The 72,089-nt window shown below is 39.9% G+C and overlaps 2 protein-coding genes across 2 annotated transcripts; both read left to right on the forward strand.

Annotated features, from left to right (window-relative positions):
• The first annotated feature begins 2,134 nt into the window (after positions 1 to 2,134).
• Positions 2,135 to 17,410, forward strand: TH (tyrosine hydroxylase). Its single transcript, XM_053449128.1, has 13 exons — positions 2,135 to 2,231; positions 6,284 to 6,487; positions 9,042 to 9,216; positions 9,566 to 9,654; positions 10,270 to 10,337; positions 10,788 to 10,838; positions 11,138 to 11,283; positions 12,812 to 12,947; positions 13,731 to 13,800; positions 14,937 to 14,993; positions 15,714 to 15,809; positions 16,159 to 16,292; positions 17,165 to 17,410. The coding sequence occupies exons 1-13, from the start codon at positions 2,142 to 2,144 to the stop codon at positions 17,322 to 17,324; spliced, it is 1,476 nt and encodes a 491-aa protein (XP_053305103.1). The 5' UTR covers positions 2,135 to 2,141; the 3' UTR covers positions 17,325 to 17,410.
• A 10,834-nt stretch (positions 17,411 to 28,244) lies between these two features.
• On the forward strand, positions 28,245 to 31,680 carry INS (insulin). Its single transcript, XM_053448927.1, has 3 exons — positions 28,245 to 28,296; positions 28,760 to 28,963; positions 30,880 to 31,680. The coding sequence occupies exons 2-3, from the start codon at positions 28,780 to 28,782 to the stop codon at positions 31,002 to 31,004; spliced, it is 309 nt and encodes a 102-aa protein (XP_053304902.1). The 5' UTR covers positions 28,245 to 28,296; positions 28,760 to 28,779; the 3' UTR covers positions 31,005 to 31,680.
• The last annotated feature ends 40,409 nt before the right edge of the window (positions 31,681 to 72,089 follow it).

A 72,089-nucleotide genomic window follows, 5' to 3' on the forward strand; every position in this document is an offset into this window, starting at 1 on the left:
ACCATCCCATGGGTTGTTATGGTGATAAGCCCACTTTTAAAATCTTGCCCCATAGCCCCCCTTCATAAATTAGCCCCATTGACTATACAGGGAGGATAACCAAGCAGTCTCGTCCCCGGCTCACATCTTACTGTCACTCCGTTATAATTCATGTTGTTAAAGATGTACATTCTTGATCTGCCCCTAAGTGTAACTATTGATCGGCGTCGTTATGTTTGAGTGGCTCGTGTCATACTAATTACAACCTGTCCTTCCCTTAAACCCATTTTAATGACCCTTTCTCTCATATAAATATACACCCAACAACTACATCAAATGGTTAACCCCCTGCTTTCAGATACATCAAATACTGCGAAGAAAATTCTACGATCCCTTAAATATTCTGACATTTTCAGAAGTCACAATTTAAAGTAGTAATGATCATGACAGCATGTCTTGTATGAACACCCATCCGTTACAGCCCATTATCAAAATGCAGTGTTAATTAAAGATGGCTCATTAAAAGCAGCTAGGGGTACGGATGCCTTACTGACACAAAAGAGACCAATCTCCTCCGAAAATGGCCAAAATAATATGCCTTGGCTGCAGAGCTAGCAATCTGCAGTACAGGATAGCTGTGTTTTACAGCAGCAGTGCTATGTCATTATGAGTTATTAAACGTCTTTTTGCCCATGAAAAGAGTCATGACGGCAAAAAAAGCCACCAAGGCAAAGTGGCACTAATTACTGTGTTTGACAAACTAATTACTGAAGGAGATGGCAGAAGGGGGGGGGATTGAGAGAAGAGACGGGAGAAGAGGATATAAAAACAGATAACCAAATTGAGGATAAATAGGTAATCTGCAAAGAACAGATTCCACTGAGAATATACAAAAACAATTATACATACAGAAGCATTTATACCTCAAACCTCAATATTTATGTATTGGACTCTATACATTAGATTGTAAGCTCTGGAGCACAAGTCTCTACTCGTATCTATTCTCTCAGGTTGAATGTCTGACAAAAGTGTATGTTTTATACAGCTCTTTATAAAAAAACATTTTAGTAAATATAAAGCTGTACCTGTGCAAAGTGGTGAGAATGGGTCAAGCAGCAGGTGCTGTTCATCGGTTGCTATGGTGATTGCACACCCTAGAGTCATCTCAGGCATCTAATGTGCAAAGCAGGAAAAGTTTAAAAACGGTGCAAATAATAGATGATGATGATTATTATAGTATACAGTATACAGACCACCAGAATACAAAATAAAAAATAATGAATAATAAAAATAAATATAATAAATATGAATTAACAAAAACATATAAAAAGACATACCAGGAAGGGGAGAAGAGGGCGTTGTTCTTGCCATGAGGGAAGTTTCAAAGTGAATATAAAAGTATTAAAAATGAACACAACCAAAAGTAAGTTAAACGTTCCAAATTCTAATGACCTCCACCCCTGGGGACATTCACCTGCCTTCTTTCTTCAAACCGTTCAAATAATTTTTTGCCATATCCTAGTATCAGATAAAGAACTAAAAAGTCACATCTTGACAATATGTGACTTTTTAACATATGATATTGGGTTTATGCGTAATAAACAATTCTAGTGCAGAAACGGGGCAATCGCCATAGCAATCTATGGATTTTGTTTACTGACTGTTTAGCTTTTACCATATACAGTATATAACGCTGCCTAAATATCATGATCCACAGTGGCGGATAACAACATTATAACATAATGCGTTATAATACGTTACATTATACAATGGCAAAGGGGGGAGATTTCTCGACAATCATCGCTTGATAACTTGTCTTTAGGGAAAGAAGAGTCTGCAGTAATAGTAAAAATAAATAGAATCCCCAATATTATAAAAAAATGAACTAGAGAAATAATCTGGAAGTCTGCTTTTTTTGGGGGGGGGCATGCGTTATTTGAGTGGAGGTTGTGCAGCAGGTTAGTGATACGGATGATGCTCGGCTGTTTGAATGGGGGTCTGACGGAGATGCAGGGAGATGTTCCTTGGTACCAATATCCAGCCTCCTCCCTCAGGCTGCCTGGTGGTTGGGGGGGGGGATGGAGTAGTGACGTTAGCCGGCCCTATAAAAGCCACAGTCAGGAGAATATGCACAGACCATCGTTCCTAAAAAAAAAATAGTGATGCCGACCCCAAACATCTCTGGATCTGCTGGGAAGAGTTTTAGAAGGGCTGTGTCCGAGCTCGACCCAAAACAAGCCGAAGCCATTCTGGTAAGAGGAATACTGGACAGATGCTTGTGGGGTTTAGTGGGTAGTTTGGGGGTCATTTCTATGACTCCTTCCGTCTGTTTCGGTCTTCGTTAGTCTCAATGTTTAAGACATCGTGTGTCAATGTATTTGGAGAAAAAATATATAGAAAAAACTATTCCGAGCCTTCTGTTTTTGTAAACTTTCAAAGTATTTTGTGTATCGTTGTGACTCTTAATACATTGTGAAGTTTCCGTTCCACTGGTACAACCGTTTTGATGACGAGGTAGAAAGTTACGTGTATTGGGTGAGTATATGGAAATGTTAGGACTCAAATGAGTCACTGGGTAAAGCAATGAGGCACTCGGTGCTGGGTTACTATGACATGGCGTTACAGAACAGTAAGACACGCAGGAGGTTAGTTACTATAATAAAGTATTACAAGCTCACTGACGCAGCAATAAGGCACCCAGGGGGGATATTACTGTAATAAGGTATGACAGGGTCACCCTGGTAATGTAATACCTGGCTATGTTACCCAAGACCCCTTTACCTTTTGCCCGTACCTTGCTGTTTTCACAGATTTTCTTCTCTTTGCCCAATAAACAGGTAAAAAAAAAAAATAGAACCCGGACAAATTATGCTAAAAACAGCAAAGGAATTCAGATGCACAAAATGATACCCCATGTCAGAAAAATATATTGTAAAGTACAAAAACCCCAAAAGTCATTTTCCTACAGCTCTAATAAGTTATGTCTCTGTGTGAAATATAAGTAATTTAACAAAATGATTGTTCCTTTGCTTTTCTGCACTTATCTTTATTCCCGGCATTTGTCTTTATTTGTAAAAACCCAATGTGTTCTCAAACGCCGGCACACGCGCCGGTAACGAGATAGAAGCTGAGGGGAGCAGTCATACTATGTGACCAAATTAGTAAATTATTACCAAAAAAACGCAGCGTGCCCCCTGACTTTGTTAATGAAGTCTGTATTCTGGCTGTTTTACGATTGATTTTCTTGTATTAGTTATTCTTATTTACATTTTTACAGATTTGGCTTAACATTCTTTTGCCTAAATCGGAAAAATTCCAAATTTTTTTTGGAACTTTTAGCACTAACAACCATCGACAAACATTTGGCCGATCTAGTATGATGTAAAGACTCAGAACTTAATCAGTCTTTGGTCTTAGATTCAGGAGCCATATGCCTATCCCATACATTCCCTCACTGGATTAACCCTACCACTTCTGCTGAGGCTGCTCCATCTATCTACCACCCCTTCAGTAACATAAAACTACTTTACATCTAAAACAGAACTAAAATGTGCTATTGCCGGGGAGAGGAAACCGATTAGATATGCTAGTTTTGCCACCTTTTACAAAAGATTTTGGTTTCCTTGATGTAAAAAGTCCCTTTACTTTTAAGCCATTATTATTTACTGAATTATTCCGCAGTAATCTACAGACCCCAAATAATTTAAAGTTGTTGACAAATAAATATAAGCGACAAGTTACATTAAATGAAATGAAGTTTTGCCAAAAGCTGCGTCAGAGACAGATCTCATTTAATTTGCTTGAATTTTTATGATTTGAATATGCTTTTTAATTAAATTACAGTAGGATTGAGGTGATCCAATGTCATATCCAATATTCCAGACAGGCGACGTGGGACAGAGGACTGAAATTGGGACTGTCCAGTGAAAATTGGGACTGCTGTGAGATATGTAATGTTCTCCAGCAGGAAACATCCCCTAATTATTTTTAAGCCTAAATGTAAATGGTGTTTCAAAAGTCAGATGGTAAGTGGTTTTAATGCCATAAAATATGCTGAAGAGAGTTTATTGCTTCTCGCATCCTGTGTTATATTATGATGTAACAATGTTACATCACCTATGCCTGGCTTTAATACACTTGCGAAGGGCGATGTCTATTGTGTGATGTAACCTACACAGTTTCTATAAAATAAAAATATTATTACAAAAGCCATAAAACATGTACTATAATCATAAAACATTATGCTGAGAACTACCTTAATATGATATATTCATGAAATTTTTTTTTAAAGACATATTTTAGCATAGTTATCTGCTTTTGTGATTGGGTTACCTGATGTCGCATACATTTGTCTGTATTCTTTGCTAATATAAATAATGTCCACGGATTTGCTTAAAACTCTTATCGTATTAATGGCATTGTTGAGGACAGCCGTGTTAGTGATATGAATACGAAAACTAGGTTTTGGGGTTTGTGGTAATACCTTTTTTAAATTAAGATGTAAATTGCAGGAAAAGCTCGTCCTCCACTTATCGGAGACAATGCTTTGGACTTGGTAAAGTGAGGATGATGTTCTCCATTAAGTAAAGAAAGATTATAGACTCAAATCAGCACTTTTCTACTGGACTCCTAGGTATAAAATCAGATGGGTCTGCCTACCCCTAGTCTAACCCCCTTCCTGCAATGCTTACCAGGATAGCAAGTCAATGCACTTTACTTTTAGTTAGATATATGAGGCTCGACTCTATGACCTGTCTAAAGGTTCATTGGTTCTAATGGTGGTTGAACATTGGAGGTTCGCCATTCAACTCCCTGACTTAACTCCAAATAGCGATCATGGGTTCTGGGGTGTAATGGGTACAAATCTGTTATCAAGAGAAAATGATGTCTACAAAGCGATTCAGTAAGGTGTCCTGTGTATTAGAGTGACTTACATGGATACATTTTTACACAGGCATTCCTAACAATAAAAACGTGTCTGAAATCCACAAGATATGACTAAATTCACACCCCCTGTATACATGTATGTGTAGAGAGGCGAAAACATGTAGAGTGGCATATAAAAGGACTGCAGTGCTACTTGTGCACTAAATTATATGCCACTGAATTTGGAGTTACCTAAACCTCAAAGCATACCAACAGCTCAGTTTTTAGTGATCACATTTCAACAGGGACCACAAAACCCTCCCAAATATAATTATTTAACAAAAAGGAAAACAGATATCAAATCAAACATCACTAAACATAAGTGATGAGCTTCTGCTGTGGCAATGACCTGAGCTAAACTCAATTAAGCTTTTTCCTTTTATCTTATTAAATGCGCAGTGGCTAGGAGATGGGCACACTTAACACGTCAGTGTATTTGAGCAGTTAGTGATTGTTTTGGGGTTTGCATCCTTGGAGTTGAATTTCGTTGTTGGACGGGTCATGGGACGGGATTTGGACGGGTCATGGGACGGGATTTGGACGGGTCATGGGAGTGCTTTATAAAAGGCAAAGTGTTGATATAATATGTTGTAACACTAAAATCTATCAGAATTAGCATTAGGAATGCATGTTGCGAGCTGTTCAGTATCTGCGCTGGTGACGCTGGTGCAGCTTAATCACAAAAAATGTTGGAAGAACGCAAGAAACATCTCTAAGACTCACCTGGCGTTATCACAATTAGAGCCACGCGTATAAAGGCAGCGCAGCTGCTAATGTGCAGCATCGCAGACGCCACAACTGAAGCCCATGAAGCTGTGAGATTTAGCAACAAATACAGCCTGTCTGAGAATAAAACACTGTAGAAAAGTCCAAGGTGCACAACGGAAAGATAATAATAAATAATAAAAGCCAAATAATTAGTAACTTAAAATAAGCTTTTTTTGGAGCATTTCCTCTAATGAAGTCATGTATCGGCCATTCCCACAAATAACTTGAAAACATAGAGCTTTTTGATTCTTACATCCTGGTTGGTTTGTTAGCGAATGTACAGATCACGATTAAGATCATATTGAAGATTTTCTTTTTAAACCTGACACCTTATCTACCACACTAATATATATAAGATTTACTCCTTTTCAAGTGTGAAGCAAGGGAGTGCTGGATAATTATTATTTTAAAAATAACATTGATTGAAGTATTATTATGTCATGGTAATATTAATACTCTATTAATTGATTGATAGCTATGAACTGGCACCCGGCACTTTTTTGACCCAATATTCCTTTCTTCTTCTTCTTCTTCTTCTTCTTCTTCTTCTTCTTCTTCTTCTTCTTCTTCTCCTTCTGCTTCTTCTTCTTCTCCTTCTTCTTCTCCTCAGTCTCCACGTTTCCTGGGCAGGAGGCAGAGTTTAATAGAAGATGCACGGAAAGAGAGAGAAGCAGCCGCAGCTGCTGCAGAGGCCACCGAATGCACCGATTCCCTGGTATTTGAGGAGAAAGATGGAAAAGCCTTCGTCAACCTGCTCTTCTCTCTCAAGGGAAACAAACCCTCAACATTATCACGCACCCTCAAAGTGTTTGAGGTAAGAAACTCACACAGTCAATCAACAAGGTGGTATCCCTCCTACATGTACCTCTCTAAGAGTAACATCCCCTCATTGGGCCGCGAATCCCTCTGTACCACTTTCCACCATCTTTTCAGAAGCTTTGCTGGCTATGAGCCTCTCCCCGTGTTCTACGGTCCTTAAAGTAACAATAATGTGTGTGTAAACAGAAGGAAAAGTGTTTCACAATAGAACTGTGTAAAAAACCGGATTATTCCTCTAGATACTTTGCCTAAATACAAATATGTATGTCATTAGTCAAATAAAAAGTCTGAGGAAAGTCCTGCCCACCATCCACACTTGTAAGTAAGAGGTCCTCTTTGGCCATTTGGAATACGGCTAGTACTTTTGGGGATAGAAGCCGTTTTCTTAAGCCAGTACAGTGATCAGGCCGCTGACGGTTCCTGTCCTGTCAGTCCGGGTTCTCAAAGCTTACTCATCACCCTAGGTTCAAGTGGCCTCTGCCGCTTCTTGGAGGCTGTTCCATTTATCTACCACCCTCTCCATAAAGTAAAACTTACTTACATTACATCTAAGCCTCTGCTCCTCCAGTTTTAGATTACCGCCTCTTATTCTAACATTTCTCTCCTGAAGTTTGTTAAATCCCTTTAACCCCTTCTGTTCTGATGGTACTTTGTACCCCAAAACCTAGATCTAGTGTTGTGTTTTTTTTACAATATGTTTGTTTTCCCCTTTTCATTATAAATTATACATCATTATTTCAAGGACAGACAGGGCTTTTTTATGACTTTTTGATGTATAGTCCAACAGTTAGTATGAATAATAAATCAAAAAAAACAAAAAAATGAACACTGAGCTTTACTGGGTCCGTAATATATGCGAGCGACATAACGTTCTCCTAAATGAAGGGGGCTTGCACCGTGAATTGTCCTGATCTAAGCGCTGATGAGACACGAGAATTGTTTCACCGTAACTGGGAAGAAGTTCCATGGAGGAGCGAGGAATGCTTTGCATTTTGTAAACGCTGAATGTGTGATTGCGGGCGAGATGCTCTGCGCTGTGCCCTCTGGCTGGGAAGGGGAGACAGACGGCTGTAATGTAATTTGCCTCCTATGTGCCAGCTCTGTCCAGCCTTCTGAGCTCTGGTAATGCGATCAGCGCTGTCACATTAGTGCTAATGCATTGATGTGCAGATACCTGCCACATAAGCACAACAGGAGGGGCAATTCTGGACCGCCTGCAGCTCCAGACAATGCGACCAGCACAATTAACCCTTCATTCACTCTAAATCATGCAACACCGACACAAGAATGTGTATGCATGTATATCATATATAAAGATGGATATATATTTTAATAAAAAGTTGCGTATTGAATTGTTTACACAGACATTAATGTGATTTTGCACGCTTCTACATAGATTATACCACACCTATATTATTCATGGCTTTGTTTTTGCTATATAATATTGTCTATATATGCATTTTACCTTGTTGTAAGAATATCCTGCTGTGCAAATTACGGATTATACATTTATCCCTAAATTTCCATTATGTTGTGTGTTGTATGTATTTTCAGATCTATGTGATATAACGGTATACTGCATAGCATGTTAAATATTCCATTCAGAATATATTCCATCTCGTGTCATATACTAAAATAGCGCCGAAAATGTTGGCAGGGTATTGAATATGAGATACTCAGCATGGCAGACAAAAAAACCCCAATATATTTGGTAGAAAGTCCGGCTCATCAACAGTCTAGAAGCGTTAGAGACAATATCTGTATATTATAATATGGGTGAATAGAGGAGGTGCACACCTTCCATGTGTCCTTCTATAGAGCAATGCTCCTCAAGGCACACCTAACAGTCCCGGATTTAGGTATTCAGGATTCAGGTGTATCTAAGGTCCTTCTATAGAGCAATGCTCCTCAAGGCACACCTAACAGTCCCGGATTTAGGTATTCAGGATTCAGGTGTATCTAAGGTATTTAAAGTGCTTGTATTTGTTAATTGTCCAACAGCCAAGACACACCTGAGTATTCCCCAAATCCAGGACTGTTAGGTGTGCCTTGAGGAGAGGGTTTAAAGAGCACTGGTTTAGAGGGACAGTCCCTTTAGCACCCATATCCCTCTGCCCGTCTTCACCCCGCTGATGTCCCTCTAGGAGCTCAGAATAATTGTTGGATAGGAGTGTATCACAGTGTATCCAAACTACAGAAAGCTTGGTTTTAAATGAAGTTGTGTAAATGAAATATTTCACTTCTTCTAAAAGTCTTTATTATATAAATAATACAATAAAAACATATCATGAACTAGTTTGACTGGCAGCCGATGATGAAACCTCCATGCATGAATGTGGTTGAATGTCATCATGAATATGGTGGGCTCCAAAGCCTAATATGACGGCATGGTTCCCCAGTGCACACTGCTGGTTTCGTGGACAATTAACTATTGAATTGCATAGTAAATGTTAGGTCCTAGAACTATGAGCCCTTTTAATATCTGGTTTGGGTAACCCTGCTGTTGGAAGTTCTTTACTTACTGAACTTCTGACTTTATTATTCACCAGACATTTGAAGCCAGAATCCATCACCTGGAAACACGCTCTGGGAAGAAGACCGCAGGAGGATCCGCTGAGATGGAATACTTTGTGCGATGTGAGGTGCACCGTTCAGATCTTATCACGCTGATGAGCTCCATAAGAAGGGTGTCTGAGGATGCAAGAAGCACCCGGGAGGACAAAGGTAAAAAAAATAAACTAAAAAAACTCTATTAAAGTGCTTTTCACACAGTTTCTCCAATACGATAATAAAAACAGGGGCAGGACACTATTTTCGTATATGACATATTGTTATTATCAACTATTATTAGTCAGTAAAGACATCACACAGATAAGCTAGAATTAGTAAAAGTATCTAAAATTATTTTTTGTTATAATTTTTTTATATCTTATACATGCAGCCTCGTCTTCTCCTTGTTTCATACCCTTCTTTACCGCATTGGGCTTTATTAAATATGATTACTTTTTATGCATCGGCATATTTTCTAGATTATGTTTAACTATTACAGTAGTGCGTCTTTCTTCAATTCCAGTTCACTGGTTTCCTACTAAGATTTCTGACCTGGACAAATGCCATCACTTGGTTACTAAATTTGACCCCGACCTGGATTTGGATCATCCGGTAAGCCAAAGATTCCTCTGCGCCTCCTGGAAAGCTGCAGTACAAGCAGAGACCACAAGCCTGTCAATTTACAAAAGAGATGACAATTGATTAAAAGAGCAATAAACATAAGGTCCTTCTTTCAAAGGGATTATTATAGAATGTGTAGATATTCTCTGAGATTTAAATATTTATTTTGTGAGCAGGCCAGTATGATTTTCGCAATAAATAGGTACGGTGGGATTTATGGATTTAACTGCATATTATGCTATGGGCAACTCATCTGTTCTCAAGGAGGAAATATATTAGGCTAGGTCATAAATATCACCAGACAGTCTCATTTTGGGGCGCCGTCCTAGGTAGCTGCCCCACTGCCCTACTGTGGGCATCAAGAGCCAGTTGAGGAGATCCTCTGGTAGTTCCAAATGGAGGTCTGTATTGTTGCGGCACTGATCTCCATTGTAGTTCACTGCCTTGCAAGGAGGCTTTTGGGGTAAGATGGCAACATGGCCACACCCATGGTCTTGCCCACTTCTGGGGCTGGCCCCACCCTCTCCATCTTTAGCCACGCCCAAAGCACAAATTGGACATCCCAATGGATGAAATGCCTCATCATGCCCTTTACTCTATCCACAGGGCTTTTCTGACCAGGAGTACCGTAAGAGGAGGAAGATATTAGCCGATATTGCCTTCTACTACAAACAGTAAGTAAAGTCATAGTGAAAAGACGCTCCAGTCACCCACGGAGAACTCTGTGCAAATGTGCCACATAATGGAGATGTGTTCAAGCTTAACATAACACTATTATTGTAAAAAATGTGACAACCATTCCTTTAAAGAATGCTTTCATGTTAAGGCATTGATACTAGAACATATATTCTGCATATATACTGTGTTTTTTTATGTTAAATATACGTTCATAACGGTGATGGTTACAGTAATATATGGAAATATCAAAAATTTTATATAGAGGGTGTTTTACCCTTGACTTGAATTTCTTCCGCATAAGCAGATCTATTATGCCTTATATAAACAACACACAATTCAGAAAGAGGATTTAGTTTTAAAAAGTATTACGAAAAACATATTCAACCTAATACTGACAGTTAGGTAACATCCATCTAGCTGATTCACCACATTGCGTTTTCTTACAGTGGTGATCCAATACCGCGGGTTGAGTACCTACCAGAGGAGATTGCAACATGGTAAGTATCTTTATACATTACTAAACCTCTACGGATATTACTGTATTTATATGGACAGCATTTTTTTTTTTTTAGTGTCCCTCATTTATATAGCTCCATCATATTCCACAGCACCGTACAATGAGATCAAATATATCTCTATAGTCCTGTAACTCATAGAGTTGAGTTATGAGTTCTGTATTGTGCTTACTATTGACTTGCGATCAAACATTGCACTTTGACTCACAATAATAAGTGGTTCATTAAGTGGAAACATAATGTGTATTGATACAAGATTGGGTCTGTGCTTTTTCTTCCAGGAGGGAAGTCTATTCCACGCTCAAGAGTCTGTATCCGACGCATGCATGTAAAGAACACCTTGACGCCTTCCAACTCCTGGAGACACATTGTGGGTATAGTGAGAACAATATCCCGCAGCTACAGGATGTCTCCAGCTTCCTGAAAGGTAAAGGCGAGACGATCGACGGGGAGCGCAGGGAAGGGGTTCATTGTCGCCACCTTGTGGCAACTTCGGAAACTGCTTGTCCAATTTTTTAATACCGTATTTGCTCGATTATAAGACGAGGTTTTTTTCAGAGCAAATGCTCTGAAAAATACCCCTCGTCTTATAATCGGGGTCGTCTTCTAATCAGACCTCAAATAGAGGTCTGATTAGGAGACTAAGATCCAGATCCCCCGCACCGCTGCAGGGGACCTGGATCCTCCTGTCGTCGCCTCCCCCCTCCCCACACACTTACCGGTGCTTCCGGAGGTGAAGTTGGCAGCGGGGGTTTGTATGCGTCCGTCGCAAATACCTTCCCCGACTGTCAGAGTTCCAGAGTTCCTGATCTCTGACAGCCGGGGAAGGTATTTGCGACGGACGCATACAAACCCCCGCTGCCAACTCCACCTCCTTCCGGCTGCCGCGGAATGAGACCTCAACCCGCTGCCCCGGCAATCCAGCAGGAAATTGGAAGCACCGGTAAGTAAGTAAGTGTGTGTGTGTGTGTGTGTGTGTGTGTGTGTGTGTGTGTGTCATTTCTTGAATGCCTTACACCCCTATATGCCACTCTGGCACTTAGGGGGTTAAAAGGCATATTATGGGGCAGAGTGGCATATAGGGAGGTATAAGGCATTTCAGGAGGCAGAGTGGCGTTAAGGGGGCATTTAATAGTGCACTCTGCCTCCTGAAATGCCTTATACCTCCCTATATGCCACTCTGCCCCATAATATGCCTTTTAACCCCCTAAATGCCAGAGTGGCATATAGGGGTATAAGGCATTTCTGGAGGCAGAGTGCTCTATATAATGCCTTTTAACTCCCTTAATGCCACTCTGCCTCCTGGAATGCCTTATACCTCCCTATATGCCACTCTGCCCCATAATATGCATTTTAACCCCCTAAATGCCAGAATGGGATATAGGGGTATAAGGCATTTCTGGAGGCAGAGTGGCACAAAGGGGGTCAAAAGGCATACCATGGGGCACAGTGGCATATAGAGGGTTAAAAGGCATATCATGGGCCACAGTGCCATATTGGTGTGGCAAGCCTGGGGGCAGATGTGCGTAACTGGGGGACAGGTTGGAAAATACAAGAAATAAAAACAAAAAAAATATTTTTCTCAATCATAGCTTTTATTAAAAAAAATAGTTTACATGAATTAACATTTACTGGTAAAACTTTTTTCCTTTAGGGTCGTCTTATATTCAGGCTTTTTCTTTTTTTCCTAAGTTAATATTCAGATTTTGGGGGGTCGTCTTATAATCAGGGTCGTCTTATAATCGAGCAAATACGGTATATAATAGAAGATAGTATCGGTGAAATGCATAGGTGTCCAAGTTAAAATCAGTTTCAGCAAGTTTTATGAAAAGAGATACGATACAGTTTATTTCTTATTGTTATAGTTCACAATGTATGAGATCAAACAGTGCCAGCAGACAGAGACTCTGCCGATGTGTGTCCGTCACAATGTGCGTTGATTTTCTTTGTTGCAGAGAAAACAGGGTTTCAGTTGCGTCCTGTGGCAGGATTACTATCGGCTCGAGATTTCCTCTCCAGTTTGGCTTTCCGTGTTTTCCAGTGCACTCAGTATATTCGGCATGCATCCTCACCCATGCATTCCCCGGAGCCGTAAGTAACATGTGTAGGTTGTACTGGTCTTAGCGACCCCATAGAAAGCTCCACAGTCCAAACACTATGTGGTTCATTACTTGGGTGTAAAAATGTTATTTTACCCAGAAGGTGGAAGAAAAATGGAACAGCCTCCCAGAAAACGTGGTAGAGACTAATACAGTAAGGTGATTTGATCACGCATGGTATAGGCAGAACGCTGTCCTGAATCTAAGACAAGACCAAGGACTGATTAAGGTCTGAGTCTTTACATCACGAAAAATGGTCAGAGTAGAATGGTACTTTATGATAATGGCATAAAGTTACGACTTAATAATTAACTGAACAAAAGTATATAGAAGTTACATAGGAGCTATGTTGGTATACGCACTCGCACTTAGCTACCAAAAATGTCTGCATGTATCCTAACATATATATATATATATATATATATATATATATATATATATATATATATATATATATATATACAAAAATAAATTCTAATGCCTAATGTCAAAATTTCTCCATGGCATTTTAGTTTTCAAAAGTGCCTTATCCTGATACATTTATGCATTCAAAATGTTAAAATTATCACGTAATAACTAATAAAATATCGGCTTATGTGCCCACAGATGATTACTCTACACAAATCCTCATATGAGATTTGACTTTTACCATTCATTGTCCATGCATTAAGCTGGTAGTACATTTAGAATTAGCCTATGCTATCTCTCAACCCTTGAACACACAAATCTCTCTCTCTCTCTCTCTCTATATATATTATTTTCTGATCCTCTCCAGGGATTGTTGTCACGAGCTGCTCGGACATGTCCCCATGTTGGCTGACAAAACATTTGCTCAGTTTTCTCAGGTAATGAAATTAGCAGTCTATATCCTATTTCTTTAATGCTGTAATGAAAGAATGCTTTCAAAAATAAACTTGTTAATTAGACTTGTGCATTCGGATTTGTACTTATTGCAAATTTACCAAAGTTTGGCAAACTGTACGAAGCCATGAAAACAAGGCCCGGACCCCCCCCCCCTTCCAAAGTGGATGAAAAAGAAGCAAAAAGCTCCGAATTTTTGTCTGAAATTCCCAGGCCCTTTCCCTCATGCACTCAAACCCTCTCTCACACTCTCATTCTTGTTCACGCTCTTTTTCACGCTAAATGTTTCCTTTCCTTCTCTGCCGACCACTTCCCCCTTCTGTTGACCTCTTCCGCATCTTCTTGTTCTTCATCATCTCTCTTCTACCTTCTGTCTTTTATCTTCTCTCCTTTATCTTTTCTCTTCTATCTTCTTCTGCATCTCTGTGGACATACCCTGTCACGAACTTCTGCCAAAATGCCAGCACATCTCTTGACGTCCACTCCCCCGATCCTCAAATTGGGGGAGATTATGTCAAATAAAGCACCGCCATTTTTCCCTAAGATAAAATTCCCCCCAACTCACAGTGCTTTCACTGCTGTTCTCCCCCCCCCCCCCGATTGGAGGATTGTTGGAATTTTGGAATTTGGAATTTTTGATTATATTTGCCAAGAGTGCCACTATTAGTGGTGGGCACTGTAAATATATCAACCGTATCTTTTTTTAATGTTGTACAGATCAACTTGAAAGTATATTGTTATATGTTATATCAATCTATATAAATCACATAGATTCTAAAACACCAAATTTACTGCTGCCACCTAACTTTACATGCTGTTCATCAAACATAAACTGGTTCCCAGAACTTCTTAATTCAACTTGCATAAATATACGCATTAATGTAACCCATTATCTTTTAATAAAGCATATAAGATTTTGGACATTAATCTAAATGGTTACATTTGTATCTAAATGTAATCGGCAGCACGGACAATATGTGCTTTAGAAGTCCAGGCCTATGGCAATATAGATCATTATCTCAGTCTTGCCGAGGTCATAAGCAACAAAAGTCCAGTAACAGGATGTTTGATGTAAAACACACATCACTAAATATCACAATATTGCGTTTCTCCCCTGCAGGACATAGGATTGGCTTCCCTAGGTGCAACCGATGAAGAAATAGAGAAACTTGCAACGGTAAGAAACGGGTTATGTGTCTATGTGCGTCTTACATTGATATAATGTTACAGGTTTTTATTAGCAATAAGGTGTACAATTTATTGAGCTAAACCTGGAATGCAGTACACTATATGTTGTGTTCTCATAATGTATGTTGTGGGGAGCCGGTAGGATAAAAATAATTGGGGAAACAATATTAAACATAAGACATGGGGAGGCCCTAGGATAGAACTACCTCCTAGGAAAAGCAGGATTTTTTACCAGGTGAGAAAGTAATTTCTCATCATGCTGATGGTAAAGAGTGGAAGATAAAAATGTGACAAGAGAATGACAGAAGCATAAAATGGCATTGAGGTGAGGAATTGTGACTACATGTGATATCGTCATCTCATTCTGCCCCTTTTAACTGCTCCTTGGGTGATTGCCAATCCCTCCCCAGCTCCCATAATTAAAGGGAGACTCCTGGGTGACCACATGTTGATACCACCATTTAATTTGCCCCTTTCATACCCTTTTTCATCTCCACTGAGATGGAACTCCTGGGGTGGTGAGTCCAAAACCATTAACTCCCCAGCAATGTAATGTTGAGGAGACCTCTGGGCCAGCATATTTGGGAAGTTTCCAGTTATGAGGGTAAATCCTTGTACTGATACCTCATGCCGGTTTCCATGCCCTACAGCCTGTGTACTACAGTGTAGTATATGAATGTTGTCGTGTGTTCCATGTGTGTTGCTGCAGCTGTACTGGTTCACTGTGGAATTCGGACTTTGTAAGCAGGATGGAGAAGTGAAAGCCTACGGGGCTGGCCTGCTGTCATCATATGGAGAACTGTTGGTACGTGCAAACAAAGATGTATGAGTGTACACAACACGCAGCCACAAATATGTACATACAGGGCCAGACAGGCGATGGTGGGGGAAGCACATCCTAAAGGCACATAAATTCCAGGGTGGTGCTGAAATGGCCAACACATACAAACTACAAAGCAAGAGATCAGTGCGCCCAGCAAATACTGATTAAAAACACCTATCTGTGGTGTAAATATTGTGGATTCCACAATAGCTGAGCCTTGTCTAAGTATACATATCAAATAAACATACACAAACTTTAATTTTACATATAAAAATAAACATATAAAAAAAACCGTATAAAAAAGTGTAATTATGTTCCATTCTTTCTTTAGCACTCCTTGTCTGATGAGCCCGAGGTACGTCCTTTCGACCCAGATGACGCTGCTGTCCAGCCCTATCAGGACCTCAATTACCAGTCCGTTTATTTTGTGTCAGAAAGTTTCACGGATGCCAAAGAAAAGCTAAGGTATGAGGAAAGGGACACCACAAAAACAATGCAAACATCTGCTGTGCAGGGTTCAGTCCATTCATCCCAGAGACGAGGACCTAGAATGGAATTTAATGGGGTCAATGGGCAGGTATAGAAACGATGAGGTTAATGCAATATCACAAGCAAACTAGGACATAGAAATATTATGAATTAGAAAGGATACCATAAGAGATATGATGGAACAGGCTTGAGTAGAGTGCTGGAGCGGATTATTAATAAGAGAGAAGCAAGGTGAAAATCCATTCAGTTGTGATTCCCAGGTGGCTTTTATGTTAAATATTTGTGCTTCCCACCATAGTCTTGAGGTATTATAACAATATACACGTCATCACGTTTTTACTGGGATATTTAGTTCAAAACTGGACACCGACAAGTCAATAAGTGGAGTTGAAAAGGGAATTTTATTGAATACATTCAAAATATTGGGGATTCTGTCACATTATATGGCCATGCGTCAAAGTACCTCAAGTCTGGAGAGTCCCATCTAAATTTTCATGGCTATATTGCTTACCAAGGAAGCAATATTTTTAACGTAAATGTGAGACTTGGGCAACTTAAAGCCTCATCTGGACACCATTGATGAGGGACCTGTGTGTCAGAACCTGCAAATAAATAATATCTATATATATATAGATAAATATCTGACTGCGGGCTGCTTAAATATCTGAGGTTAGACAGGGCCTGTAGGTGGTTTGTGACAGAAGCCATCTTGTTACACCCATTAGGCTGCAGCACATCTTGAGTAGAATACCAAAGTAAGCTTTCTTGTGGAATGAATCCAGACAGATGTTTGGTGTAAACTGATTTGTTCTGTACGCAAACACCGATATATATTACCTTCATGACAGGAATTACGCGTCACGTATAAAGCGTCCATTCGCAGTGCGTTACGACCCTTACACTTCAAGCATCGAGGTACTGGACTCACCAAGCAAGATCCGAACCTCTCTTGACGAGCTGAGGGATGAGCTCCAGACTCTAACCAGTGCGCTCAGCACACTTTCCTAGCGCATCGCAGCGTGCAAAGCATCGCCTGTTAGCTCATCCTCCCCAGCAGCAAACTGTATCATCTCTACGCACACGCACCCCAACACCCACAGCATTCATGGTGACCCTTACCACCAAACGCTGCAGTAAACACAACAAATAGTGGTATATGTGAAACAGTCAGCTGAAGCATTCCATCGGTTGCTATGACGACTGCAGCATTTTGAAGAATTGTTCTTTATGCGTAATCTCTGTTTCTGCTGATTGTTCCCGGTTTAGTACATCATAACCAAAATTGTCCAAGTACTTCTATGGAAACCATTAATGTGCTGATATTCACGTACACAACCCAAATGTGTTATCCCAGAAGCAAACCGTATAATTAACCCAACGTTCTCTAGAAAAACCACAATTACAAGATAAGTATCCTGCCGTATGGGCTCCTCACCAGACACTTCATAGCTAGTGTTGCATTTCTGGAGCTTAAAGTTTTTCATTCCTCAGATTATTGTTTTATTAGACTCTGCCAACGATAACTTTAATGTTAAGAATAAAGTACATTTCTGTGTCTTCCGAGACCCCCGTTTAATATCAACAACTTGCTCTCAAGGATCAGTACTCAAGTATCTCCTGATCCTAATGGAAGTATAACGGCGATCTTCTGCATTGGTGTGGTAGTGTGGTGGCTAGGGAGTAAGCTTTGTTGAGATTATGTCTTTTTATTTAGACAATCTAGTTTTCTCCTAATTTTTTATGCAGTTCTATGACATTTAGGGCTGTAGAACGTTGCTTCTAGAAAAAAGGGACATCAAGGATGAAAATAGGGAGAACAAGGTTCTGAGGACACTTGGGAGATATGTCTAATACACAGAACTCAAAAACCCATACGCAATATTTTACACCTGATTAAAATGCCTACTTAAAAGGAGAAAAACTATTTTATTCACCATAGTTTCCTAATTTAGCCAACAGATGTCACAATTTTCTAACTTAAAGTAGCCAAATGCTACACATAATTAATAGAGGCTTTCCCTTTTAAGTCTGTTGGAAAGTTTTCGCCTACTATACTTTATTTAGGATTATTTTTCAACAATCCCAATTTAAATAGTCTTTTATGTCTGTACTTGTTGTCAGACAAACTGTTTTAGTGCCTTTCATAATATATATGCTAATAATATGTGTAATATACATACTATGGGGTCACCTGCTTTGTATTTGTGAATATTGAGTTAGACGTACTGCTATGTTTCATCCTGTTAAACTTGCGTTACAGTCCTGCCAGGGACCATATCATATCTAGTTATGAGAACAGCAAAAGAAAACAATCTCCTTCACATCGTTTAGACCTATAGACCTATTTTGGTTTGTTAGTTTTCTTCTCCATTGAAGTTTTTTTAATTCATCCGGAATCTGGAATGGGATGATAGATTCACATATTTCATAGAATTTCACTCATTCTAACGAAATCGTCCTTTTAGCCCTAATTTTTGGAGCATCTTATAAAATGACCACAAGAGGGACCTTCGTGTCTGGAGTAGGGATGCACTTCACTTGTACACTTTAAAAATTCATTTTTGACTATACCCTGGCGAATTTGTTTGATACATTAAGGTCTCATTTGTAGAAATAAGCAGGGAACAATATGTAATGTATGTTACTTTAACACAGGGCTATTCATTATTTAGAAGCTAAATTAAAATAGCAGCCCCTCTGGGGCAGGCAACAGCATCCCTTGTGCCATATCCTCAGATTCTACAACTCGTAGGCACTGTAGTTTGTGCAGCAAGTACAGCATTTCCTCCAGAACTATATATATTAGATATCATATATTAAAAATTATCCAACAATAAAATAAATATTAGCTTGGCTTGTGATGAATCTGCATTAGCAGTTAATTAACACTCCCAGCTCTTAAGACTACCAGATAAAAGTTAATGTTGTATGGCTAACCGGACAAAGGTCCAGGCTGTACTTTAACTAGAACAGGTGGATCTGTCACAAAGACTGAATGACTTGTTGATCTGTCTCTGCTGATTGAGGAGATGCTAAGAACATGAACTATTAGGTGGCCCTTACAGAACATATGCACAAAGAAAGAGAAATGGTTGTAGGAATAAAGTGGCTCTCAACTGTCTACAACACAATTAGCAGGTGATTTTAGCACTTAATCATAGGTATGGAAACACAAAGTGTAGCCAGGTTGCATAGATCCTTTTTGCACTTGATGTCCCTCCACCTATGAATCTGAACAGTATGCTATAAGAGAATCCATCCAGCGATCTACATTGATACCCGAGAGGAACAAAATACATGTTTATGAGTAACAGTCACAGACTTAACTCATTTCTAAAATATCCATGTTGGTACTTCATGAAGAATAATCATTTCTGACCTCAGAGGCTGGGATCATCCACCAAGCTTTGATGGTAAATCATTTGTTGCAAAATTGGATCATTGGCCTTTTCCATGGTTGCAACATGATCTCATAACATTTAATGCAACCCAAAGCTAATTAAAGTGAAGATCTGCAATGTATTATCCTTGGTACATGCACAAACCCTACCAGTGCCAACATGCCTAGATGTAATGTCCATGGTAGCTAAATAACACGGTTCCTTTAAGCTGAATCAAAGTTATTATTATTCAGTTAAATACCGGTTACATCCAATATTAAACATTATTTGTGAGGTGTGGGTGCACATATGTGGAATTTCAAGTAAAATTCTTGGATATTCATGGCTAGAATTACCGGTATTTCCCCTAAAACTGTCCCAGCATAGCTTCATCAGGACACAAGGCTCAGAAAGGCCAGTTTGACATTAGGAGATAAAGTAAAAAGTTACAATGTCTCATTAAGACAGTAAACAAGAAAAATAACTCTACACTTCCATATGGGGATATATTTTTTTATCTTAGGTTATGAAATTCTAAACCTCTACTTTTAATTTAGATGCTATAAAAAAGGGAAAGCTCTTATTTCCTTACCGTGGTAAATCACTCTTACTTGTTAAAGAGCATCAATGCGACACCCCATTTACCTCCACACAACATGAAATATTTATAAGGTGTTAGGACAGGATTTATGACTCCACAACGGGATATCATTCCTTCCTCAACGAAAGGGGCGTGCATGGCCAATGCTTTATGGGAGCAGAAAACGTGTCCTCAACCCAACCTCATCAATGAGGGCCTGCATTGTTCACAAACCACTTACTATAAATGTAATATCTTTATTGTGGTCTGATACTATCCTACACATGTGCAACCATTCAGTGTATATACTGTGCTCATTACATCATGTGATATAAGAAAATAAATACAATTCATTTTCAAATATAAATATGAAATTGGATTCTTATTTGTGATTCACAAGCTGAGGCCCTCTGTACAGCTGAAGCTTTTGCATTATTTGCGGCAGATCTGGAGGAGGGTGCTGGAGACTGAGTTCTCCTAGGGTGCCAAAAACAATAAGGCCAGTCCTTAAAGGGCCAACTTAGTGCGCTTTCACTACTGGGAGACCTGATCTGGCATTATGGAGGACCAGCCAAGGCTCTTAAAGGAGAAGATCACTGGGATTTAGTCTTGCTAATGCATGGCAAGGTTGGCTGGCCAGTTAAAATGGTTCATCTAACCTCAACTCATTCCATGGTTTAGTAAATCAACCTTTTGACTCATCAAGAATAGGAAGATTGTTAGAAAATAAAAAGTGTAATCGCATGGAATGAAATATATTTTTCACTGCTGTGTTAGCTTTATGGGGAAAGACACAATATACATTTTACAGCTTTATTTTTACATTAAGCTGATGTTATGAACCCTCCTTGCACCTCTGAATTTCTTTTTTATCAAGTTTATGTAACTAAGATCCAAGATGACAAAAATCATTTTATTTACCTGATAAGGAACTGTAGTGCTACATTCCAGAGCTGTCAAAGTAAGTCCAAAATGGCTATTATGATTTCATTAATCAACATGGAGTTAGCCAACAAGCACCTATGGATACAGATTTACATCAACATGTAACCAGTGTGATGCACAAAGGATTCAGACCATTTGCACATAAAGTACATCCATCGCAAATGATGCACCTCACAACTATAACTATACATTCCAGTGTGGGGCTGACTTTCCAAATCTGGACTGTTAGCAGCTATGGATGGACTGGCCAGCATTTTAATGATTAGAGTTGACGACCAAGATTTACAGCACTAACATTTTCACCTAACTACATGTAAAGTGGTTGGATGTTGATTGGAAGAACTGGTCATCGTTACTTATATTGGCTGCCTTCAGTATAGCACCTGTCCGCTGAGTTGCTTGTTCAAAATATAGGTATAGCTTATTCAAAATATAGGTATAATAGGATCACAGTCTGTCCTCAGCAGAGTACAACCTTGTCAGCCAAGTGTTCTATAGTTTAAACACAATACATAGAACACTTAATATGAAGAGATGAATAAAATGGAAGAGGCCAGGGTGGTGATCTTGAGCAGATACATTGAGTATTTTTCATGTGATTTTGTGAGGCATCCTCCCCAATGACATGTAGGTTATAGATCGTACAGAGGCGAGCTACCGAAGGCGTTCATTCTACAATTCATTGGGTGTCTCCTAATACGTAGTGACATGGGTTGAAAAGAAGACTTTTAATCCATCAAGCTGAACCGTTCCAAGTTCCTGATCTGTTGGACACCAAACTCCACTTACTCTCCAATGTGTTTCTGTGTAATGCCAGATAAAAAAGGTATTTAAATCTATTCATACATCACCCAGACAATAGAGGCTGTCAATCACCAGGCCATATACCATTAAGCACTTTAGTATACTTCATACACTCTAGTTTTGGTTGATGTTGTCTTCAATGACAACTGGTTATTTTCCTAGAGAATGAATTACTGGAAGAGCATAAGGTTTTAATTTAATACAGCTTCCCCATGATAAACATTAGAGGTCCTGGAACACTTCTGTAAACTGTATTTTGGTACATTGATCTGCAAGTCCCTTATAATAACAGTCCACGGTAATTATTAAACAAGAAGGAACAGCTTGCATGGACTTAACCCAACACTGCCATAGGAGTATCTGTAAATCAGCAATCGGTGCCGGGCCTTACCATAGGATTATATCATAATATTTTAACCCATCTCATCCTACTGGCAATGGGATGGGATAAGGAGGACACAGGTGGCATCTATACCCTATAAAGGGTTAATTAATAAATCACCCTCACTGTACAAGGGAATAACGGCTGAACCAACATATGACAAAAAACCTAAATACTGTAGCACCGGGTATTTGAAAAACTGTAATGATCACTGATCTCCCCATCCAGCCCATCAACACTATGGAGGGCGGTTCTCCTTCTGAGCTTTGCTTCTTTTAAAAGCGAAGCACGGGGTTATGATGGCATATTCATCAATGCTGAGGAAGCGGCAGGTGGCCCTGCCCTGGGTTAGGGCAACGCCGAAGGTAAATGTGCCACTGGCTCTGCTACTACCTAGATAAACAAAGGAGGGGGGTAATTATAAAGGGTAACTTTGGTGCAATGTTGTAAATGTAGTATTCTCACCTAGATCAGTAGGAACACTTAGCATGCTATGACAATAAGGCTACTTTTCAAACTTTTCATTAGAATTACTCTTTTTAGCACTGGGCATTTTTTATGTTACATCCCTATAGTCTAAATAATTTGATATAATACCAATAACAGTGCACCGGCTTAGTGAATTGTATGATTGTTACTATACCTGCCTGTCAGTTGGATATGCAGTGCACTTCTGGACGCCTGTTCTTAAAAAAGCCTTTATGGAACATGAAAAGTGTAGAGGCGAACTACAGCTTTAATTAGGGGTAAATATTAGTTATAAGAACAGTAGAAAGTGCTTACAGATGACCAGTTCATTACGGGGACTGTACGAAGAGCGAAAGGGATTCTTTACAGTAAGAACCATAAAGATGTGGAATTCACTTCCTATAGGATGTGCTTTCAAATAGGATTGATACCTTTAAATAAGAGATTGGCGATTTTTAGCAAATAAACAATATACAGGGCTATAATAGGTTAATTATATCTTGTTGATCTAGTGAGAAATCAGATTTCTATTTTGGAGTCTGGAAGGATTTTTTTGATAATCACTTCAATCTGAGGTTTTTCTTATTCTGGATCTACAGCAAGAATGAATTTAACGGGAATGTGTCTTTTTTCAGTCTAAATTACTAGTTACTACACTACTAGTTAGCATGTTAACTTGGCTAGCCCCACCCCTTTACGAAGCCACTCCCCCAGAAAAGGGATTTCTTCGAGTACCCTGTCCTTCATTAGGCATCATGAAGGTCCATTCCCAGTGAGCTTGGAAGGGCTTGGTAGATTGCAAGAAGGGCTTGGTTGGCATACAAGCGCCTGGAAATTTTTCTTTTTGCATAGCAATACAACATGTGCTGTAGTGTGTAAAAATAACTATTTCTATTTTATTCTACGAGTGTGTCATTCTAATCAAATCTAGTAAGCTATGAAGATGAGAGTTGCATTGTGGGCGTGCATGGATGCGTGTGCAGCACCCTTGCCAAAATATCTCTAGATAATATACGTGCCAACTGCATGACAGCTGAACTTCAAAAAAAGAACGGCTGGAATTAGCATTTAGTCATTATCACAACAAGACCAATTGGGTTAGACAAATATTTGGCACTTGCTTGATATTTCAGGGTATGTTGCCAACATTTAAGTTAAAATGGTTTTCTGTAGACCAGCAATGTGCTTACCTTCTGTGCTGCCATAAGGGCTGCCCCAGGGCACAGCATCCAGCCGTCCCCTATATGGCTGCCATTCTTATGGATTAGCTCCAGAGTATGACGTCCTATGCCAGAGCTCTGCCTACTGAGGAAGTGCAGAGACTGGGAACTGTGTTTTATGGAAGTTATGTGGACCAAAAACAAGTCTCTATAGTATAAATGAGCAGGTTTGTGAGATCTGATGTAACCCATTGAGCAGCGATGCCCTGAGAAGCCTATTCATAGGACAATCTGTCCATGGTTTGGTGGAAGAATGGCTGCCATCCCATGGGACCTGCAGCCCTAGGACTATGCTTAGTTAGCCTAGGCCAGAAGAGGACTCTGCTGTAAGATCACGCATACTATATATCCAATGCATCAGTTCAATCATACAAAAGAAAAACACACTTTTACCATACAACTTATCACTGGAAAGAGTAACAATGTGAAACCCTATATCCTTCTCTGTTAAAAGGAACAGGAAAATAGAAACATGATGAAGTGTCACATTACATAAATTTATGTATTCACTTTTACATTACATATGGCAGGGAACAGATGTATATGAAATGTGGACCGGCACTGATTTTTGGAAGACGACTACACGGTTCCTTCGCCAGGAAATCTGACAAGAGTGGCAACCATAGAACATTAAAAAATGTCCTTTGTACAAATAATACCTATATTGAGTCAGGCATTGTAATGCATAAACTTAACAAGAAAACTTTTTAATGAAAAAATAGAATTATAATTTGGAGTTATCAAAATAATCCATTGGCTTCCTTTATCCCTATAAATGAAATAGAATACCAAATAAAATTATTATTTTTTTGGATATTTTCCAATACATCATACCCCAATAGTCTCAACTCAGCTTCCTCGGAGCACTGTCCACCTCAGCAAGGTGATGAGAAGCGGAAAATCACCGCACACAGATGTATTTGCTTTCTAACTCTCCAGCTGTCGGGCAATTTTGACAGTGAGGGAAACAAGCTCGTTAAGACTTTAATAGCCCTGTTATCTCCACCCGAAGAGACTCCTCATGGAATCAGCTGTCTGCTCCTTATGGAGGTGTTAGGTTAATGAGATGGATGAGTTACATACAGTCCCGTTTTAAAGGTGCATTTACACACACAAAAATGCTGAGAAAAAGATAAAAGTGATTTATGTCGCCCCATTAATTATAACATCACCCCATACCTTTTCACCAACATTTGTTATATGTGACATCATACAAAGCATCAAACTGGGGGACTGCAATCCAGATATTCCAAAATTATTAAGTATGAAGGCAGAGCAAATTAGTTGGTTTACTCATCAGTTCTAATAAACATGGCATGGTGTTAGGGGAAGTATATATAGGTGAATATATGGCACATATTTTATTGAAGTAGAATTTATTGGGTCTATTCATTGTGGGGTGTAAATGGGTTCTAGAATCTAGAATCTCACCTAATTGTATTATGAAGGGCTATCGCTGTCTGCAATCCTAACTTTGTTTGGAAAGCTCTGAGAACTAAAGTTTGGCAGATTTCCTGACAAATGTTTTTTGGGATAAACCGAAGCGGCTACAGGGATGGGGCATTCTGTGGGCATTTCCAGTTACATTAGAAGAGTCAAACTTCAGACTTTGAGGGGCGCAAATAGACCACCAGTATTTATAGATACTTGACTATAAATATTGCATATTTTGGTGACATTTTTTATGTGTACAAAATTCATTTCAGCCTTATGGATGGTACGCATATCTGCCGACATGTAGGTAACTGTAAGCAATAAAATGGTTAAACGTTTCTCCTAGAAAAGTCTTCTTGTGATACACTGTTTTTGTAAGTTCAGCTACAGTTTTATTGGCTTAGATGTCAATAAACAAAATAATTAGCAATTTCAACCGCAGTCAAATTGTTTACTAAATTATGTCTATGGTCACTTCCTTTTGCAGATTGTATGCAGTAGGATCTAGTACAGCTTTAGCCAAAAGGGAACCCTCCAGCTGTTTTTTTTTTTTAAATTATTATTTCTAGAAGCCCAAGGTACATTATACTTCCCGTCTTTCTCTGAAACAAGGTTATGAAAGGTGGCCATGTGTGGAGACCTGGTGTCCAATCTTCTTCTTCTAGGGCAGCAATCTCCACGTGGGAACATGCAACTTCTTCCTTCTCTCCCTGGCCAAAGCCTAAGGGCCAGATCTTCTAGGGCCTACTAGGCCAAGTGAAGTCTTAAAGGAGGGGTGGCATATATATAAAAAAAGAAAAAAAGAAAAGAAAAATACATGCACATTAAAAAAAAAAAAGGTTTTTTGTATCATACAGGCCCCAGCCCATGGTCTACCTGGCCTTACGGTCAGTTAGTGCTACCTGGTGACCCAGAAAGTTAAAAGATTTGACATCATGAACTTAATGTACAGATCCCATAATCACAAGCCGTACTTTTTTTCTCCAGATTTTCATGCAGGCCTTCAAAATGTATCAGGTATAACCCTTAGCCATTATTGGGCTTCGCACTGTCTAGTTCATCTAGGTGAAGATATAAATAAAGGCCATTCACAATCTCATCTATTGGAAGGGTTCAGTTACTTTGCCGTCTATTAGTAGATAGCATGCTTTTTTGTAACGCTATAATTTTAATACTAGCACAGTAATTGTAAATATTTTCAAAGAATAATAATCCATGGATCAAAAAAAATCAGTTATTTACTTATGTTATATAGATGATCAATCCCACCGCTGACGTTAAGGATCTCAATGAGGCATTGGCCGCATGTTATTGAAAATACTTACTAGTATTACCTATCCATTACTAGAACTGACAATCTGAGATGTTTTTGAAAGGTTATCCCTAGTTAAACATCTGCATCTTATTTAAACCACATGAGCATGCTAGATTAAAGCTGCATTGCTTATCACCTTCATAAAGCATGACAGCCCCATTCATACTTTTGCTTAATTCACATCAGTATTTCAACCAACTACTGACAGTTTTAAAGGGACAGTCACGTACCAAAAATTTGCATTATTTTTAATTGCATGTGTATTATGTCCTGCTCAACTATGCCTGATTAGAACAAGAAACTGAAAAGTATATCTGATGTCAGGGACAGACTGGGGAGGAATATGTAAGTCCAATGGGCAATAAATGGTGTGTCGCTGCCTGCTGGGTAGACGCGGCTGTACCCTATGTGTTTCCAGTCTTGCAGCGTGTTGCAGATAGCTGCTCAAAGATGGGGTCTGGCACATATGCAGCAATACATTTACATGTGAGGAGCCATCTGACACCAGTCCTTTGATTGCATTGCACGATGGCCAGTCTTAGTCTGTCTGGAGTCATTGGTTCTTCATGTTTAGGAAATATAAACTTGAATTTTAAACGCTTTTAGAAACCCCCAACAACATGGTGGCCAACCATGGGATAAGCTATCAGGCCCTGTCCACTCTCATTGATGCTAGTCTCAGACTTACCTGCAACCATTTGTAATGATATTGTGGAAATGAGACTGATATGTTTTTCCTCCTCTCCCGCAAACGAAAAAGAAGCATGAAGAAGATGTATAGAAGAGTTATAATAAATGTACTCAAGTTGTAACTTGAAAAAGTTGTATGAAAAAGTCTCAAAAGTGCAACTTTGTAAAGCTCTTTTGTTTATTAATGCTGGACCCTTTTTGCATAATTGTTATTGTCCACGAAAAAGTCACAATAAAAATAAAAAGTAAGAACTGCAGTTGTGACTATTTTTGCTCACCATACAAACACTGAGGCTAAAATGAATGCCTGGTGGTCCATGGGTTTGAGGTCTGGTAACATTATATTTCTGCATCTGTTGCTTGGAACATTATGCTTTCTATGTATTAATCAGAACATGCAAGTGCAAACAAAGTGTATGACGTGTAAACGCGAATTAGAAATGATGGAGCAGATTTTGCTTGGTTCATGGTTTGGTCATTTTCCAGAGATGCTTTATTCCAGTAAAGAAAGAATTTGCCGATATTCAGTTGGATAAGCATTTAAGTCAGCAGTAAGCAACACGTCCAGGTGAACATATGTGTGTTTCAATGTTACTAGCCATTGTTTGAGGAGGAGTAACTAATGAGGAAGCCTAATTTCGGTAAGGTGCTTAGGTAAGGTGTTTCGGTGATGTATAAAATGAGGCTGCTCAAACAGAAGGGTCACTCTCAGCTCTCCTGTGCACCATACACATCTTTCTGCTCCCCACAGCACTTGTCCAGGTACGTATCATGTCTTATTCTGATGTATAACATGGGGTACTTCTGAGAGGCTGGCTGTATTCAATACCTGTTTCATTTCACAAGTTGGGAAATAATTAATATGAAGGGCAAGTCTTGAATAAGGGGGCAAAGTTGGCTGGAAGAAAGGAGACTGACAATAGTATCATTGTGAAAACAAATTGAGAAACACATCTTTTGAAGACTAGCCAGTTGGATGTTTATGGAAGTAGAGACAGAATCTGAATTCAGGGATCTCAATTTAATGCTTTTTAGGCACATTTTTGTTGTAGATGCTTGATTGAGGTTTATAGATAAAGCTCAATGGAAAGAGATTTGAGAGAAATGCGAGTTTGCATATATTCTCCTAAACAATGACTATGCTGAGGGGTCCTTGTTCTGTTTCAGACCATGGTGTCTCCTTTTTCTCCTATGTTATTTTTAATCTCTGCTTCTGTTTCCTCAGACCCCTCTCAAATTCTTACCATGGCCCTGTGGATTCAGTGTCTCCCCCTGGCAATTCTCCTGAGCCTGTTTACACCTAGCACCAGCGCCATAGCCAACCAGCACTTGTGTGGGTCTCACCTGGTAGAAGCACTGTACATGGTGTGTGGGCAGAGAGGCTTCTTCTATTATCCCAAGATCAGACGGGACATCGAGCAAGCCCAGGGTAAGGAGTGTGCATTTTGTAAAAAAAAACAATGGCTGTAACAGAAAATACTAAAAGGGGAACCACACGCTGAAATCTCTACGTCTTCAATGTTTCTTGGGAGGATGCATATGATTTAGGCTTATTATATAAAATTAACAATGTAATATAATAAGTATGTGGGGGTCTCAGTCAAGTAAAGCAGTGCTCCTCAACTGTCTCCTCAAGACAGAGCTAACAGTCCAAGATTTAGGATTACAGAATGGCCAACATCAACCCTATGGCCTGTGAGCCTACAGATAAAATGTGCCCAACACAGCATCGGAGGGCCATCATACTTTCAAGTTAGATTTTCAATATACAATCTGTGTATTGCCAATCAATCTAATTAGTGCTATCTTTAACAACAAGAGAGCCTGTGGCCCTTCTGGGTTAGCACCGGATAGTTACAGCCAACAGTAGATGCATGGTTGACCAGAATAACCTTCTGTTACTCATCTGGTTCTCCACTTTAAGGTTTGCGTGTACCTTCAAACATGTAATATTAACGATATAAATCTGGGCGCTGGTTATGCACAGTGCTCCATAGTGTACTCGGGCGCATTACAAGGGAGATCTCTGATCTCCATAACTGGCACAAAGATAAGTGGTGCACCATGGAGCTTAACAGTCATGTTCCTTGAAACCGCCACCTTAGGTGAGAATATACCACTAGGGATAACCATTTTTGCCAGTGTTCTTTTGCCTTATAAAATGAAACTGTTTTAGAAACAGTGGAAAGATAGACAGATATCTTTGGAGAGATATCAGAATGGAAGGACAACTCCAATTCCTCAGTCATTGTGCTATAAAGATTATAACCCCTGTAGGGGGGATTTACTGTCTTATTCCAGTATATATATTGAACATTATATCTTTATATAACATTATATTGAGCCTCAGAGATTCATTTAAAAAGACGCCGTGGTTTTGTAGTACACACTGTAATACGCTGTGTACATGGTGGTTTTTTGAGACTTGGCGTTGCTTCTAAAGTGCTTCATACAGCTAGGAGATTATCAATAACACCGTATCCCGGGATCACTATGGCCACATTTCCTAACAATGAAAGCAACATTATGTTGAGGGCGACTCATAAAGCAGATAATGCTTATCACTAGCAAGCTTTTATTTCTGATTCATTCCAGTTTATTCCATCAACGCTATGCAAATTAGTCAGAATAAAATATACTGAATTTGTAGGTGGCAGTAAGTCATGCTACGCATTGTATCATTTGGCATTCTTTCAGAATTTACATATTTTTAATCATTTAATATATTTTATTTTCAAAACTGTATAACAGTTGCATCAACATTAAATATATTAACATTTACTGACCGTTACTGTAGTGCAACTAGGGGGCTCGGTATAAAATCAAGGCCTGGACATGTAAACATATAAATATATAAATGCATATTTGATTCTCTCTGAACCCCAAGAATAGGGGACAACGTGGTTATATGCAAAAAATTATCCCGAAGCAAAGTTAAGTGGTCTTCTTAACATGGCAACCAAAGGAATATTCCTCTTGGTTGGACCATTTCACCTTTTTGCCCTAGAATCACCATCTAATCATTGCCCCTAATGTCCTATCTTACTGAAACATCTCCATCAATCATGCTCCATCTAACCTGGATCTGGTTCTTCTACATTTTTTAAGGCCTCCAGCCCTAGACGTAATGTGTTCTATAGCATTACATAATTTTTGGCATCTGGCCACCTAGCCCACCAGCATGGGGCGCTCCACATTAAAAAAAGGTGGCTAACACCCTCCCAACCCAGTCGCAGCCAAGTGAACATGGCGGAGGAAAGAGACTGTAGGAGTTTAGCCTGTGAGTGGGGTGATATAGTCCTACTGTTTTGGAGCTAATCTACATATACTGTGTTTTTCTTGCAGGGTCCCTGGGCAGCGAGATGGACGGCATGAAGCTGCAGGAATATCAGTTTGAGAAGAGAGGCATCGTAGAGCAATGCTGTCACAGCACCTGCTCCCTGTACGAGCTGGAGAGCTACTGCAACTGATAACCGGACGAACCGCCAGGGCACTTTCATATCGCACCCCATACCCAGCTACATCAGGCAAAAATCATGACGCAGAACACCATGGGCACACGCAGAAACACGCATACTGCATACAAATACATATATTTGGCTATCCCATGCAGATATGAAATCACGCAATGCTAGAAATAATATTTTGTTAAGAAATACCATGGGATAGGTAAATATTAGAAATTAGCATGTCCGTCGTTATGTTTTGCATTTATTCGTATTTTTTTTTTTGCGGTTTTATTTGCATCACAAAAATCTGGACTTTTCTTATTAGAATGTCGCTGTGTTCTTTTTTTTTGGTTTTATAGTAAAGGTAGAATTGCTAGCGCAGAAGTACAGGTGGCCGGTTCTAACAGAAGTTGGCTGTTATTTCTTTTTTTACAGTGGGTTCATACGAGGGTATCGAGTCAGTACTTCTGAGACTAATAATAAAAAATGAGACAGGGCGTTAGTGAAAAAGCGCAGAGAAACAAAGGCGGATGGAGGAGAATTTAAGTGTCCCTGTGCACTTCCGAAAATTAATGGGGGTGAAATGTCCATAATGTTACACAAAGCTTTCTTTCACAATGTAAGTGTCCTGTAACCGATTCACGCTCTCTCTCAGTCTGAATGCAAATAAAGTTATGCTACAAAGAAAAAGACCAAATACTTCTTCTGGTATTATTTAGCCCAGCTACTGTGTGTGCAATGCATTTGATTTATAAATACTTTAAGTCAAGATTTATAAGTTGTGGGTCTGTCATCAGGCTTTCAGTCGCTGTGATTAGCTGGCGATTTTTTACATCCGACCAACGAGAAACGAGCGAGGGAAAAATACGCTGTGTACAGCTAACAAAGGCGAGCTCTTCTCGTCCCTAAAAAGGATTTTTCACTCCGAAGACAATGAACTGGTATTTAAACTACAAAAACTGAAATACTTCATCTCACACTCGCAGAATGCTGGGGCAGCATTGGGGTTAAGTTGGCGGGGAAGGAGGGCATGCTATTCCTGGGATTTAGAAGGGGTTTTTAAGGGGACGTGGGGTTGACAAAGCTGAAAGACCTTATATCCCATAGTAATGAAAGCAGTGCTGCTTTCTATTAAAGCAGAAGTTATGGCTGGGAGGGGAGGGGGCGTCTTGACTGTTGGCTGAAAGCCACTCGCTGTTGCTTACCCCCCCCCAGCCCCCCAATTCCTCTCCGCCCCCCATGCTCTTATCCTGAGTTGACCCCCTATTTGGCTCCCTTCCAAAAAAAAAAGCAAACCTCAAGGCCCCTCGGAAAGCCCTTAGACTGACCGCCCCAGTCTGGTGGCCCCCCTCTCAGCAAGACGGGGGGCTTCCTGCTCGGAGGCAGCTGGGAGCTCTGTGCTTTGTCTCTGGTACTGAAGGAGGGGGTTAGGGTGGAAAGGTTAGGGGAACAACACTCTGCAGAATTTTGGGAGAGCTAATTGTGGTGATGATCTGTGGACACCCAATATGAAAGGTTTAATGGAAAACATGCTCGATTTACCTCGTTTAACAGCGTAAGGGAAATGGAAAAGCACTGCGGAGCTCGAATAGGTGCTTTCCCTTCAGGGAAAATCTTCATAGGCTTAAAAAATAATAAAAGAGAAGTGCTCTGCGGGTCCTGAACAGGCGTCTGTTACTACAGTTATACTCTTTGGGCTGATACTCCAACAGTTAACGCAATCGCTAATAGTAAAAGCTTACATCTAGAATGTTTAATGGTAATGTTTACTTATTATTTCTATATGTTCTTCGCTCTTTGATGGGCAATTAAGATATCCCTTTTTGACTGCGAAGTTACGTTATACAGGTCCAGGCGAGAAAATCCATTAACAGGGAAATAGGTTATCTGGATCTAGGTCAGACTAACAGTTCCGTTTGACCCAGGGTCAGAAAATCACTCCTGAATGGTATTTTTAAAGGGTTTGGGGGGGGTTCTGTGTATTTGATAGACTTTAAATTCAGATGACTGAGGCGTTTCAAATCTTTAGTAATTAAGCATATGCATGATCAAGGCTGAAAGAGTCATATAGAGATATTTTAGGTGTCAGCTGTTTCCTTTTAAGATGCCAGGAAGGGTTCATTCATAGAGATACACGGTCGACAACATTAGTTTGACCATCATCGCGTATAATTTCATTAAGATTAAATGCCATGTGGGTAAGAACTGGGTAAAGCAAGACCAGGAATGTGCTTGGAATTGGTTGGGTAATGGCTATGGCAGGAGTGCCCATCATTAAACTCCACTCATTTTGTCTTCCCTTATGAATAGTGAAATTGGGAAAAACGCAGTGGGGACGAGATGATTGGAGCTCATTTAGGGGTGAAAGACAGACGATGGGAAACATAGAGGCTCAAAAAGGACAAACCTAAGGGAAAGGAGCAGATAATAATGGTAAATGTTAGTACGATTTGGTGGGGGATAGGGTTGAGGGGGCGAGAGACTGCACCTGGAATTTGCCTAGTTATTTTCTGACCTTTCCATAACTTTCAGCTGATGTCTATTTCCCTTCCATGCAGAGAGACCACAGATAGTGCCGTACTGAAAAGCTCCATTAACCCATTCCTCGTGGTTACTTCTGTCCTTCCAGAGATCTGTGCTGCATCTCTGTATTGCTCCCACCATGGGGCTGACCTATAGATTTTTCCGCTTTTAAAGCCTTTGCTAGGAATATTGCCTATTATTGCCGAACTTGAACACTAGACCTTCTATTAACTCCTTCCCCGTCTGACGGAAGATCTGATAAGTACCCATTCCTTATCAGAGGCCTGCAAAGTTTCACGAATTCCCATCTATGCCCTATAACATAACCTTCCAGTATTTTATGCTTGGAATTTGTCAGCTGGTTTCAATTAGTATTCAGAGAGGGCAGATTACAATTACCTGTTTTTAATACAAAATTCCTTATTTTATGGAAAAAATCCTCTGTCAGGCCCTGGTTATAAACAGGTTAATCCATGTTTTTCAGTTTCTCTTTTGCAGAGCATTGCCTGGGCGTGGAAGAGTCTTGATTTCATTGAGAAGGTTTAAAACTTAAGTTACCATCCCACCCTCCCCAACATGACACAACCCATCTGTCAGACTCTAAAAGTCCAAAACAACACATGTTGGAAGAGAGGGGGTAGGAGGAATGTTTTACCCTGAACATAAACTGAGTTCACGTAAATAATATCCACTATCCAAGAAATCTAATGCAAAAGCCTATCCTACAAGCTGATGTGTCCTGAATGTCTTTGTTAGGACACCGTTTGTTAGAAGACACATTACCTACCAATGGTGCTTGGCAAGGAAAGACGGATCACAGTAGCTCAGTTTATGAACTAGAAACCCCACCCTGTTAGTTAAACTGAAGTCCGGGTAAATTTTAATGTCACAAATACCCAGTACAGAAGGTGCCCATGCTGCTCATCCAGTGTATTCTGCCATGATATATATAATGCCTACATACCAGTACTTATAGCTGGATTAAAAAGGTGACTCCAAAGTCATTATAGCACTAAAATCAGTTGTCAGCATGACACTTATGAAATAAGTAATTACACAGAAAGCAGTTATCTATTTGATGGTGGGGGGGGCAATTTAACTTAAGAAGAAGTAGTTCCTGTTCTGACTACCAGAAGTCCTAACTTTGTGGAGATGAACTTGACATCCCTCAGTTTTCATGTATCTCTGATAGACTTGGAGAGCAATCCTTTCACCTGCAACCTGCCTAACTTTTCTGGCTACATAAAACCTTCATGATGTGGGGTAAACTAAAAAATCCCAGACTCATTTTAGGAAATTGAGATTAAATGAACAAACACTCCTAAACGTAGTCAAAAAATAAATAAAATATCAAAAGGTACCACGTACCCTGGTTCAGGATCGGTGTATTACCCTCTCTAATGGTCCATCATCATGCATGCTGCACACTTGGATGAGCTAGAATGCATTCAGTATATGGATGCCCTTAGCTGGCCTTCATGAATATCGGTAGCTATGAAGAATTTAAGTGAATAGGTTATTATATAGGATTGTTATGTATATGAGACAGAGTTCAGGATGAAAGGCGGTATTTTAATCTCGGTTTAAAGGGGGAATAAAAATGCATAAAATAGCAGCGTAGCCACAATATTTAGACATTTAAAATTTGATACCAGGTAAGAATCAATTGGCCCTCATATTTGCCACTTCCTGTCTGCTATTAAACCTCAACATTGCATTCTTGGCATTCCTTCCGTAAGAACAGACACATTACTAACATGTGGATTTTTTATTTCTTTTATGTGGCTTATTTAATGTAATAAACACTCATTTTACAATTTATAATTTTCAAATATGACCCCATAACAGGTTTTCGGCACCTACTAGATGGTATGATACTCTAAAGCCACCATGCTTGACAGCTGGTATGAGGTGTTAGTGCTGATATGCTGTGTTTGGTTTTCGCTGCTGTGCATTATGGTCAAATGTCTCCATTTTGGTCTCGTCTGTCCAAAAAAAAACATTGGTCCAGAAGTCTTGTGTTTTTTTCAGATGCAAATTTGCAAAAATAAGCAGTGCTGCCATGTTCTTTTTTGTTTGTTTTGTGTTTTTAAAGAGAAAAGGCTTTCTCCTGGCAACCCTTCCAAACAAACCATACTTGAACAGTCTTTTTCTAAGTGTACTGTCATGAACGTTCATATTTAACATGCTAGCTGAGGCCTATAGAGTCGTGCAACTCTTCATTGTTTGCAATTTCTCTGAAGATTGGCATCTTTCTAGAATGTTTTCCACTTTTGAATCATCTTTCTTGCTGTAGAATGATGGACTTCAAATTGTTTGGCAATGGCCTTATAACCCTTCCCAGATCGATTGGCAGCATCTCTAAGGTGCTTGCTGATGTCTTTCCTCATTATTGTGTTAACACACACCTGAATGCTCCAAAATCATGAAACGGTGTAATATGTCATGTGTTTTTGTTCATCTGAGGTTGTATTTACCAGATTTTTAGGCCTGCTAAGGGACAGATGATTGTTATTATGTCCTGATAAGTAAAACCATAGAAATCAAAGAGGGTGTACTTTCTTTTTCATTGGACTGTGTACATACACAGTACACATCTTTCTAACACTCAAACGTGTTTGATTTGGTGGGATTCTGCAGCTTTTAGTTGCTTCTTTGACATACCAGATGAAATCCTAAACTACGCATGAACTAGAGTTTTAAACTCTGCCTGCACTGTGGCTGATTCATAGCACATGTGCGCAGAGCTGCCATGATCCTAGGATTTTGTATTTTCAACTTTCCATTTTGTTTTTAATATTTGTTTACTTTTGTTATATTTTAGCTGTTTCGTGTTTTGGGATTAGTTTATTTTCATACTTAGAAGCCTCCTTTTCTATACATTGTTACAAATGTAGACATTTTATTGCTTTTGCGAATTCTAACTGTGGGGTCTAGCTTTTAGTGCAGCTTTCATGTATTATAGTAACATATATTTATATATATATAATATTAACCTATTTCATTCAGTTTTGAACAACAGCACCAGTGGCCTATTTGGGAAAATAACAAAGTTCTACATTGGTGCCTCCTCTCAATGAATTCATTTGGGACAAGTAGACACTCGTTAGCTATTGACCAGCTGGCCTGCCCTACAAGAGCATTAGAGTTTAAGTTATTTTGTTATTGTTGACACTATGTGGCAAATTAAGTAAAGGCCAAGTTGCCTTGGGTCTTTAATAATCCAACTTGGAAAACTGTTGAGCTTTGATAGGCCCTCATCAACCCTTCTCACATGAGAAACTCCCAGGGGAACGCTCAGGATCCCTCTCAAGCTCAGAAGCTTCTCATTATTTTTCCTTGGAATGCAATCCAGCTCCTAAACTTGGGGATCTTGGAAGGGGAAGAAAAGCAGACTGTGACTTTATGTAAAAACATGCATTTCTGTTATATTTCATAACAATTATTGTTATTTAATAGTTTGGATGTAAAAGAATCCGGATAAAAACACTATTTAGAGACTACTTGAGCATCATATACTATATATAATACCTAACTCTATACAGTGCTTGATCTAATATACAATATTTATATCTTCAGATCAAATCCTATTCCTGGACAGGGTATGGAAAAAGGAATATTGGGATCTAATAAGTCACTGCATACACTTTATTGTTAACAGAATGTGACAGGTCTCTCAGTATTCATGGTCTGGGGCTCTAGTGTGCTAAGCTATAAACTTGTAGTTGTTAGAAATGCCCAGCAAGAGGAGCACTTGTACCAACGCCTTTCTAATATGTAGCACACATCACCCCGTAATGTTACTGTAATAGAAAAGTTTAACAAAACTCAAAACCGCTGACATCAAAGAAAGACATGTTTACTTATCGGTGATTCACTAATGCATATATATGTATATCGATATGTGTATGTACACGGTCAGTCATTGGCCACAATAAACTCTGAATAATATCATTTAAGTAACGAAGCACTAACGTGTCTTGATTCCTTGGTGGCATTCCATTTCACTGACTTTAAGTTTTTCTTCTGCTTTCCGTTACTGATCTCCCATTGTCCATTCAGCCTGCCTCCCCCTAGCTGAGGTTTTCCAGGAACAGAGGGGGCTGCTTCATGGAATCCCCTTCTTCAATTTAATCTGCGTGTGACGGATTCTCTGTGTGTTTTCTACCCTCCAGTATTCGGATTCACTCCACAGTACCCTGCTAAATGATGCACAATTCTTGTTAAAACCAGTAGGGTCATCCAACCACAAAATGTCCCCAAGACTTTTGAAAAGCACACAGATTAAAGAGGATAGACATTGATACACAATAAAGATAACTTTAAGGGACACTCGAGCCATCGTATGTATTGTAACGTGCATGATAACTGAGACTAAATTTACATTAAAGTTATTTTTGCAAATGCATGGGTGATTCCGCAAGGATTCTGCCCACCCCAGCTTTTTGCCATGTAGGAGATGTGTTTGGTTTTCAAAACACGTTCAAAATGCTTTATTGTGCATTATTTCTTGGCGGGGCTCTCATGGACAATACAATCTCCCTTTTGTATATTTCATTAACATAAAGCATATACCTAAACTCGTACTGTTCTGTCCATGGCAGAGCCACACTAAGCTACAGGTAGGGAGACATTGGTCCCTGCATGCATTGAAATTACTGAGGGTGCCCCCATCTGTCTGGATCACCCTTCCCTACCTCTACAAGCGAGATGAGCCAGGTCACACAGACATAGCAAACATCATTTGTTTAACCCTTCCGGACCTTTAAGTATGACAGGGATTGCAGATGTTATAAAAGCGTAAGAAATATTTTATGTATAAAAGTACAAATGAAAGTAGAATGAACTCTCCAACAATATATCCATAAGCATTCTAAATAAATAGAGAACTTCGTAAAGTTTCAGAGTCTCTTTCTGGGGTTTTCCTGTTTAAACCCTAGACAGGTCTATACAAATCAAAGCGCACGTGGACAAAATGACTACATAAAGGTTTATGTTAGATCTATAAACCCCGGTTCTGTCTCCATTGGCTTGATGACACATGAGCCCCTCTGGCGTGTTAAAGAGCCACTGTGCCAGATGGATGCTGGCAGGGTTCAAATATGGATCCTGTCTCTAGGGTAAAAAGCATTTGGAATATATATAAACGCACCCCCCCAATGCATGGGATGCTTGAGTATATACAGTAAGACCTCATGCTATGCCTGCCAACGAGGTGGGTAACAGCTGCTAGCAAACTGTGAAACACCGCAAGTTTAGACCAAGAGTTATCAGTGAGTTAAATAATGTTTGCCTCTCTGGTGCCTTAAAAATATTGGGGCATTACCATCCCTTTAAAGTTAGAGACAGCACAATCATTGACACATCTCCCCCTCTGTTTTCATGTTGATTTCTTTTCCTCAGACATAATGACTGCAGATGACTCATCGAACGGGAAGAAGAGATCCCAGTGGACTCCAACCACATCCCACACATGCACCTTTTTTATACTTTTTCATCTGTAGAGCATGAGTACATCAACAACAAGATCCCCAGCAAAGTATCCCAAACTTCACATTGCCTGCTATGTGTTATTACCCCACACATAGTACACCAAGGCATCCCTTTAACTCAGGAAAACTCCACAACGAAACCTTGCAGCTGCTTTATCCTTCTCACTCATCCAGGGCTGGATTTCCAAGTCCACATACTAGGCATGTTCCGTGTTGTTAGAGGATCTTCAAGGTCACTGCTTAACAGAACCTCCTTGCACCCATTTGTTTAAGCTCTGCCAACTCCCCACCTATTCTTCACCAACATACCACCCAATTTATGAATATGCCCCTGCTATAAAGTTGTTTCATTTTGCTCAGATGTATAACTTGGCTTGCATAGTTTTAGGCTAACCCTTTTCATTTATTTGATGTCTTGTACATTTTTGTGGACAATTAGTGTCATAATTTGTAACCTTCGATCTATGTCAAAAGTTCCCCATCATGAGCTCCACTTCTTTCTTCTCTCCAACACTGGGGTTTTGCCCAAGGCCATCTCAAAACATTACATTTCTTGTTCACATAAGCCTTGACACTGCCACCACTTGACCGTTGAGCCGTGATTCATAATGCTGAATGCACCATTTACTTTTTGCCAGACATAACAGGGCCCATATCACCCAAAAAAAGTGTTGGGAAGAATCCAGGTGCTCTTTGCCAAACTCTTAAAAATATGTGGTCTTCTTAGAGAGTGTGGTTTTCTGCCATGAATTCCATGCTTGCTTGGTGTCTTCAGCTAAGGGGAGAATGTCCTTTCTGATAGAGGACTGCATCGGGATTGAAATCCCGCAGGACCCATCAAAAAACTTGCGGGTGCGGGCCATATTCCGTGTGTTGTTTAATTTGACCCGCAGGGCCAGGGGGCAGGGGGGCAATTGCCTCCCAGGCTTCTCTAAATCTAAAAAAAACAGCCAGGCGGCTGCGCACTACAGTTGCAACTTGACCTTGGAACCTGGAGTGTGACTACTTTAATCTGATGACAAGGGGCAAAATTAGATATATAGTGGACAGGGCCTGTTTAACAAGAGGGGGAAAAAACTTTTTCACAAAATTGCATGTTTGACTAAGTAGCCCATCAAACAAATGGAACAAGTGCCAAACATCCGGGTCATTTGCTCCTTAATGTGAAGAATATGCAGCAATGCGAACAGAGAACACATTATATATGTGCATCGTTTATTAAATGTACAGAAATGTAAAATGTAGGATTCAGGAAAAATAACAAATTTGCTTGAAGAAATTATGACCAGGAGAGGGCAGGCAAGGGTGGACAAAGCAGTGAATGCCCCTGGGGCTGATTTCAGTATAGGGTGTAGTTATGGTTTTAAGTTTAACTCAGATTTGACAGTTTCCCCTTTAAAAGCTGCTCTTCTGTGGCCGTATTGGCATGCAGTTTTAAGAACTCTACAGAATCTACAGAATGGATCACTGAAAAATGATGACGCAGATAAAGTGGCAGAGAGGAAAGATAATAAAATTTTAACAGAATTATAGGGAAAGGAAAGAACTGCCAAAACTGATAAGGAGGTGATAAGTTCCAGACATCATCATTTTTGACATTTTTTAGATATTATTACTTGATATTATCGCTTGTCAAAAAAAGATTACAACAACCTCCACTATTTTCCCGTATCAGGTATATGCTGTAAACATATATTCGAGAAACTATTGCAGGATTGTGATAATGCAACATGGAAATATTTATTAAATCAAGCTGTTTCTGATAAATCTGCTTACGGTATTAACAGCTTAACTAAGGACCTGAAGAAGCAACTTCAAATATGACTTGGAAAACAAGGTAAGGGGTTATTACACCTGGGAAGTCTCAGGGGTTGACCTAAACCATAGAATATTTACACCGGTCTCAGGGTCAATGGTTAAATTCTGAAGGTCACATTGTCTGGAGCTGGTTTCTTCAAATTCTGCACAGATGTTATAACATCTGGGCATCCAAACTTGTGCTTTTCTTACTGGTATCTCACAGTTAAAATCCTGCAGGTGACAATTCCAGATATATTTATCTCCTGATAATCACCCTTTTAACAGAAACCTCAATTAAAACCATCTTGTCATTAGTAAGTCACTGCAGTATAATATGTGATTCTCTATATGAGCTTATTTAGACGGTTCACAGTATCTGTCTTTCGGTATAGAAACATCTATAGGCATACCTGTGAACTCTCAAGTTTTGCCGGAAAACTCAGGGTGAAGCGCAACTTTTCTGGGTCACCATGGGAAAACTTTGGGTCGTGCGGGCGGGATTTGGGCATAGCCCACTGCCTGCCCACTTCCCTTCCAACAATGGGGTGTGTCCCTCAACTTCAGCAGGGTCACCCACCAACATCAATGGGACCTCCCATAAGAGGGGGCTCTGGGTAGGCGAAGCCAGAAAGTTCTCAGGTATGCTATAAGTTTATATATATATATATATAATTAAAAAGAACAAATACAAAATAAAGTTGTTTCTGATTAGGGAAAACTTTAAACGTTGCCTCTATTGTTTGCAGAGAAAGCTGGGCAATCATTAAATTACTGAGTAAGGGCAAACTATAGTTGCTGATATTTTTGAGTTTTTTTTAATGTTTCTGTATGTTTTTATTTAGAGTTGACTACCAGGGAGCTCTCCTTTTTGTAGGTAAAAGTGGCACAGGGCTAACCACAAGTCGGGCATCAAGCTAGTCCTAGAAATGATTCAATGGGATGGAAATGGATGAGCAGCGCTGGGATGCGGGCAGGGAGTAGGCACAATGTGGACAGGGTTGGGCATGACCGAATGCATCTTCTCAGCATGGTTTCACCTAAATCCATGTATTATATGTATAAAAACACGCTGCAGTTAGTGTTATGGCCTCTCCAGTTTCTATTGTTATCTAGGGCAGTATGTTCAGCTGGTAACAGAACACGCCATATACTGCAGTGCATAAATCCTAAGTAAGATGCTGTGAAGCTTACAGCGCCCATAGACGCTTATAAAGCTATGATAGCTATTGAATGATGAATTTACTTTTTTTTGCAGCACAGAAAGTTGTGGATCATCTTTTTTTGTGGGGAAAGTGACCTTTTACGAAACTAAAACATTAAAGACTTTTGCTCTAAACTATCTAAATATATATGGTATCCTGTCCCTTGTTTGTTTAAAGGGACACTCCTACAATCATAAGCACTTTAATGCATATAGAAACACAGTGTCACCTTAAAATTTGCAAATGCAAAAGGGATTCCCAGGACTGCCGGTAAAGAATGCATATGAAGTACTTTAGAATGTGTTCTTTGTTGGGGGATTAGAGGGCATTAGACTGCCCTTTAAAGTTTCTGGAGTCTCCGGCAATAAAATGTTTAACAGTCCTTACAGGTCTAGAACAGCAAATAAGAACATTAGGAATATTTGACTGTATGGAGTAATGAAGACATATTATGCCATTCTCTGGCAGGCAAAGGCTTATCAGTGTAAAAATAACCACGATGGGGCTGCGACCTAAAACAGATTAATAGGTGTGGTAGGAAATGTGTTAATAGTTTGATGGGGAATTGAAGGGGCTAATCTCTTGGTCCCAGGGGAGGAAAGGGTTAGTGATACTATAGTCTGAATGTCTGAGACAGGGAAATTGTTATTAGGGTAGGAATCTGCAATGTGATTACACATCTGTCAAAGGGTAGGGATGATTTCAGAATGTTGGTGTTTTTTTTCTTTGGCTGAAGAATACGGGAGCATGGACAGGACAGGGGACAGTTAAAGTTATCCCCAGATTTGTAATATGTCTCTATATGTACCTATTCTCCGCATACCTGGGAACTCTCTGGGTTTAACATGGAGTCTCCAGGGGAAAGAACTTCTTCCTTGGGTCTCTGGGTTACTCTACATTTTCTCTGTAGCAGATGAGTGATGTTTGGCCACACCCACTCTCCACCCAAACCCCTCCCCACTACCAAATTTAATGCTGGTTTTGGCTAGCCCCACCCCTTATAGCTCTGTAACAGTCCTATTGCTAGGTTTGGTTAACAGGCCATTGTAGAAAAAGATTGGAGCTCAGAAGAGACCATCAAAATCTTAAAAAGTATATCTGACTCTACATCTCTTCTATGTGGGCACAATTATAGGTAGACTTGGGCACCAGGGGGCTCTTCGTGTTCGTCTTCGTGCTCGTCTTCGGCAAAAAAAAAAACTTCGTATTCCGCGAATATTCGCCTCTTCCTGTCTTCTCTTCGGGCGAATATTCGCGGACATTCTTCGTGCTCGGGTTTTCTTCGTTTTCCCCGGTTAAGGGGTTAAAACGGAGTTAAAGCCGCTCTGGCGCCAGGAGTTTAAATGTCCGTATGAGCAACTCTATTGGTCGTCAGCAGGGGGCTCGTCTGCCATTGGTTGATGGCAGACGAGCCCCCTGCTGGCGACCAATAGGGTCGCTCGTACAGACTGTTATACTCCTGGTGCCGTAATTGTTCGGCAGATCCCGCTGGTCTCCCTGTTCTATCATTTATTAACTGATAGAACAGGGAGACCAGCGGGATCTGCTGGGTAAGTTGCAGCATTGGGATTTTAAAAGTCTGCACGAGCGACTCTGTTGGTCGCTCGTGCAGACTTTTAAAACCCCAATGCTACAATTTACCCGGCACATCCCACTGGTCTCCCTCCCTGTTCAATTAATTAAATGTCCGTACGAGCGACCAATAAAGTCGCTCGTACGGACATTTAACTATCTGAACAGGGAGGGAGACCAGTGGCATCGGCAGGGTAAGTTGCAGCATTGAGGTTTTAAAACCCCAATGCTGCAACTTGCCCTGCCGATGCCACTGGTCTTTAACTAATTGAACAGGGAGGGAGACCGATGCCACTGGTCTCCCTCCCTGTTCAATTAGTTAGTCTGTGCGGGGTTAAATGTCCGTACGAGCGACCAATAAAGTCGCTCGTACGGACATTTAAATCTGTACAGAGAGGGAGACCAGTGGCATCGGCAGGGTAAGTTGCAGCTGCAACTTACCCTGCCGATGCCACTGGTCTTTAACTAATTGAACAGGGAGGGAGACCGATGCCACTGGTCTCCCTCCCTGTTCAATTAGTTAGTCCGTGCGGGGTTAAATGTCCGTACGAGCGACCAATAAAGTCGCTCGTACGGACATTTAACTCTGTACAGAGAGGGAGACCAGTGGCATCGGCAGGGTAAGTTGCTGCTGCAACTTGCCCTGCCGATGCCACTGGTCTTTAACTAATTGAACAGGGAGGGAGACCGATGTCACTGGTCTCCCTCCCTGTTCAATTAGTTAGTCCGTGCGGGGTTAAATGTCCGTACGAGCGACCAATAAAGTCGCTCGTACGGACATTTAACTCTGTACAGGGAGGGAGACCAGTGGCATCGGCAGGGTAAGTTGCAGCTGCAACTTGCCCTGCCGATGCCACTGGTCTTAAACTAATTGAACAGGGAAGGAGACCGATGTCACTGGTCTCCCTCCCTGTTCAATTAGTTAGTCCGTGTTGGGTTAAATGTCCGTACGAGCGACCAATAAAGTCGCTCGTACGGACATTTAACTAATTGAACAGGGAGGGAGACCAGTGGCATCGGCACTGCCGATGCCACTGGTCTCCCTCCCTGTTCAATTAGTTAGGGGTTAACTTTTTTAAAGGGTTAAGGGGCCGTGCAAGTGAGCCTATTGGTCGCTTGCACGGCCCTTTAACCTATGGATTTCCGCTCCCGTTAACCCCTTCGATGCTGCGTTAGATAACGCAGCATCGAAGGGGTTAACGGGAGCGGAAATCCATAGGTTCGCTGTCAGGGGCTACAAAGACCGTGCGAGTGAGCCTATTGGTCACCTGCAGGGTCTTTCTCTGGCATCAACCAATTGGTTGATGCCAGAGGAGGTCCCTGTAGGCGACCAATAGGCTCATTCGCACTGCCCTGTAACCCGTGACGGCGAACCTGCGGATTTCCACTTCCGGGAACTGCCGCGATGCCGCCAAGACAAGGTAAGATGAAGGGGGGGGAATGGTAGACGAAGACGAAGACAATCACGAAGATCTTCGTGGTGTGTGTCTTCGTCTTCGCCTACGTTTTACCGCCGCCGTCTTCTCTTCGGCGTGTCTTCGGAACGAACACGAAAACGCACTCTTCGTGTTCGTTTCCATGTTCGCCCGAAGACGAATGCACAAGTCTAATTATAGGTATCAACTTGGACTAAAGACGTTATTTCCCACTTAAACTACAACCGTCACACTGCATCTGGTTTACATAGCGACATGTGAATTTGGTGAATACCAGATGTCTGAACAATGAATTGCCTTCCTTTATGACGCTCCAAGAGTTAATACAAACCTCAACCCCAACAAACACACGTTTTAACGATTATTCGTGTATTTTGCATGCACTTTTTAGTAAATATTTGCTTCCTTTTGCCACAGACAGATCTATATTCATTAAACAGAATTACAAAAAATAGGCAAAAAGGTTTGAAGCCTTGAATGTGAGTGACACTAATCTGCTGTAACCCTGAACACGCTATTCCGCATGGATCTGCTTGTTCAGCCTCTTCTTTGTTGAACATTAGGGGGACATTGCAGCCATAAATTAATTAGAACATTATCTAAAAACAAGGTACACTGTATCTTTTTCTAGTTTGAGGAATAAATAACCAGGGGTGACAGCATTTCCTTGAGCAGGGATTTTTTCTTCCTGCGCATTGAGCTACCCACAGTGATGCATTTATGGGGGTTGCAGCACTAGGCTTGACTCAAGACAGCGCCCACAGACCTACCAGGTTGAGGAGTTCCTTCCCCAGTCTATTTGCTGCTCCTGAGCATGTGCAGCCAGGGCCGGACTGGCCCTCCGGGATACCGGGAAATTTCCCGGTGGGCTGGCAGATCCGTGGGCCGGGTGGCCGGCAAACTAACATTGAAAACAGCCGCTGAGCGGCTGCGAGCGGGATTGGAAGCCTCCGCCGGTGCCAGGCTGCCCGAAATCTAATCTAAATGGCCGCTGGGTGTGATGCGGCCGGCGCTACTCTAATTCTTTATTTTTTAAAATTTAATATGGCAAGCCGGACCGGCTGTTTACGGCACATGTATCTGGCCCATAATGACCATTTGATACAATGTAACTCCAAATGCCCGCCAGTCCACTGCAGAGTCACATCACTCGCCACGGATCTGTCCCAGCACGTCCAGTTGCTGTCTTGTTCCCAAACATGTTTAAGAGGGCAAGTCTAAAATCAGCAATTTTGATGTGACCTTCACCATCTATAATGGTATTTTCTGGTTTTAAGTCATGGTGGATGATGTCATTGCTGTGGAGATACTGCAACCCACAGGTTATTTCCACCTAAATTAGCGTTGCAGTGTAACCTTCGAGGTAATCAGGGTCCCCCCACAGAGATATTCCATCACACAGACGAGATGGCCTTGAGTCTCAAACAAGGAAAATCCCTGGACAAGCTTCTTCTATTTCCAAAATCTGTTTCTCAACCAGAATGGTCTTCCCAATTGTTATGGCCTACTTCTGCTTGCTGAGGACTTCTGATGCCAGTAGTGCTTTCCCAAAGGCTCCCTTTTCAAGGTGCTCATAGAATTTAAGCTTTTCAAGAGAACTTAAAGCTTCCACTGTAAGCCTGGGGCAGGCTGCTTGGGCTTCTCTTGTAAGCTGAAATGATGAACCAGTTACCTCAGCATATGTCTTCCCCACTGATGTCCTTTTCTTTTTTTACTATATGCCACTTCCTTCTTGGTACTAAGGTTCAGCATGATGGGTGGCACAGAGGGAGAAAAATAAATGAATGAAAAAACAAAAATAAACAACATCAAAAAGGGCAATGTGAGTTAACCAGAATAGAACCTAAATTAACCCAAACAGATCTGTCATTTAACTTCCACTGATGATTTAATCTACTGTTAAGAAGCTTTTTTCTGGTTTCCGCCTTCTCTTGTGTCATGCAACACAAATTTACTTACAAAAGTCAGTAGAGATGGATAAATAGCATCTTCTAACCAGTTGGTCTCCTCTTATATAGGATACTAAGTATATTTTATTAACTTCTGGCCATATTCAATTCTGTTCTGTTTCTGTACAATTTTTCTAGACTTATTCATTCACATTCCAGTGAACAATTGCCAATTGGATGCTATATGCATTGTTTCCTGATTGTAAAAAAGCAAGAAAATGTGGTGCAGACACACAGTGTTAATTGAGAAGAGACACTGGAAGGAAATAATAAATAAAAACATGGATTAAATGTGTAAAAAACATGCACCGGCAGCTATATAAAATAATAATTCACAAATGCTGCATGGGCCTCTTAGACCTCTTTCCTTTTATCTTACCCTTGCCATAATGAACCAATTAGTGAAATACGCTAAACAAAATAGACCATAGCAAAACATGCAATTGCTTCCCATTCCTAAGACAATGACTTTAACACAAATAATACCATTCAATACCCCCAACATTTTTGGTGTCCAAACTATAGGCAGGGCCACCTACCCCTCATGATCTAGTCAAACCCACAGTATATGATGTCCTATCCTGATGCTTTGCCGTACTAGGTTGCAGGGTCGTAATGTGGTAGCTGTGACAAAGGTTTGTGCCATAACCTCTAGCACAACTGTATGGATGACTTCAGTGCCCAATAGGCTGGTCAGAGGACATTGGAGGATCTCACAACAGCCCATGATCCCCACTGCTCGCAAAAGCTGGACAATAGGGCTGCTCAGTGAGACAATGCCCAAAAATCCTGATGAAAACAGGACACTGGAGATCTATGTCCTTATTCAATATAATGTGTTCAGCAGGGCCAGCCCCGCCATATTGGCCAGTTAGGAAGGCACCTAACTGCTGTGGAAAAAAGGGGGCACATTGAGAACTGTTAGTGTGCCAGACAAATAGTAGTTGGGAGCAACAAACACTGGGGCAACACTGTTTTTCAGTATTCTTTTAATGTGCAAAGACAAGCATTTCTATGATGATTACGAAGACCTACAGAAAGATGGATGGAATAAAGTGAAGCAATAGCTAGAAAAGCATCTTTCAAAGGGATTTAAGAGCAGGACCAAGGAAAAACAGACACAACTGGATACCGGTGACAAGTGTAAGGTAGCATTGTAACATATATATTACTTTCAACATAAGTAAATTCATTTATTAAAATTACCTACAGCTTGTTTTGGTTTTCAATGTTTTAAAGATATTTAGTTTAGATTTACTTCAGACAAACCAATTTACAATCAAAATAAATCACCAACTTAACAAAAGGGGAGAGATAACAGTAGGGAGGAATAATTATGCACAATTATCCTGACAACAGGAAGTTTAGGTGGCCGCTATACCCACAAAGTGGTGGTTCTTAAGCCTATATAGTTCTTAATCTATAAACGCAATTAAATAGGTTTATTTAGTGCAAGAAACTTTGGGCAAAGTGAGAGATCCATGTTCTGGATGGGTATTTCATCTTTTGGACATGACTGTTTTTTTTTATTGGTAAAATTAATTAGCGCAATCACAGTCTGCAGCACTATAAAATTCCTTGACAGAACATATCAAGTAGCACATTATATAACAATTTGGACCTACAGAGTGACAAGAAAGCACGAGGAATCCCGAATGTCTGTGCATGTATTGTGTACATGCATAGCGTTGCACACCTGCTCAGTAGACTCCATGATGCTGCCTGTCAGAACACTAGCTGCCAGTAAACTAAAAAAAACCATTACAAAAATGTTTAGAAGAATGAACGACATCAGGGAGTGTTGCATTTCTTACTGGTGTATCAAAGCTGATTGAATACAGGTGGATTATTTAAAATTCACCTTGTAACAAGTAATGTTTTTCATAAAGACAGGTTGACAGCATTAGAGAGGTATTGCAATTGAACCTTACGGGCTCTTAAAGGGTAAAGTTCCCAACTACCGATATACCCATTTGTCTATATAAATTGTCTAACTATGTGTCTCCTGCATTCGTTTCTGAAAGCGCCCTGTATGTAGTTTTTACTGTTTGTCTAATGCTGGTATCGCTTACGTCGCTGATGACTCAAGAGGGATATTTGATCTTTCCAGGAAACCCTTTCTGACAAAGCCCTCACTTTTCAGCTTCGGTTCCAGTAAAATAGAGTCTTTATAAAAGGAATAGAATAACTTTTAGAAAATAGGACAAAATAAATACAATTTATACAGAAAAACACATTTGATCTTCAGTTATATTATTTCCGTTCCAGTCATCAAAGAACTGGTTCTTGGGTAGCTTAGAGACATCCATATATGTCAATCTGATCTCTTCCTTACGAGGAAATGAGATGGCGTCTTGTGAAAGGCTGCTATTGATTAGGTACAGGGAGATAAATCTAATAGGTTATTTAATACATATAATTATATAATTTGATCATCTTTATGTAAATGGAGGTTGTTAAATCGTAAGCAAAAAACTGTTACTAACTCAAAACTGATCTCGATATCACATAGCTGAGGATTCCATTATGCTGCTATGACAACAACATCTAAATTACTATTGCCCTCTGCCTATGTCATGTGACACGGATTAGGCTTTCACAATGCTATCCATATCATTTATTGTAATTATTAATTAAACTACAGACTTCATAATCTAAAAAGGGGTTGATGTTGAAGAAAATCATCTCTCAGTCATCATGTTAATAATAATCTCTTAATAATCTTCATGTAGGCCTCAACAGTAATGACACACAGCTCATTCCTAACACTTAATACACAATTTACACACTAGTTAAGTTGTTTATCACATTATTCACTACCTTGAACTTTTTTTTTTTTTAATGACTGCCGGAGTAATACAGGGACCTGTTATAGCCCATATTGTAATAATGAAAGGAAGACACGAAGACAGCCAGGAAGTCAGATAAACATTTTACTCCACAGGAGGTATACCACATGTAATGGGTTTCATTCATTACATACATGTACACGCAAACATTAGGACCTGATCTTTAATGTGAAACCGTTTAAAACAATTACACATCTTCAAATAATAAGATCCATATAACACAACGATATGTTGTTCTTCTACTATCCATCCAATCAATATATGGTAACTGCACAGAATTGTAGATTTACATATGGATGGATACTAATATAATACTATAGTATAAAATTAACTGGTTCGTCTTTTGATAATTAAGGCTGAAACTTAAGGGTACAGTTTAATGTTCCTGACAGCCTCATCAGAGAGGAATGTTCATTCAAATTCTCCAAGTGCTTTTAATATGTAAAAAAATAAAATACCTAAGGAGAAGCTGCAGATACATAACCCTGTAAAATGTGGGGCTACAACATAATTGCTGTACCAAAGCTCCTTTTGGTTAATACAAGTAATAACCGTTAGTCTTTGTAGGAGTCTGCAGCGATCACTTACAAGGGTTAATGAGCAACAGAGCTTCATTGCACATCAAAACCATAGTAAAATGCCATATACTCTCCTTAAGGAAGGGAAACATATACCTAGATCAAAAATCTCTGTGATTAGCCAATGCAATGCTAAAGACCACAACCCCCTTTAAGCCTCACAAAATAATTGTATAAATTAATTGCGGTTGAGACAAGTAGTAACCCTATATTTAATTTCATCCTTATCCTACAGACCAATGTATGGAGAGGAAAATCTCCCACTTTGCCTTCATTATTTTCCTTTCTTGTGAAACTCAAGTAAACCACTAGTGTTTTTTGGCTCACTTAGTGCCTTCAGAAAGATTATGCTAGGATTGCAACCAGGGGTGGACACAGACCATCCAGAGCCATGGGCAAAAAAGGTTATGGTTATGGTTCATGCCCTATAATGGCCGCACCTCATCCTGTTTAAGCCCCCGCCCCACACCCCCACATATCTAATTTTCTGGTATTTGTAGTAATAAAAGAGATTGCTTTTAAACAGTGAAAAAAATTATTTGTAGGAGCGGTAAATTCATACCTGAAGTAAAGTGTGTGAAAAAAAATACCACAAACCTTGACTACAGCTGGTAGTAGAATTAGTGCCTGGAAAGGGTTAAAATACCAGTATTTAAAATCCCCTGGGGTTTCTAGTTTTCAAACATATGTAGTTTGATAGGGTAAATTGAATTGGCTAGCTTCAAAGATGTCCCAAATAGGACATGGGGCAGAATTTTTAATATGTCAAAATTCCAAGTTGAAAAACTGAATTATGCATGTCCCAAATGTGGCCTTTTACCCTCTAAACAGCCTATGCATGGGTGGTATCACTATACTCAGGAGATGTTGCTGAACACATATTGGGGTGTTGTTTGTCAGTGACATATACCAGGAGCTATAAATTCAGTACAATGTGTTTGGGGAAAAAAATACAAAAAATGACTACCAAAAAGTTTGACAAAGGCTGGTAATAGAATAACTGCATGGAAAGAGTTAAAATACTAGCATTTTAAATACCTTGGGGTGTCAAGTTTTGAAATATATATATGGTTTAATGGGTATAAATGGGTATAAGTGTCGGGCTTCAAAGTTGGACATGGGACCAGAATGACCATATTTGAAAAAAAATGTTTGAAATAGAAATCCGCTACTTGTACTCATTGCCCTATAACGTGCAAAAAAAACCCATAAAAACAATGGATATTTATAATATCAGGACTAATAGTAGAATCTATTTAGCGGGTTTTTTTCATTAGCTTTTGTAGATGAGTAAAAGATTTTTCAAGTAAAAGTCATAAAAGTCCCATTTTTTTCAAATTTTTTCACAATTTTTCACCATATTTTCTACTTTTTAAAATAAATTATATGACACGATCAGGATAATGGTATTTAAAGAAAGCCCTTCTTGTCCTGAAAAAAAAACTTGTGTGGCTTCAGTAACTGAGAAAGTTACAACTAAACATGAGCACCACAGAAATGTTAAAACAGCCATTGTTACGAAGGGTACAAAAAATACAATCAGCCATTGGCACAAAGGGGTTAAGGCTCATTCACAATGGTAAAGGTGTGACCTTTTTTTAACCTCTGACACCCCTTTGAGGGCTGTTCATGCACCTTGAGATGCCACCCCCTCTCCCCTAAAATACCTACCCCTTTACCCCAGACAATCTCGAGGGGGGGTGATGGCATTTCAGTGGGATGATAACTTAATCCCAGACATTTCCTGGAGAGTCTTTGGGGATAAACAGTTCTCAATAAATTATCTGGGGTCCTTTGAGCGCACATCACTTCTCTGAGCTGCCATCACATACCTTGGGAAGAGAAACACCACTTCTCCAGGTCAGTAGGCAAAAACTCCGGGGTTCGAGAGCAGCATTGCAGCAAACCCCACTCCCTGCTCACTTCCTCATTAAAATAACGTGTCCCACAATGCAAGCAAGACCACCCACAGACAGCAGCGAGACCTATTCACATTCAACAGGTAGCCGAAGCCAGAAGGTTCCCAGGTATGGCCATCACACTCTTGGGTACCCATCCCTTCACCTCAAACTGTCTCGTGTGGCTGTAGTAAAGGGTGAAGGGAGGGCTCTCCAAGGGGTTGATGGCAGCTCAGGAGAGTGATGGGCCCTCAAGGGGGTGTTTGGATTGAAAAACTGGCAACATCATAAATAACTTGTTTACTGCTTCAGCAGGGCCTCCATCCAGATGACTCTGCCTTAGTGGTGCTTCACTGCATCGTCATGAGCAGGAGGAAACTGCTGTAAGGGAACTGCCTATGCAGTGCACAGTCAGTATTATTACTACACCGACCAAACCTGATTTAACAGCCTGGGTTACTTGCGCATGCATGCACAGTCATGGTACAGCTGCTCAGCTTATCCTGGGCTAAGTTGTATAATGGGCACTACATGCACAGCTTCTCAGAGGCTCAGGGAAGCCTTTTTTTCACATGGGAGATGTGAAAAGAATTCAGATGGCTCCCCAGCCCAGGGGGGGACGTATTAAAAGGAAAAAAAATCAGCTCAGCGCAGGGGTGTACGTATAGTATTTGGCATTGCCACTTTAAAATTAAAAATTTATTTATTGAATCAAGTAAATTGAAATAAATAAGATTTACTGAACAGATAATATTGCTTTCTATAATAACAAAACTTTAAAAGACACAGGTCTAATGTGACCAATTCTACAAATGTAAATGGATTTATATCCTCTGCCCTGGAACCTCCATTGATGGCGGTACACCATAACCACCTATTTTTCTTTCTCCTTGTCTTCTGGCCTCATCGGCCTTTTGGTCCAAATGAAAAGGAAGGTGGGCTTCATTGTGACATCATGTCACGGCACTCAATATCAGTAGCCGGCGCCCACTACAAGGGATGGTTAGAGGGAGATCCATGAGAGAATGAGAGTGAAAGTAAGAGTGAGTGAGAATGAAAAAACAACAAAATTTAATTAAAAATTCCGGAGCTCTTTGCATATTTTGAATCTGTACAAATTGACAAAATATTATTATTATAGGCAAATTTAGGTGAAATTGAAATTTGTACGGATCTGAATACACAAGTCTATTAAGTAGAGCAATATCTTTCTCAGTAATGCATCAGAGTGAATGAGAAATCAACGTAAAAGCATTAGCAAAGATGGGTGACCAAAATCAGTTTTCATATTGTTATGAAATCCAACATGTGAAACCATGTGAAAATGAAAAAAAAGCCTATTAAGTATAACCATTGTTGAATTTCTCTTGGAGCGAACACAAATACATTATTATTATTATAGTTAAAAACTGTATGATTTGTTTTATTTAATATGTTCCAGAAAGACATATATACAGCTACACTAATTAACGCTATTGTAATTCATAATTTTGTTACTCGAAACACATGTTGCATACACATTAAATACAGAACGGGCAAATGTATATCAGTGGTTAGTGAAACAGACTTCATGTTTTAGGACTGCTTCATTGCGAACTAGAAACCACATCATTCTGAGTCTCTTTATAATGTGGTCACTTTACAGTATATCTAAAACAGGATTGTGTGAGTCCGTCCTAATAATACGCAGCAAGCAAGTTTATATCAGATATTAACGAAACTCTCTGTGCCTAGTCTGATAATATATATATATATATATATATATATATATATATATATATACGCAGCTGGGTAAAATAAAATTGGGTAAAATAAAATTCATGTTGTATTTAAAGGACAAGAAGATACATCTGGAATTACCAGGTAAGTTATAGTTAGCAGATATCTAACCAAGCAGCAGTGATGGGTTCATCTCCCTCCCATTGAACTCTGGCTGGATGTTCTCATCTCTGCTTTTCAAGGGCATATTCTTGGGAAAAAAGTTTCAGCCCTTCCAGGAACCTGCCAAAGCTGGCAGCTACTACTGTGTTATCAGGACACAAGCCGGGGTTGGAAGTAGACATACTAAACATAACCTCTTTGCTAATAAAGGGGAATTTGTTGACTGCCAAAAAAGATAACTTGATTAACTACATAAACAGTATAAAGCAGTATAAAACAGTAAAAAAGAAGCTAGTTTTAGTTTGTGCGGTGTTCATAGCAAATGCTTTGAAACCCAAATTAATTTGTCCTACTGCTTATATCTTCTCATGTAACTATCAACAAGCTAGGCTTTATGGTTGTTGTAACAGCGTGCTCCAGTTAATCGAGACATGGCAATAGACTAGGCTGGACAAAGCTGGTGCAAAGTGCTATAAATGAACAATCATCAGGAAAATTCCATTGGTTCCTAAAAAAAAAAATCAGTACTCAACAACTCCAAACGACTCGAGACCTGGCAGCTTATCTAAATTTTTCGGTGGAATGAGCCAAATGTTTATTTGCCATCGGCTTTTGGATCTTGGTTTTAGTTATGAAGCAAACTCTGCTGCTATCTGCAACCACCTAAAAGGTGGATAAAAGAAAGCATAGACAGAGAAGTTGTGCCACTTATCACTTAAAAGGTGGAGGCAGTTAGGGTAGGTGCACCTCTTGTTATAAGAGCTCAGGAGCCTACATAAATGTGATCAGGGCTGATTGAGGTTGTGTAAGGCTGACAACCTAGTCCTGTTAGGAACAGCCAGTCAAGAGTTACAGTTGAAGGACATCGTTGTCTTTCTTTGTAATTGAGCTAGAGATTCACATGCACCAGACCTTAGTGCGGATGGGGCATCCGTGAGAATGTGGGGCACATAAACCAACTGAATGCTGAGAGCCGGTCCAAAATCAGACGACCTGGTACATTTTGTTTTAGAAAATCAGCCCTGGACATAACATCCAATTAGCACATACAAAACCTCAGAGACACTAGTTTGCATTTTATATTTAATTAATTTATTTCCCATTTACAGAAAAAAAACCAAATCACCCTATGTTTTGACACCTTGGCATTGCCAAGAACACTTCATGGAATCCTGAAGGACTGCTCTGGAACTCAGAGAGGAGATGTAAGAACAGCATCCATTAATTAATAAAATGTATTTCCAACACACATTTAATGCAATACCAATTCCAAAAAGCGGCATTTATTACAAATTCCTTGAATGCATGTAAAAAGTATACCTAATCATAAAATATATCTGATTAAGGTATATCTCACGCAACTCCCTCCTCCCCACCTTGGCTACCAGTATCTGGTCACAGAATGTTCTCTCATACGTTGGCTGCTCTCCTGTCTCATAAAAGCGGTGCCTGGAGCTTCACTTCGAATCACAGAGGACACATGACTTGTGTCAACACAAGCCAATGCCAGCAAAGAGTGTGAACATGAATGTGTGGCAGGGCAAAGTCCTCTTGGTCTGGGCTATTCGCGTGTGTCTCAACCTTACTCCACAAGATAAAATGCACATAACTCACAGTGCATCTCAGTCATGTCCACTTGTGATGCTCAGCCATCCATGAGCACATATTTGCAGACTCACCTAAACAAAGCTGTGACTTATTATCAGTACATTATCATTCCCTGCTATTTAAATCACCCCCACCTTGAACACATACATATTTATTATAGTATTGTGATAGATATTCCAAAATACTGTATAAAAGTGTTACCACAGCTGATCTTGTTCAATCAAACCATTGGTTTACCACACACACCAAAGTTCATTTTATATGGAAATAATATACTTTTAAGTGTATTGTCAATGGTTTCACAGCATGAGCAGCTTTTCCTAGAAAACAAACGTTTCCATCAAAGAACTGGTGTTACCTATCCCACTGTACCCTTTAAAGTTTAAGAATTACATCTTGACAGATGGTTACTTTGGAACTTGGACAATCTGATGTGGGGGGGGGGGAACACAAAAAATATTGCGAAATAAAGAATCGAATATCCACCCACTAACTTGATCACTTATTAAACTGCTGGGTTATTTATAGATTTCAAGATAGACAAGTTAAAAATATCCATGAGCGTGGTTTCACCAATTATTGTCAATTGACCTTATTAACGTCTGTCGTTATCATACTCTAGAGGGAGCCAAACACTAAACCTGTCATTAATCAAGAGATACTATCCTTCCATGACAAGTGACACTGCTGCACATCTGTTCTATGCATGACGCTATACAATATTCTTTCTGACTATTTCTCTACATCATTACAAAAAAGAGGTGACCCATATATTCACAAGCTGTAATTTTCTTTTTCAATTCATTCAACTCTATAAAGGTATATTATCGATCATGGGAAGGGCTATGAAGGGCTAATACCAGGGAGCTAAATGGTTGATTTGATCCTTAAAAGAGTGGTTACTACATTTGTGTGAAAAAGAAAGTATACCCTCTTTGAATTCTATGGTTTAACATATCAGGACATAATCATAGTAACAATCATCTGTTTAAGATTAAGTAAATACAACCTCAGATGAACAACACATGACATATTACATGGTGTCATGATTTATTCAACAAAAATAAAGGAAAAATGGAGAAGCCATGTGTGAAAAACACCCTTAGAAATTAGGATACTACGTAGCAGACAGGTGCTGCTAATCAAATGCTGTTGATTAACTGATCATTAGCCACCTCTGTAAAAGCCAACGTTTTAGCAGTTTGCTGATTTGGAGCATTCAGGTGTGTATTAACACAATGCCAAAGAGGTAAAGGCATCAGCAATGATCTTTGAGAAGCAATTGTTGGTGCCCTGCAATCTGGGAACATCAATGATTAATAACTTAAAGTTCATCATTTTACAATGAGAAAGACATTTGCCAATCTTCCCAGGAGTGGACCAGAAAATTCACCCCTAGGTCAGTTAGCATGTTAAATGTTAAAGTTCATGACAGTACAATAATACGAAGCATCACTTCTCCAGTTCTCTGAGTCACAGAGCTAGATCTCCGGGTTACTTATCCTATTCCCCACCCACCCCCATGCAAATTTAACATTGTTGGGGCTACCCCTGCCCACATACACCAGCAGCTCCACCCACAACCATAGATATCCCTGTCCTCTTAGGTGGCTTACCCCATCCCTCATGAAGCCACCCCCCTCTAGAAGATGATGGGCTCCGGATAACTGGAAGTTCCCGGTTATGAAGATATAGAACATGACCAATTCCAGGAACGCAACCTCATTTGTAAAACCTCATCCTGCACCTAGCCTGCACCTTATGGTGCTATTTTGGAAAAACATTAAATCATAAAGCAGATCTATCATTTTATTGTTTGCTATGAAGGTTAATCATACTAAAACCAAGTTTTAAAGAAGCTTTTTCATTCTCCGTGGCAACAACCTATCAGTGCACGGTTTGTCTTATTAATCATCATCATTATCAAAATGCAATCATTGTAATACCGCCTGGTATTAGTTACAACATTACTAGGAATGATGCTTCTAACAATTAATTTATTTACAAAGCATTCTGCGGAGTAGATGGAACAGCACCTTTAAGATTTCTTTAGGTTCAGAGAATTTCTATACCACCCTCTTAGTTTTCAGAAGGATCTGTGTTACAAAGCTGCCAGCTATCTGCAGCTCTGTTGTGCTAGTGCGACACGTGTTTAGAATGTTTAATATATTTACTATTGTACAATCCCCCAAGATCTGAACCACTGTTGCTTGTCTTAGTTCCAAGTACACATGAGTTCGTTAAAGTGATGAGAGAAGTTAAGGGTTTCGCTAGGTAAACACTCACCTCCAATCTGTCAATGTTTAATGAGCTGTCTGCACAGTTTGACAATGAACATCTCGTACAACAAACACCACTCACCCCATGGTGGAAATGCGCTCGGCGGCTTCATTGTTCCCCCTTTGGGAAGAAGGATAAACATAAAGACATGATCTGAAACGTACAGATGTGTTCAGCAGTTATGCAAATTAGAGGGGTATTAAAATGGCTGTTTTTAATAAAATCTATTTTGTTCCACTGATCTCCATAGGTCTAGAAGACATTTACAGTAATGTGGTGAATGTGCTGATCGTTAGACCTGGGAACTTCTGAAGGTAGGCTACCTGGAGCTCTCCCTCTTGTATGGGAGTGGCTCTGAATGGAGCTAGTAATCTGTAGAGGTTGGGCAATCTGTATGAGGGGCACAGCTAGATGCACACAGGGGGGTGGGACAACCCCCAAATGCTGCTCCCCGCCCAGAGAAAGAGGAAAGTGACCTGGAGGATCAGAGCTTCACAGAGTTTCCTCTGGATGTTTGGTTTTATAGCCACAGGAAAAAATGGCAGTGACGTGTCTTATTTGGTGGGGTTCATTCCCGGCTCATACTCCACCACTGGAGCATATACACGTCCCAGCTTAAAATAAGCAAGACTCCGCGTACAACCAATCATTTTTTCTCAAAAAACTTAAACCTAGACTTTAAGGGTGCTCATGAAGCCCAAACTTGTCCACAATTCTTTTTATATAACTGGGTGGATCTATGTCTAGAACCTCATCCAACTTCACCTGAAACTGGATTTTCTTTTTAACATGTTTGCTTTTTTGTGAAAACTAACCGTTGGAATCCACTGTCTCTTTAAACATGTGTTCTTATATATTTTTAGTTAGCCAGGGCACATATATTTCACACAGGGCTGCCCTGCAGAATGTAGAATTCATAACTGAGAAACTGATTGCCTAGTATGAGTTTATAGACCCCACATCTAAGGACATCACTGCACGTGTCGGTCATCAACCTATGAATTGTATATGTGTCCTCGGAAAAATGGCAAATGTGGACATCCTAACGTGCATATGTATAAAAATAAATACAACGCATTAAATATGTGTACGTGTCTTTATCAGTTAGATTACATTTTGGGAATAGTCTGTTCTGGCTCCTGTTGCAGTGTCAATGAACCCTGTACTTTACATTACAATCCAAAAAATGCAAACAGTGTCATCACGTATTTTAACCTTTTTTTTCCCTTTTGATTTAGACGAGAATTCACAAATTCAACCTTATATACTCACAGAATACAACACCTTCCTATATATATAGTCTGTATTTTTTCATTCTTTGTGTAGTTAATAAAAAAATAGTTTATTATTTTTGCATATTTTGAATGGATAGACACTATATATTTTTTTAATTATTTTTATTATTCTATGTTTAGAAATTGAGGACTATATGGATGAAAATTTACACGAACACTATAACCAGCATGGAATACACTATATGGACAAAAGTATTGGGACACCCTTCCTAATTATTGAATTTAGGTGCTCCAGCTTCATAACTTGCTAACAGGTGTATATAATCAAGCACATAGGCACCTGTCTCCATAGACAAACACTGGCAGTAAATTGGGTAGTGGTAGACCACTCACACTCACAGAAAGGTGCTGCCAAGTGCTGAAGAGCGTAGTGAGTAAAAATGATCTGTCCTCTGTAGCATCACCCATTATAGAGTTTCAAACTGCCTCTGGAAGCAACATTAGCACAAGCATTAAGTGTCAGGAACTTCATGAAATGGGTTTCCATGGATGAGCTGCTACACACAAGCGGAAGATCACTATGCACAATGCCAAGCGTTGGCTGGAGTGGTGTAAAGCCACCGCCACTGGACTCTGGAGCAATGGAGGCATGTTGTCTGGAGTGATTAATCAAGCTTTACCATCTGGAAGTCTGATGGACAACTCTGGGTTTGACAGATGTCAGGAGAACGCTACCTAATGGAATGCATAGTGCCTACTGTAAAGTTTGGTGGAGGCTAGGCCCCTTAGGTCCAATAAAGGGTAATGTTAATGTAACTGCATACCAAGACATTTTAGACAATGAAATGCTTCGAACAGTTGGGAGAAGGCCCTTTTCTGTTCCAGCATGACTGGCTTCTCAAACATTCACACATTTCCTGCAACATCATTAAATATGAAATAATTATTTACAAAGTAAGAGCAAATGCATTTGTAGGCATTTTGTGTGCATAACAAGGTAGTCCTGTTAAGAAGTGTTTATCATATCTGGGGACTTTACAGGAGGTGCTGACTGATGAGAATATGGTGCACAGAAATCAGTGAACAGGCAAGGGCTTTTGGTAGTAGAGAATCACGAGAGACCTGAGAGTATGTTTAAGTTGGCAGATGTTCATGGAAAGTGGACAAATTTAAGATGAAGCTATGTGACCATCCAGACCCTGCATTGGTGTAATGCATATAATATAGTGATCTAGGCTGTCAATAGAAGCAGACCATCATACAGTGCCCATTCTCACATAGAGGTTTAGGCTATGGATTGGAGCAGATGCCTAACCCCTAACCCTAACATCCCTGGCAGTACAGCTAAATGCCAAAGGGATGCAGGGGCTTAACACACATTTGGCAGGAACAGACCCACAATATCAGACTCATTCCTGAGCAACGCATACTCCTGAAAGGGACTGTGTAGAGATCCCACAAAAATAAATCACGGCTAGTATCCAATCATACTGTAGGTGCAACACAGTAATGTCCTACACAGCCCAGTGGTTACAAATGGAATTGTATGTCCCCTACAAAGCTTCTGGTAATGGCCCAAATGTCAAAACTGCCCAAGACCAAATTTGCCCAAGCAGTCCTGATTTTTGTATGAATGTGGCCCTTTCTTGACAGTCCTATCTTGCTTTTATTCTAAAGCCAGGTTCAACAGTGCATGGATTAGCACAGGCAGCACCGTTTCAGCGATTGAAAGCGTCCAAAGGGCAAGGGAGTCAAGACCTGGTTCGGAATATAATTACCGTAAAAGCTTGTAGTTGGTAAACAGCAAGTTAGAAATCATATACTTAATGGCACATCCCACTCAGAAAACATCTCAGAGAATATAGGGCAGTCTAACTAGGAGAACCAGGCACCAGGAAGCATCAGCCATCACTGAAAAAAGTTAATTTCCAAGTAACAAATTGCTATCATATACATTAATGTACACATGATGGCTGGAGTTTCTTCCCATGTTTCATTATTTCAGGGTTGTGGAATCCTGCCAGGTTAGTGTGTAATTGTAGTTTTATTTATAAGTACAGTTTTTATTACTTAGAAAAAAGCATCTATCTATCTGGGCTGTTCTTTTTTTTTTATTTTAGATACTTATCATTTGAAAACATTGGAAAGAAATAGAAGATGCTCCATCTCTTGTGACACTTAGACAAATCATGTCTTCTTCGTGTTCAAAGGATCTTGCACATATTATTCATAATTTAAATTGATATTTTATTGGTGGGTTTGACTATAATGATTGTGTTTTTTTCATGATTTGATCATCTATTTCCCGCTCTCCAAGTCCCAGTCTTGCACAGATATCAGATACTGCAGTTCTGGGAACAATAGTATTTGTCAACAGATGTGTTGACATATTGTTTCATTTGTAACCTTATATTTACACTGCTAGGTTAGCAACCGCTATATAAATGGATTCTCTCTGTGGATTAGTTAGCCTGGTGATGATTTTCTTATAAATAATAATAAATATATCATTTACTTCAAGAGTCCAATGTTAACTTGGGAGTTCATATCTATGCAATGCAATCCTTGGGCCCGCGAAGAGTTAAAAAAGAGGTAGACTGCTAGATGAAATAAATATGGAAAGTGTCCGCTTGGCAGGCTTCCCCGTCTCCTCACCCCGAGGCCGCCTGCAGAAAAAGACTCAGACGTGACACCAATTCTAACCAGGCCTTATTGTTGTATTTTTTTCAGTGTTATTGTTCTTGGCTATTTCTTGGGTACGTTTCTGATTTGAAATGGAATCCAGAAGTCTGTTGCCCAATCTTACCTCCTGTGTTCACATCTTCTTCCTGCCATTCTCTGTGATAACAAAAAGGGCAAATAGTACGTATTCTTATGTATCTGTTTACGTGTTTATTTACAGAGACTTTTTAAAGTGGAATTTGACTTTTTAAGGATTACTAAATAACACAATGTCCTTAAGACGTTTGTCCTTCATATCTTACTATTCATGACATGATTATCCAATATAAACACACACGTGTGCTGTATGAATTCTTCCCAGCATTACAAGTAACCAAAGTCTTTGTTTTGGGGTTATGCTTAGGTAGGGGCTAGAAAGATATCCATCTTTGTCACTGTGTCTTATTGATAGCTATATAAGCAACTACAACATGTAGTTGCTTATTTTTTATTTACATAAATTAGTTTTTTAAACACACTTTTATTTACATAAATTAGTTTTTTAAACACAGTGACATATTTTCCCCCCGAACAGCATTAAACTGATTTTCGGCGGTCTGACTTTAAAGAAGGCGCCAAAAACTGAAAATTGTACCCCCCCCACTATATTTTTACAGTGTTTGTCATGAGGAAATTATATAAGTAACAAGGACATTAAGGATATTAGAACTGCAGAGAATTAAAAAATAATAGTAAAACAAATTTCCCCAAACTTTAAATTTATACACATTTTGTGCTGGTCAGACCCTAAGTAAATGTTTTGCATTAACTTAATGGGACATTAAGGATAATAGGACAGTAAAGTAACATTTAGTGTACTATAATCTCCATACCTGGCATGTGCAGGTATGATATCTTAGCAAATCAGTATACAGTTAGCCAGACATAGATAAAGAGCAGTGAGCCTGGCAGGGGTTCAGTATAACTCCAATCAATATATACTGAGTCTGACAGTGGTACATCACAACTCCCATCATAATATAGTGAAATAGACACAGACAGTGGTATACAATAACTCCCATCATTATACAGTGATCCAGGCACTAAATGGAGGTGTCATCCAGACACAGACAGTGATACAGCATGACTCCTATAATTATACAGTGATCCACTTTAAATGATGGCAGGTGTGTTATGACTTCTATTTAACATGAGTTTGAATGTGATTGGTTCACTCTGTTCATACAGCCCCAGTTATAAGAGGGTGTACACACTTATGCAACCAGGTTTTTGTGATTTTTTTTCCCTCCCCCTCAAAGATTTCAGTTTATCTTTGTCTCGTTCTTTAACATCACAAGAACCTTTTAACATGGGTGTGTAAACTTTCTATATCCACTGTAGCTAGCTAAATAACCCTGCCCCCCCACACACAGATAGGTTGAGGCCTAATAATCACCGGAATCCTCTTGGCTTAATCCAGGAAGAATCTAGCTACAATATGTGTAAGACTTGATAAATGTTATAGAAAGATACATAGATTATGACTATTTATTATGCTTCATTTAATCAGGCCTCTTGACCTGGAAGCTTGAAATGCTATACTGCTACAAAATTACCATAAACTAAACTTAAAAAAAAAAAAAAAAAAAAAAAACGTTTTCTACTACAACCCAATAAAATTTGAATTCAATGTCAGTAATGAAATCAGCAGCCAAATGAACTACATTTTTTTGAAAAAAAAGTATTTGGTTTAAGAAGCACACACAGTGATTTTGGCTCCTCTTCACTTGACACATTATTGGAACTGATCCTATTTACAAGTTAAGTTTGAATTATTGAATGGCCAAATGATTTTGTTCATTAAACAGAATGTTTGTTGAATTCCTGGACAGATTTGCTTTTCATTTTTGATTTGATTTTTCTTTGCATTTAACTTTTTGGAATGTGCAACAAAGTAAAATAATGCATCCTAAGGATCTTAAAATAAGATTATATGAGCGTTGGAAGAAAAGTAGAAATGCACATACCCTCGCAGAAATACATTGATCAATATGTCAACATGCCAAAATGACAACATGTATGGTGCTCAAATGTCCACACACATGAGATTCATACATATATTGCAGTAGGTTATTATGTGATTTTTTTTATTTATAACCACAATTTGTATTATTTATTAACAATCATTAAACTATAACTTTATCTTGCTCCGGCACAAATTATTCATAAGTTAAAGCAATATTTTATTGGTGTATTTGACTATTCTTTAATTGTTGTTTTTTTATTTGATCATCTATTTCTCTTTACCCGAGTCCCAGTCTTGCACAGATATCGGAACCTGCAGTACTGGAAACAATAGTCATCATTAATGTGTTGACATATTGTTTCATTTGTAACCGTATATTTTCACTGTAAGGATTGTATACTGTTTGGTCTGTTTTCCTGCAATTTAATCTATTTTGGCATTTTTGTCTTGTCATTGTATTTGATCTGTTTATATTAAGATGGTAATAGTATCTCATTTTGAGAGGGAAGAGCCTGATATACTCTAAAAACTAAGAGGGACAATCTTATAAGCCCTGACAGCGAGGCATACAGCGACACCGAAAACCCACCCCAGGACGCACTGTGACCGCTCCGGAGAGCAGTTACAAGCTCCACTGTGAGAGATTTTGCCTCTAATATGATAGTGGCATCCTTTAAATATATATATAAATAACAAAAAAGTTTATTTTTATGAGCAACTCCTACAATGGCCATGGGGTTTCTAATGTTAAAAAATGTATGATTTGATGGGGTAAATCAAGTTAAAAAATGTCCCAAAATAGGACATGGGCACAGACTCACAAGATGTCCAAATTCCAAAAAATGCAGATCCTCCCAGGTGGCCTTCCAAATAACCAGACAAACCCATGCATGTTGGGTATCACTGTACTCAGGAGATGTTGCTGAACACATATTGTTGTTTGACAGTGACATATACCAGGAGCTATACATTCTTACCTGAAGAAAATACCACCACAAATTTTGACAAAGATTGGTGGTAAAATTAGTGCATGGAAAGGGTTAAAATTGTCTAGTTTTCAAACATATATGGTTTGATGGGGTAAATTGAATTGGTCAGCTTCAAAGATGTCCCAAAAAACACATGGGGCAGAATGGTTTTGAAATAGCAATATGCTATTTCTAACTTACCTGTATGGGTACAGTAAAGGAGAGAGAAGAAAATTACAGCCAAACACAAGCACTGCAGAAACTTTGAGCCATTGTCACGAATTTGGCCTGTATATTTCAAGTACATGGGTGGGAAAAAAAATCTTTTGCTAGGGGCAGTTGGAAAATGCTTGACAAGCCAAGGTCTCCAACAACAGAGTTTGCCTTACAAACATATGTTTTAAAACTCTGCTTTCCATAAGGTTTATTCAGTAAATCACTTTAATAGTTTGGCTATATATTTTTACTACACACAAAGTGTATATGATGGGTTAAAACCCAAGCCAGTCATTTATTCTCTTCCACCCCCTGGTTTTTAAAGATGGGACAGAACATTTTAGTGTCCTTTTAAAGGTGGGTCTCATACTAATATCCAAGGTTTTCTCATCCTCAGCTGTGTGAGGTCTGACTCCCACAGTCCCTGTGAAAAGTTGTGTCTCTGGTGTGTCTCTGCCTTTGAGGGGTTAACTTGCATTTTATTCTCTCTCCTCAGAATCACTTCAAGCTGTGGAATTACACAACCAGTTCCTTGTATCATCTTGAACATATTGCTCTGCGTTGAAGACTCAGGAGGGGAAATGTGTGTGTGAGAGCGGGTAATAGGTGTAAACTGATATCCAAGCTCCCATTTGCACTGCTGCACTTCACACTGACTGTGCAAGGGGGTTGGAGGGAGGAAAAATAACCTCATCAGCAGTTTAGTACCACTCATATCTACCCAGGGGGGCTATCAGAGGGTAACAGACATTACTAAAACACAACTCATGTTTGTCTGACTGCAAGGTCTGCTACAATTTGCAAAGCAATATCCGATATGAACCCCTACGGGATAAAAGCTTGGTGTGGAGATAAGTGATAGGAGAGGTCTAGTAAGTTACAGTGTTGCTTACTTTCACTAAGGATGTTGTCTTGAGACATGCGTGAGCAACGCTATATATGCCAATTAGCTAATTGTGGATATAGGCAAAGAGTAGCCCGCATTCTCACTAAATGAGCTATCACAATTAAATTTCATATATATGAAATGATGTTATATACTACTTGTTAAGTCCTGTTTACCCATTGTACAGCACTGTGGACTATGATGGTGCTAAATAAAATAATAAATAATTTGTGCCTCATCATACAGCTTGCACTGAGAGCATTTGGGGTATCTTTCTATGAAATCCTCATCTGGAATGGCTTGGGACTTCAATCTCTTTGCTTACTGAGACAGGTACTGCCATAACTCAACATGTAAACACACATAAGGCCTTAGGCTCCAAACTTCTGTTGCAAAACACTTTGGATGCGGCGATTGATTTTGTAGGGATTTTCTGAAGGTGCAAACACCCATCCAATATTGATAAATGAGGTATGCCACTTTCAATTGCATTATTGTGAACTTTAAAGTTTGTTCATTATGAACCCTTTCCTGAACCACTTTTGGGGTGGCTGCTACAATCCAAAATATTTTGTTGCAAAACTGTTTAACAATAAAGGCTTTAGGTCTATTTTCAGTACAAAAACACTACAGTCCCACCTCTGCATCAATAAATAAAGGGACATTTGATGGGACAGCCTAAGTATATTGGCTGGACTATCCTCACACATTCAGGTCTTTTAAAAGCCACGCATGTTTCTTGATCTGGTCCACAACTAATATTTCCATGTTTTTGGTCGGTGTTTGTTTTTGTGGACTACGTTGAGTGTGTTTTAGATTTTGCGGTTGTGTGCGGTTGTGCGTCCTGTTAGCTTCTACTAATACCCCCTGCTATCATGGTTTATTATCCCTTTACACATAAAAGTCTTTGTTAGTCCCTCAGTATTGCTTGCTGCTGAACTTTTTGTTGCTAAGCTTGATTGTGTTATTGCATTCTGTGTTCATGGTGTTTGTGATTCTGTGTTTGGGTGATTTGAGGAATTTCAATTACCAGGAACTTGTTTATCAGCAAGTACCTAGCCAATTGCCCTGTGACCTGTGACCAGGGCAGTCTGCTGGCACTGGGCAGGGGCACTGGCATGTGTATATGACAGGTGACTGCAGCCTGTTTGGGTTCTCCACTGCTTTCAAAACTTTGCAATGTACGTCTGCACGTGTAAGGAGGGTGCGAGTTTTTAACTGCATATTTCTTCTCCCTTACAGACCAAGTTGTGCCAATGCAAATGATTTAAAGAAGAACTATCACATATGACATCAAACTTATTAATTTAAGGCTGACCCGTAACCCCTGGAAAGGCATAGTGATGGCATTACATGGAAATGTTCCTTGGTATTTCAAGTTTGCCGCCAGTCCAAAAAGGTCGTAAAATACCTCCGGTGTGGTTAGTAGTTATATCATGAACATCAGAGAGCAGAGTTGCCGTTTTTGTGCATACAGTACAATGAAAATATGAGGTTATTTTATTTAAGCTTAAAAGGGCACTCCAGTGTATAGTGCTGTGTTGTCCCTTTAAATTGTTGTGGTGTCCGTTTTGCCAATGCATGCATTTGCCTCTTTCTGCATGTGATATACTCACTTCAAGTCAGTTTGGGTTACACTGCAGGTGGGGGGGGGTTCAATCCCCTGAGCGCATGTGTGAAAAGTACCCCCATTGATTTCAATAGGAAGACCTTTTTCCCACTTATTGGCTGCTTCAGTGGCAAGAATAGTCGGCCCATGGAACAGGACAACCGCAGCATCTTCTGTGTTAGGTAAATGAAATGGGAGGACTTTCTTCACGTGTGCATGACGCATATAACCAGGGCTATAGCTGACTGGTGGTCAGTATTTAAAATGCCAGGGGATATATTTGGCTGAACCCATCTCCTGCATAGTACAAAGCCGGGGAAAGAAGGAAATGCATATGCCATGGGACACCGTGAAAATGAGGGACCACTCAGCTATCCTATTCATTAAAGTTCCCCTTTAATGTCATATATGAGCACTAAAGGAAATCATTAGTAATGAAAGCTGCCTTTCATTAGCATTGTTACAGTTGATATATAAAAATGTTAACATTATATTGAAGAAATACACATTTCTACAGTTATAAATATACACATAATGGCAAACCTCCCAACATTTCAAAATGTGAAAGAGGGACACTTTTTTTTTTAATCGCTCTTAACTCACCAATACAAGCAATTGAATTTTACAATGTCGCGCTTGCATCGCTACTAAAAACACACTTCATTTTTGTCAGCAAAGTCATGCATATTAAAAATAACCAACACATTGAATTCCCATGAGGCTCAGCCAGACATACTACTTCCTTGATGCTGGCTGAGCATCATGGGAAGAGCAGTTAACAGTAGATGTTAGCTGTGAATTACAATTCCCATGAACTAACACCTGTCACATCATCTTCTGTTAACTACAGTTCACATGAGGCTCAGCCAGACATACTGCTTCTATGATGCTGGTTGAGCATCATGGGGAGTGCAGTCAATAGTAAAGCTGCAGATGCTAGCTGTGAACTTCAATTCCTATGATTCTCGGCCAGGCAGGTGTCCACCATAATGCTGACTGAGTATCATTAGAAGAGTAGTCAACAACATCAGAGATTGTTTTTTTAATTAAACAAAGGCTAATGTTATCCTCCCTCCCAGGACCCTTACACACTGCCTTTACACACACCTGTCCATAAACACACATATACACATACACTGCCCTTACACACACATATACATACACTGCCCTTACACACATGTATGCTGCCCTTACACATGCCTGTCCATACACACTGCCTTTGCACACACCTGCCCTTACACACACATACACTGCCCTTACACACACACAGATACACATACACTGCCCTTACACACATATACACATACACTGCCCTTACACACACACATACACTGCCCTTTTACACACGCACATGTATACATACACTGCCCTTACACACGCCTCTCCATACACACTGCCTTTACACACACCTGCCCATAAACATACATAAACACGTACACTGCCCTTAAACACATACATATACACACACACTCTTCACACACACCTGCTCATAAATACACATATACACATATACTGTCCTTACGCACACATAAAGACATACACTGCCCTTACACACACACATATACACATACACTGCCCTTACACACAGCTTACAAATACCTTTACTGCTCTTACACACACCTGCCCATATACACACAAGCTTACAAAGACATACATACATATACACTGCCATTACACCCCTTTCTCCCCATCTCTTCCTCCATCCTTCTTCCTTCATTCTTCATCCTCCATCCTGTATCTTCCATCCTGTATCCTGCGGTGGGAGCGTGAGGTCTGTCACTTCAGACCTCTCTTTACTGCTCCCTCATCACTACGCCCCGGCTACTGCTGCAGAGCGCAGGAATGACATCATATAGTGATGAGGGAGCAGTACAGCGAGGCCTGAAGTGACAGACCTTGTGCTCCCTAATGTTGAGCCAACTAGAAGGAGATTGTGATCTCTCAACTAGTCATGCAGGCTGCAGCTGCTGATCAGGCGGCTGTGAGCCCTCCCGCAGCTGCACTTGAGGTGAGTACCGCTCTTGCCTCACCCTTCCTCTGCCCCTGCAAAGTGGGACAAAGGTAGTGATAGGCGGGACAGAGACCCAAAATTGGGACTGTCCTACCCAAATCAAGACAGTTGGGGGGCATGGTAATAAGAGTCATATCCATGCCTGGGAACTTTCCGGGTTTTGCCGGTTCTCCGAGTCGACACCCAAATCTTGGGTGTCGACCTGGAGAACCGGACCCCTGACACACCCTACTCCCTGCTCATTTTACCTTTAAATGGGGGTTTCCCACGATGTCATTCCTGGTCCCGTCCTGCAAAGGGTAGGCTCCAGGAAGCTGGAGAACACAAGTTCCCTTGTATGGTCTTATCAATGGTGTTAAGGATGTATTACTGTATTGTCTATAATGCATTCATCGTCTAAAACTGACAGGGTTAAGTTGTATAAAGTTATTGGGACCCTTCCTTTAGTTATTAACCCAAACAGTGATAAGGGGGAGGGGGGAAAACAAACTCTACTTCCAAGGACAAACTTTCAGTCTCACTATGTTTGCTTTAGAATGATATTTAGTCTGAGAAATCCGTTTCCAGGCCTAAGATTTCTACCATAGATTGAGGCTTCAACAAGAGATTCATTTCATTTCCTGTTTTGGCAGCTAGGAGAGCGTCACAACTTTGTTCTTAATGGTGTTTGTGTAAGAAATTCATATTTATTGGGTTGTAGGATTTTTGCTACATTTGGCCGGACAGAAGTAAATTATGTCGGGTCACAGAGAGGGACGTGTGGCAGGTACTTTATTACTTACCTCACAGGAGATGGCCTTCTCTGCTGCAATCAGCTGCCTGCTGACTCGCTGCCATGTCTTCTCTGCTCAAGGCAGCATGAATAACATGCATCCACCCAATCACAGGCCACCAGTGGCTGCAAGGAAGCCTCTGATTGGCTGGAGAAACATAGTTTCATAGCCTCTCTGCCCTGTTATATTCTGCAACCTGAACTGCACTGAAAGCCCCTGAGCAGCAGGCACTCCTCACACAGCTCTCCCCTGTCATGGAGTCTGATCCACCACAAACATATCAACATTCCTGGGTACTCCTGGGAACCGGCTACCAGGAGCTCTCACTCTTCTGAGGGAGCGGCTTAATAAGGGGCGGGGTTAGTCACACAGAAGCTAAGGCCTAGCTGCCCGAGGGGCATGGCTAGTCATTAGAGGGGTGGGGCTAAATCCAAAGTCCCATTTACTTTTTTGTGAGTAGTAGGAGGATTAGGCATGGAGTGGGTGGGGCTAACCATCTTTCCCATCCCCCCTGAGACCTGGGAATGCAGAGCTTCACACAGAGACCATTTTATTTCAAAGGAGGAGAAATGTTAGAACAAGAGGTTATAATGTAAAAGGCTAAGATGTAAAGTAAGGAGGTTTTACTTTACGGGGAGAGAGATGTAGATAAATGGAACAGTTTCCCAGGAGAAGTGGTACAGATTAATAAATTGAAGGAATTTAAACATGCATGGGATAGGCATATGGCCCGTCCCATCTTAGATCTGGAGTCTAAGATTGGACCAAGTACTGATTAAGGTCCTTACATCATAAGACTCGACGATAAACACGAAGAGTTCCATGATATGTATATCAAGCTTTTTATTACTAATAATACAGACAGAGCACAGATTGGGAGGAGAGGCAGTGACAATAATGAACATATTACCCATGTTAAAATGAATTTAGTTAAAAGCTTCTGGACTGTAATGATTAGTTAGGGCGATTAGTTTTATTGGTTTTCTTGCACCATCAGTTGGGCTGATTTTGCAAAGCGTCGCATAAATACTAAATTCATACTTTCTAATGTTCTAAGTGACTAGAGCGGCTTTTTTTGAAGTTTCATGATGTTATTTTTTATTTGAATAGAACAGTCTTGGAGGATGATAGTCCAGACTCAGGACTAAGTAGTTGGTGAAATAACTGGACAGTTATAGCTGGTGCTGCAATCCCCTAAAGGGCAGTCCTCGTGCTCTTTGCATTGGAGCAACCCTGCCAGCTTCAAGTTCATCCCAGTCATTTGACTTGAAGAATGGATGGGATGTGATGTTGTTGCCAACTTGAGCCGAAGAGATGGTGTCCTAGGCAGGAGTTGATTTAATAAGTCTTTCTCCTCCAACCTGAGCCATAATGGGAGTAATGGATTATAGTACAGAACTGATCTGTTTACTGCACGTTTATCCGGCCCATAATGAAATGGGTACTCTTGACCATTTGATACAATATAACCCCAAATGCCCACCAGTCCGCTGCAGAGTCATATCGCTCTCCACGGATCATCTCAGGAGCCATGTACCCCACTGTCCCAGCACGTCCAGTTGCTGTCTTGTTCCCAAACATGTTTAAGAGGGAAAGTAAAAAATCAACAATTGCGATGTGACCTTCACCATCTATAAGAAGATTTTCTGGTTT

Source organism: Spea bombifrons, chromosome 10 (genome assembly GCF_027358695.1).
Source record: "Spea bombifrons isolate aSpeBom1 chromosome 10, aSpeBom1.2.pri, whole genome shotgun sequence".
Classification (NCBI taxonomy): Eukaryota; Metazoa; Chordata; class Amphibia; order Anura; family Pelobatidae; genus Spea; species Spea bombifrons.

Coding starts and splice junctions, on each gene's coding strand:
- TH (XM_053449128.1), top strand. CDS start 2,142: ATGCCGACCCCAAACATCTCTGGATCTGCTGGGAAGAGTTTTAGAAGG. Junction 9,655..10,269: donor ACCTGGATTTGGATCATCCG/GTAAGCCAAAGA, acceptor CTCTATCCACAG/GGCTTTTCTGACCAGGAGTA. Junction 11,284..12,811: donor TGTCTCCAGCTTCCTGAAAG/GTAAAGGCGAGA, acceptor TCTTTGTTGCAG/AGAAAACAGGGTTTCAGTTG.
- INS (XM_053448927.1), top strand. CDS start 28,780: ATGGCCCTGTGGATTCAGTGTCTCCCCCTGGCAATTCTCCTGAGCCTG. Junction 28,964..30,879: donor GGACATCGAGCAAGCCCAGG/GTAAGGAGTGTG, acceptor TTTTTCTTGCAG/GGTCCCTGGGCAGCGAGATG.